Source organism: Aplidium turbinatum, chromosome 16 (assembly GCF_918807975.1).
Source record: "Aplidium turbinatum chromosome 16, kaAplTurb1.1, whole genome shotgun sequence".
Taxonomy (NCBI): Eukaryota; Metazoa; Chordata; class Ascidiacea; order Aplousobranchia; family Polyclinidae; genus Aplidium; species Aplidium turbinatum.
Window position 1 is genome coordinate 19791147 of NC_137487.1, and position 72089 is coordinate 19863235.

The 72089-nt window shown below is 37.9% G+C and overlaps 3 protein-coding genes across 3 annotated transcripts; all 3 read left to right on the plus strand.

Annotated features, from left to right (window-relative positions):
* Positions 1 to 768: 768 nt before the first annotated feature.
* On the plus strand, positions 769 to 5562 carry LOC145785300 (pentraxin-related protein PTX3-like). The gene is made up of 4 exons (XM_082596969.1): positions 769 to 781; positions 2822 to 3096; positions 5002 to 5180; positions 5262 to 5562. Exons 1-4 carry the CDS (start codon positions 769 to 771, stop codon positions 5434 to 5436), a joined length of 642 nt encoding a protein of 213 aa, XP_082453095.1. The 3' UTR covers positions 5437 to 5562.
* Positions 5563 to 33544: 27982 nt separating this feature from the next.
* Positions 33545 to 42834, plus strand: LOC145785852 (neuronal pentraxin-2-like). The gene is made up of 4 exons (XM_082597562.1): positions 33545 to 33694; positions 38627 to 38898; positions 39810 to 39988; positions 41306 to 42834. Exons 1-4 carry the CDS (start codon positions 33565 to 33567, stop codon positions 41478 to 41480), a joined length of 756 nt encoding a protein of 251 aa, XP_082453688.1. The 5' UTR covers positions 33545 to 33564; the 3' UTR covers positions 41481 to 42834.
* Positions 42835 to 56941: 14107 nt separating this feature from the next.
* Positions 56942 to 70570, plus strand: LOC145785457 (mucosal pentraxin-like). Its single transcript, XM_082597110.1, has 5 exons — positions 56942 to 57390; positions 58305 to 58409; positions 62176 to 62447; positions 63082 to 63260; positions 69187 to 70570. The coding sequence occupies exons 1-5, from the start codon at positions 57261 to 57263 to the stop codon at positions 69359 to 69361; spliced, it is 861 nt and encodes a 286-aa protein (XP_082453236.1). The 5' UTR covers positions 56942 to 57260; the 3' UTR covers positions 69362 to 70570.
* The last annotated feature ends 1519 nt before the right edge of the window (positions 70571 to 72089 follow it).

Below are 72089 nucleotides of genomic sequence, written 5' to 3' on the forward strand. Positions count from 1 at the left end.
GTCTATTAGTTACTTCCTTGTAGAAACACAAGCATTTCAAAATGTTTGTCAGACAATCTGCTGCGTTTGGGACGCATAATGTCCTTTCCAAGTGAAATGTGTTCCACAGCAGCGCTGGATGTTATTGGTGTGTTAATTGTATTTCAAAAACAAGCCTTGAAAACGTTTACTCGGAAAGGTATCACTGTTCCAAGCGTGCTGTGATGGTTTAGCATATATAAATCTTTTAACGAGGTCAACTGCAACAAAATCGGTCTTTTCAGGGGCATATAGCTCTTGAAATAAAGTATCTTCAACCTCCGCGATGACATTCATTGATTTTTCGCTTTCTGTCTCTGATCCCTCGTTCTCGATGGCTACTGCTCACGATATGAGTGATCACCATTTGGTAAACTTCTTCCGCTTGTATTCCTGGTAATCATTCCAACCAATGCGAAAGCCGGTAATTCGGTTCAGTTGCGCGGGCCAGAATAGGTTACATTGTGAAACTCTCATTGTGAAACGAGATAACAAAAAATGACGGATAGCGCTTGATGCTTAAAATCGGCAAAATAGTTGACGGCGCTATCACTTCCGTCAACTAAAAAATAAACTGAAGGCGCTAGCCTCGGCGTCAACGTACAACACTGCTGCTAACAATATGCTTGCTGCTAGTTTGTACGCTAATTTCTAGCAGGATTCTTAGAACTACCCATATCCTACTGCCTGCTAAGGGAAGGGTGTAAACAAAATAGCTGCTATATTATGTTTTTAACTGTTTCAGCAAAAATGGTATTTCAAAGTAAGTCTCTAAAAGCTTGCCTGTTGAAAACAAAAGTAAATTTAAAAGTTGCACAAAATTGATTTAAAGCCATTTGCAAGTATAATGTCATCTTGTAATGATTTAGGCCTACTTGCAAAACTTCAACTACAACAATTACAAGTTTAAAAACTACATTAGCCTCCAATCACTTGAAAACAAGAAAATTTAGGAAAAATTAAAATACAGTTTAGGAATATATAGCTTGGTGTTCCAACTTCTAAAAATTGTTATTGCTTACCAGGATATGAGTTAAATATATAGAACAGGTCAAATGTGGGGGCACTGTAATGGTTTGATGAATGGATCACAAAATCGTTTTGTAAATTATTTTTCGTGTTCTTCTACTGACTGCAGAGTAGCCTATCAAATGATGGTGGAAATAATAACCAGATTGATTTCCAACGTTTTGTTTGGCAACTTTTGAAAACAATCTATTTGTAGTGTCCCTATGAATTTTAGTGTTGTTATCATTCGCTATTTCCGCTTGCAGCAGATTGCGCATCAACATGGGTTACTTGACAGGGTTCCATGTGATTTTATGAGACGTACTGCTTCCGTGCTGGCTCAAGGCAGATTGGAAGAAGGTGATATGTCACCAGATTATTTATGAATTTTAGTGTTAATGCAACTAATTTTGTGGTCCAAAACTGTTCAATAATTGCAAAGAGCAGAATTTTTAGACGTTAAAATTTAAAAGCTTTCGTGCTCTTGATTCTTGATTTTAGATCACGTCTACTGGTTTAACGTAAGTCAAATTACACTCACGATACGGAACTTGGTAGGCTAGAACAAACCGGAACTATATATTCTTTTATAGGGATTTCCACGTTCTGTGTCATGACTGTAAATTAACTGTGCATTAATTTACATTAAACAGACAAAACGTGATTATAAATCAAGACTTAAACAAGTAAAAAGAGCTTTTAAGTTTCAACGTCCAAACAAAATTTATTTGAATTGTCGTTAACTGTATTTCTCCCTGTCCAGTTAACTTAACTTAGCACCAGATCCGCATCGCAAATTAGATGGGGACAGTGGCGTAGCCAGGAATTTAGAAAGGGGAGGGGGGTTTGACGACCGAGGGGCGAAGCCCGACGGCGTCTTCAACAAAGGCGTCACCCAGCGACGGGGGGTCTAGGGGGCCTCCCCCAGAAATTTTTGAAAAATTACTTTGAATTTGGTGCATTCTGAGAGCATTTTCAATAAAAATGTGGGTATAAATATTTCTGTAAAATGGTGCTGTCCGGTGGCATAGCAAAAGGATAAGATCATGTTTTCTTGGGCATTTTTCGGTAATAAAGCTAAGTCTCTATGTTTTCTTGTTGCTAATTCCTGGCTGAGATATTTGAATGTTTGGTATTGGCAAAACTCGCTCTTTTAATGCAGTTTTGTTTAAGATTAGGCAACTTTTGTTTTAAAGACATAGAGACTGAAAGCATCATTCTCAATATCGTGATGTCACATGCGTGCCAAAGGGGAGGTTGTAACCCCCAACCCCCTTGGCTACGCCACTGGATGGGGAGGTCTCGTCCACCGCATGCTCAACTAAACTATCGCATTCCCAAAGTAACTGTTGTATGAAAACTTACTAGCAGCAGACGTAAAGTGGGAAGTCTTAAAAAACACTTCAACGACAGTTGAAAAGCCTTCATGAAGGAATTCTCTGCTAATGTTGATTCTTGGAAGACTTAGCACTAATACGACTAGCATGTCTCTTCTGAGTCTTATTTCTGTAGGTGCGGAATTACAGTATATGAAAAACAACGTACGATCTCTGCTTTTAAAAAACTGGAACAACTTTAAATAAAAACCTCACTCAACAATCCTTCCCGTGTCCATCCTGCAGCAGAAGCTCACCCCGCAGATAAGCCTCATCAGTCATCTTTGCACCTATGCACGCCAACGATATATGAAAACATAATACAGATTCGTTGGCCATCTTCAGAAACGAAGGGCATTAAACAGGATGGACTTTTTTTAAACTACTGTAGTTGTCTTACTTTTTTACTTATATTCCAGGTTGTCCAACTGTGACGCATCATTTTCCTCGTCGTGGTCAGACCACCGACTACGTGCAGTATCGCAATTATGTTCCTTCGATGAAAGAAGCGACTATTTGCTCCTGGATAGACATCACAGATTACCACGTTACGGCCATTCTTGGTTATGCCTCACCAGAAACTGTGGATAACGACCTGGGTGTATCTGTAGTTAAGAATCCGGTTAGATTTCGTCTATATGTTCGAGGTCAACGCAACGACTTTATTGTTCCTTTCTCACCTGATGTGTCACAAGTAAGTCCATTTAAATAACCTTATTTGTTGTTGATTCAGTTAAATTATCCTCGTAGCCAACTGAGAAAGCCTCGTTGAGAGTTAATCTTGGCAGTTTTGTATACTTGTAGAGGATTTGTGCCACTGACGCAGGCCCGGTCACCAAACTTGACTGAGTGAAGTTTCCGCTTGTTAAATTGTTGGTGATAAAATATTCCATCCACTAGGTATCGCTAAATAGAGAGCTGTTTTTTGAAGTGTGTCCGTTACGTGCACACCCAAAAGTAACCGCCATTAAAATTTGTGTGCCAAGTCCACATCCAGGAAGAAGAACCATCTTGCCGCTTCTTCATGCGCAAGTCCGGCGCTTAACCGCCATCAGAGTTGGATTAATTACAATTGTAGATAAATGACTGCATAAAATTAAAGCCACCATTAACATACAGAAATTGATTCGACCAACCACTTACAGTAGTCTGTTTTTGTTACTCCCATGTCATCAGCATGCTCCGATCCGTGTAGCGTAGATTCCTCAACCAAGGCCAATTTACACTGTATTCCTTTTGACGTCGTATCAATATAAACGTATAGCAAAGGATTGTAAACTAAACTGCATTTTTCTTTGTATTCGTTCTCTTGAACTGTTGTAATTTACTTGATGGATGATCTGTCCTTGTATTTTTTGACTTGTACCAGTATAGGCCTACATTGTTGGAAATCGTGACAGAAAATCAGTTTAATATTGAGGCTTGCAGCTTTTGATTTTAATATTATGTGATTAATTGATGAATGCAAAGCAGCAGTAGCCTACCATGTAACCATCCATTCAGAACAGAATTTTTATGCGTTTTGATAATATCGGAGTTTGGTTCATATGTTTGTTTTACGTATTTTTCCATTTTTCCTTTTTCCATGTGCTAGCTGAAATGGAAAGTTTTTCCATGTGCTAGCTAAGAGGTGAAATCAGGGTGGTCCAAGATTGCGAACTTGAAGGACCGCAGGTTTGAGGTAGACTTTATGAGCTGCATAAATCATGATTTTCGCCTTGTTTGCAAATCAAAAAATGATTTTTAGCTAGTAAAGAAGACACAATCAGCATAACGCATCAACAAAATAGCAAACCAAACAATTTATGGTTTCTTGCTTTTGCTTATTGTGTCAATCTCTTGCTTTAAACTGAGTGATCGACCTACGCAACCAAGGGTTTCATCAGCCATTCTGTTCAGTGTGCGCTTTTCAATCGCTTTATAATTGAGAAGGTGCTTGCGCAAATGTGTGTGCTACCGAACATGGAGCACATCTTTAGTGTGAAGTTTTTTAAGTGAAACTCTTTCGAAACGGATATTCCTTGGAAGCACACTAAACACTTACCATTGGTATTGGCTGTATAATGGTTTACCATTGTTATTGGCAACAAATACCTTCTCCCAAGTAGAATTGTATCCTCTATTTTCCTTTGACACTCATTTTATTAACGAGTTAATAAGTTTGCAGCTAACTTACAACTAAATTTAAAAGTCTGTGCTAGTGATAAAAGAGCAAAGATCAACGCTGGTTACTCAGAAAGACAATGTTACCCCATAGGCTTATAATTGCCGATTGGCTATTGACTTGCACTTTGATGATGTGCGACATATTAAAAGGTTGTGGATTATGGAATGCATTTATGTAAAACGTAGGTAGGTTTATTATAACACCTGCGACTGTGGATTTTGCACTGATAAAAACGGCATACAGAAAATTGTATTTGAAATTTCAGAACAATGTGATTGATATGGTAATGTAGTTAAAATTTTTGTTGGTGTATTTGTGATGTAATTGAATTAAAAACAGTGTAATTCATCAAACTCTGCCGCCTATATGGGCTATCTGTCACCTCTCTTTTGTAATTATTTCTCAATTATGTAATAATCACCTCTTTTTCAGTTCCATCTGTGTTTGACATATTCCTCCAAACTCAATCAAAGAAGTGTCTACATCAATGGTGATCAAATGCGATCTGCCTCCCATTCAAAAACCTCATCTGCCGGAGGAGGGAAACTAGTTCTTGGACAAACTCACAATTATAAAAATGGAGGAGGTTTTTTTGCAAGGAACAGCTTTTGGTAGAGAAGTATTTAGTTTAATCGTAATCAGGAAGTTTTATTTTTAACAAAAATTATTTCTAAACTTCAACATTTCCACAGGGGAAACATGACAAACTTCATGATCTGGCCACGTGTCCTCACTGGACAAGAAATCAGCGGCATCGCGCATAACTGCAACTGCCCGAGTGACTTCGCTATAGCGATGACATTAGACAGAGTGGAGCATTTTGGTGAAGCGTACTACAGTATCCCGGATGTATGTCCGACAGTGTGATGGAAGATGGAGGAAGATTGATAAAAACTAAAACTTGTTTATTTTAACCAGAAATGTTTTGATTTGCGGTTTTAATCATTCATCATGAAATTGTAAAGTTGTGACTTTTGTTAAGTAATTTGACATTGCGATGTAGACAAACGTTGCTTGGTAACTGTAGTTTCATTTGATAAAAGCCACTGGACTAATTTTTTGTATTTGAGGTGACGATCAGGAAACATGTTCAACCTTAAATTTATCAACCAGTATTGTGACATGCACGGCAGCATCAAGGGCCGTTGAGAAGATAACTTGGGCCCGGAACCAATGAGATCATCGGTCCACAATTCAGGACACTTCTAAAGAAAATGCATTCCATCTGGTTGGTTTGTTTTGAATCTTTATCATCGGACTGACAAAGCCTTGGTAGGTCATTCCTGGTATTTTTGCATTCTTGTAGAGGCTTTTGACGCAAGGCCGGTCACCGAGATTCACAGAGTGAAGTTTCCGATTGTTGAAGTCTTGTTGCCAGGGAATTATTCCATCCATTAAATGCCGCTGAATGGAGAGCAGTCCTGAAATGCGTTGCTCAAGCGCACACCCCTAGAGTCGAACCAGCGCCGCGTAATTTTGAGCCCGGCGCTTAATCACTGAGCTAACGGGGCGATCTAAAGAACTCGAGGTGTTTCTTCAAGTTCCCTGGCCTCTTGGAAATGTTACAGACCCTTGAAATCATCCTGGGCCGGGTCGAAGACAGGGATATCTACAACTACGGGATTGGAAACTCTTTGAAACTGAAACCACGTTTATACACCAGTAGGGTGGTTATTCTTTGCAGCAGCTGTGATAAAGGATTACATAAAAGGAAATCAAAAGGTAGCAAGTAGCAGGCGGACAAGAAAAAGTGTAACAATAACTTCACCTGCCGTGAACTGCAGGGTCTACGCTTGCCTTGTTTGTTTATTTTGTTAGGAATCCATAATGTCAGACAGGATTGCCTAACGTTACTGCAATACATTCATTATTTCAGAAAGCTTTAAAAGAAAACTATATTTGAATCATATAAGTTTAATTGCGACACTTTGTAAACCTTATAAACAACAAGCCGGCATGATATCAGCATTGTTACAATGTTTTTAGACAAAGTAATTATTGTTTTTACGACCAAAATACGTACCTGGACGCTTTCTCAATGTAGGGTTAACAGAAAAAAGAAAGTAAAAACTTTAAATTCAGAACGTAGGTGTCTTGAGGATGTGAGAAAAAGAGGAGGTGCACCTACGAACATCTGTCGGATGTGGCCTGTGATGTCAGAGTTGTTTGTTTCATGTTTCATGTATGCCAGGCCCATTTTGAGCTAACTAAACAGAATACATCTTTGAGCGAATTCACATAATCAGAAAAACCGTCGCAACCGTCGCTCCTCTACCAAGAGTCTTGGCCTTGGTCCAAGACTAAAACGAAAATGAAAGTCTCCTGATGCAACAGGTCAAAGTTAGAAAATTTTATTGTGAGGTAATCAGCTGTTTCGCAATAGGCTGCTTTGACACCAATAGCCATGCAAGATGGCTGAGTACACAAATGACACCATACATATTGCTAAAGCTGCACATCACTAAAGAACACAATGTGCCGGGTGTACAAATCACTACAATGCGATAAAAAGTTTAATTAAGTCATTGTAGTAACTAAAATTTTCCAGCAATTTTATTATTGTTTTTTTTTATTATAATACATAATTGCTTCAGACTTTTGTGGGCGCACAGAAAATAGCTACTAGTTTGAATATAAACAACAGGTCAGGTAGTTTCGCTTACTTGTAGAGACTCTTAACGCAGGGCCGGTTACCGAGATTGGCAGAGTGAAGTTTCCGATTGTTGAAGTGTTATTGCCGGAAAATTATTCCATTCACTAGGTGCCGCAGAATGGAGAGCAGTACTGAAATGCGTTGCTCAAGCGCACACCCCGAGAGTCGAACCAGCGCCGTGTGATCTTAAGCCAGGCGCGTAACCACTGAGCTAACGGGGCGGACATGTTAACAACATGTTAGCTGCTAGTTTGCATGCTGACAACAAAATGCTAGGTACTAGTTTGCATGGTGACAACATACTAGTATCATACTAGCTACTAGTTTGCATGCTGACAACATGTTAACTACTAGTTTGCTGCAAACAACATGCTAGCTACTAGTTTTCTGCTAAGTGCTAACAATATGCTAGTTGTTAGCTTGCACGAAAGTGAATTACTTTCTCTTTTCCTGCTTTCGAAACCTTTTCAAGATTCGATGGCAGAACAAAGTTTCAATCATCGAAGCTCTCAGTAGAGCAAACATGCCCAGCACTTTCACCATTATGAACAAGCACAAATCAGATGTCCAGGTCACACCCAACGGATGCCGAACCATCGCATTCCAAACCAACTGTTCTATAGAGGAAATATGAATGCCAGACGACAAGTGGTTGTTCAGAGAAAACGTTTCAACAACATTTTGAAAACTTCCATGGCAAAACTCTCTAGCAAAGTTGATTCTTAGAAGACTTAGCCGCAGAACAATCATCACGGCGCAGTTTTATTTCTGTGGAAGCAGAATCATCTGAAAAACATGCTCTCTTGTGTCACATAAAGGGAAAAGCGCAAGATCTTAGCTTTGAACAATAATAATAATCGTGTTTTTACTGTATTTGCGCCTATTGCGGTAACACAGTACACTGCCATCACAGATGCGATACAACAGACGATAGGAAGCAGCGAAAAGGAATATAGTCTTCGAGTCAGCTGCTCCCCTTATTTTGGCTTGCCATTAAGTGTCTTTGCTGAGACACATCCGCGGTGTCGAATCCACGTCCTTTCGAACGTCGCGCAGACGTTCTCACCACTCGGCTACGCAGCCGACGCACTTCAGCGCACTTCAAGAACTTCAGACAACCATTCTTTCCGTGTTCATGTCAGGCCAATCTAGGCTTCACCGCACAGATAGCCCTCATCAGTCATCGTCGCATGCGAAAACGCCAACTACGTATTAAAACGTGACTTTGATTCGTTGACCACCGTCAGAAACGAACAACTACAGGATTAATTTTCTTCTATTTATCAAACTATTTTTCTTCCATTTTATTTATATTTCAGGCTGTCCGACTGTGACGCATCATTTTCCTCGTCGTAATCAGATCTCTGATTACGTTCAGTATCGCAATTTTGTTCCTTCGATGAAAGAAGCGACAATCTGTGTCTGGATCGAAACGACAGATTACAACGATAACGCCATTCTTGGTTACGCCTCACCTGAAACTGTGGATAACGACCTGACCGTATTCATAAATAGAAACCCAATTAGATTTCCATTTTTTGTTCGAAGTGAACTCAACTATTTTAATGCTCCTTCGCAAATCCAAGTGCCAAAAGTAAGCTCATTTTTGAATAAACTTATTTTATTCGATTAATTTAATTAAATTATCCTCGGACAGAGAATGCTTCCTTAAGAAGTTTGTCCTGGCAGCTTCACTTACTTGCAGAGGCTTTGAACTACTGGAGCTCGTCCATTCACCGAGATTGGAAGATCGAAATTTACGCTTGCTGAAGTGTCGCTTGCTGAAGTGTCACTTCCTGAATTGTCACTTGCTGAAGTGTCACTTGCTGAATTGTCGATTGCTGAAGTGTCGATACCTATAAATTATTCTATCTATGAGGTGCGGCTGAATAGAGGCTTTTCTAAAAATTTGTGTGCCAAGTGCACAAACAGGAAGAAGAACTATTGACTCTTTATTTTCCTGATGCTTTGTGCACAAAGTCCGGCGCTTAACCGCCTGCCCGTATGGGGGTGTCCGACGTTTTCTTCGTAAAACAATTCTTCGTAAAATTAATTCTTTGTAAAACAATTTTTCCCAACGCATTTCCTCGCTGCATGCAGATTTGATGTATACGAAGAAATACTTTACGAAGAATTGTTTTACGGATTTCTTTTCACCAACAACTGTTTACGAACAATTGTTTTACGAAGAACTGTTTACGAACAATTTGCCTATAACCCTGTATGGTCTATCAGATAGACCATATCTATTAAACGATAGACTCTATCTGTTCTGTCCCGCTTTAATAATCACTTTTCTTTCAGTTCCATCTGTGTCTGACATTTTCCTCCAAATTCAATGATAGAAGCATCTACATCGATGGTGATGAAGTAGGATCTGTTTCTCATTCAACGCGTCCATCTGCGAGCGGAGGAATACTAGTTCTTGGGCAAGATCACGATGATAGCAACGGAGGAGGTTTTCAAGCATCTCAAAGCTTTTGGTACTGAAGTAGTTAGTTTTTTGAATTGCAATGTTGTGTCAGTAGGGCAGGCTATGACATGATAATGAAGCGCTTGCTTATTGTCCTTGCTGAAGACACCGGTTCGATTCTTGTATAGATTTGCAGCAACATAGCTTACCCAGAAAATATATGCAAGCAGTTAAAGTCACTATAAAACAAGATCTCATCCTGTATGACTATGTTCAGGCATTCGATTGGATCTGGTGGTATGCCTGAGTTGATACTTTGTGCACTGCCACCATTGCGCAAGTCTATGCCCCAGCAAAATACTGTGCATCTGTCTGGAGTCGCAGTAACTATTGCCATCAAATTGACGCTTCCATAAATGACGCCATGTATTGTAGATTAAATCTTTATCTTCAGACTGAAAAAAAAAAATTCTTTGAGACATTAATCCTGGCAGTTTCGCGTATTTGTAGAGACTTTGAAGTGTTGGCGCAAACCAGGTCACTGAGATTGACAGAGTAAAGTTGGCGATTCCGTGAAGAGAAAAAAAATCCGTGAACTATTCCATTCACCAGGTGTCGTTGAATGGAAAGCAGTCCTAAAAAGGCGTTGCTCCCGCGCACACCCGGAGAGTCGAACCAGCGCCGCTTGATCTTGCAGTTTCCTTCGTTTGTAAAGTCGGGTGCTCAACCAACTAACCTAAATTGTGACCCGTTGCCTGCAACCTGCACCATCGAACAACTTTCCTTTCACTGCAGGCATCCAACCGAGTAAACTTTGTAGCAAAGAAGCCATCTTGTCTCTTTTCTGTCGCGCCATGATTACCAATCACTTGCTCTATGAGCATGCAAGCAACCCTGGTGATTGAAATCAAGACACCCATTTATACAAGCCAAACAACTCTGATGAAAACTGCTGAATACCAATCCATTAATGTGGCGAACTTGACGGACTGCCAATGGAGCAAAAATGGAAGAAAAACTTCACAACAGTTCAAAGTTTCATATCTGACATCGGATTCCCACTCAACCGAAATACTTTGTCCATGAAAGGCCTGAGTGCGGTTCAACCACCTATGCTAGGGACAGTACAGTATCCCTACCTATGCTCTTGCATCGAGATATTTTGCTCCAACATAGCTACACAAATGGGAGGTGGCTCCATTTGCGATTTGTGAGAGTGGCAAGGAGGAACAAACTGCAGACTACACTATCTGTAATTGCGTTATCTACCACGTGCCATAATGGTGTGTGCAATCAGCGCGAATTGAATGACGATACAATTCAGTGGCTTTTTAACTCTTGACAAAACATGTAGCTGTAGCCCTTGCCAAAGTTAGTGAAAGACACAGATCCTTGACCTTTCAACTGGCAAAGATAAAAATTTTTTGTGCCCCATCATATCGTTGAACAAATCACATTCTGGTATAAAAGTGGAACATGTTCATATCTTGAAAGTTTAGGTTTACGATCTGTGGTGAGTGTTTAGTTTTTAGAGTCTCCTACAAGCCAGCAGTTGTGAACTGAGCAAGTAACACCTGAGCAAGCTGAAACTTGGAATGTTACAAGTCAGCTAATTCAGTTTAGCAAGTGATGGCCAAGCAAATCCGACATGACCATGTAAATCTCATTGGTTAACTTGACAGTAGCTGAAATGCAATGACGATCGGTGAGGGAAAGCATGGAAAGCTGTGCGAAAACTGTGCACAGTATAATTACTGAATTCAAGCTTAGGCCTACTTACTCTCTGTTTTATCGTTTAAATTTTATTTATATTGTGGTGGCACCTTGTCTTAGATAACCGCAGGATTTTTTTCGGTGCCTCCAAGATGTAGCTTGGATATGGATAAAAGTTAGGCTATGTGTTTGATATACGGTCACCTAATGTTATTATCTCGGACCTTTGTCAAATTTACCGTAGTCATACCGGTATGTGAAGCTTTTGTTGGTTTATGCTATACTAAAAATAAAGTTGATTGATTGATTTACTATTATGATCACAGTCAGCACTTTGGTTTTCAAAGCGCTTTGCTTGCTGCCACATAGCCTAATGCTATTGTTTCTCAAACTATTTGATTGATTGTTCACGTTTTCACACAAAAAGAATAATCCAAGAGCGATTTAGTGCATTTAAATGGCTGAAGTGAAAGTATGTTGCTTCACGAGGATGCTTGTTTCAATGTAGCCTACTTGTTCTCGAATAACTTGTTTTGTAGTTGTTCTCAACTTCTTGTTCTCGAACAACCGTCCGGTCAACAATCGCGTTGGTTCAATGCAAATTGAAAATCGCATTAAATTTAGTTCAAGAAAAATAATTAAACGACAACTTTTATTCGTTATTTTACAATTATTTTTATGTCTTAAAATCGTGTTAGGCTAGAAAGTTAATAATGAAATTGAGATGGAATGATGGAAGACTGTCTTCCATCCCATTCCATCTTTAACATTTTCCATCTTCCATCGCAAAACATGCTTTCCATACTACATGTAGATATACTTTAGGCCTATCAACGATTCATTTTAGATTACTATTCAGTTTACGCCGATGGACCAAATACCAGTTTATACAAAATACAAGATCGTTGTAAATGTCCAACTAAAACAGATTTTTTATTACTTTTGTTCTTCGCAAAGTAGGCTTACTTGAAAGAGCTTAAAATTTTAAATTGCATATTAAAAAATAAAACGTTCCCAAAAAGATCACATTATAAAATTTCTGAAAGTAATTCAATATATGTTGCTGCATAAATCTTGTTTATTTGGCTATTGTTTGAAGCTGCTGTATGAAAAAAGTTGGCAAAACTTACCCTAATTATTACATGTAATTATTTGTAAGTAGCCTAGCCTACCCTCAATTCGTTCCGACGCTTGAATTATCGGCAAAGCAGCGACATTGAAATTGATTGTTTCTAAAATGTTATTTTGTCTGTGAGTGATTGAGAGACAGTCATAAGATAATATTTGTTTGCAAATAATGGCTTCTGAATTTCAGTTTTTTTTCACAGGGGAAACATGACAAACTTCATGATCTGGCCACGTGTCCTCACTGGACAAGAAGTCAGCAACATCGCGCGTAACTGCGATTGTCCGAGTGACTTCGCTATAGCGATGACGTTGGACAGAGTGGAGCATTTTGGTGAAGCGTACTACAGTATCCCGGATGTATGTCCGACAGTGTGATGGAAGATTGATAAAAACTGAAACTTGTTCATTTTAACCAGAATGTTTTGATTTGTGTTTTGTGGTTTTAATCATTGTAAAGTTATAAAATTTGGCTTTAAAAAAATTCCTTATCAATTGGAAAGTTTGATAAACCTTAAAGGCCACAGATTATATGGTAATCCACTCTATGCTAAAGTTTGCGTACCACGCCATGTTTGTCTGGAGCAGGATTTCTCAAACTGTTTGCAGCGAAAGAGAAACATTTGCAACTGCAACTCATGCATGGTCACAAAAAATTGAGTTCGTGTAAATACAACACAATTTTTTTATTTATTAACTCAAAAGAGCGTTTATTGAAACTTTTAAACCAAATATCGTCAAAGCAGAACTTAGAACATGTTGACAAAACTTGGAACTCATCAAGAACGAGCCGCGTTGAGCAACAACCACTTCCCGACTGACACTAGAAAGTTGAGCAATTCGATGCAAAACCAATGTCTCATCGACCTTGCTTATCAAGAAATCTAATATTAATTTTCATAATGTTCCAAGGGAATATGTATTATAAAGTTAAAGTTACAAAGTTACTTTGGTTGCCTTTCTATGCTTGAGGCTCTTTTACAAATTATAAACGAACCTAAACAGTGGGGATACAGGGGGAGAGATTGGAGATGATCGCCCCCTAAAGCAGTGGAAAATAAGTTTAGTCACGGTGTGTATTTGCAAGGTCGGATTAATGTAGACCTACACATTATCGTGTCCTGTTGAAATTGCTCCCCAGCTCCCTAAGGCTACTTGCTGGATCAGTCCTTGACCAAAAGTCATCCATCATCTGGTTTTAATAATTCAAATATGTAATTGGTAACAAAATAAAATAAGCGGCGTCAGTGTTCTGTGCACACGCGTTGTACAGTGGAACGGACGTAGTGAGTAACAACCCGCTTATACGTAGCTGCAATCAAGACAGTTACCTCCTGTGCACAGTAGTAGTGGGATGGAAATGGCCTGAGAACGAGGCCTATATTCTTGTGTAGCAGTTTCTTGCATTAAAAATGAATCGTCATCATCAGGACGTAAAAAGAGACTGACCGGTCTCACACCAAAAATTAAGCCATGAGCAGTATGTAGGACAAATCATCTGCGGAACAATGACGTCCACACCAAAAACAAAACTTAAGACTAACAGTAGTACTAAAAGTTATACCCACACCAAGGCATACAGCTAACCTGAAGTGCCTTCTCTGCGCCTGGAATTAAACACTGATCGTTTCAGCTAAGAAACTCGTCTTGATTAAAGGCGTGCTGCTCATAGCATGTGGCCACGATACATGTGTTACAATGTGCATGTAACAAAATGTGCGACGTAACACGGACGCTAACACCATGTACTGTATATGTATCGATATCCCAATTGCAAGAATGCGACCAAGCACTATATGGCATTCCAACCTAGGGATTGTAAAAAATCAAAGACGCCGGGCTGAGGACCAAGGTTTCAAACATGCAGCTCTAAAGCACGTTTAGTGTGGCGGCGATTCATTTTTAAGCTTTGAACTTATTACTAATTACAGTACTTATTTATACTAAAGATTTCGAAAAACAAAGTTCACTCCAGAATTTGCTCAAAAAATTGAAAATGCCCATTAAACTTCACACGCCTTTTTAGCACTGCTGTCGCGCCATTTTATTGCGTGCAGAAACTCGTGATGTTACATCACAACCACATTGACTTTCACTTATTGTGTCGTTATCGCAATAGTAACCTTGATAAAGAAGAAGATAATTGCTAAAGTCAGTTCTTCAAGGTTTTAGTTTTTTTGTAGTTTTAAAAGCTAATTGCAGGATTTTTACTCTCCAGCTCCGTCGTTTCGTTTGCGTTCTTTTCTGTTATTGTTTTTCGTTTGAGATTTTTGGGTTCGTACCATGCTTTAATATCTCTTTGTTCTTGCAACCTTTTCTTGCGATCTAAAGTTCTTGGTGTGTTTTTACCACATTTTTTTATTGCGTTTTAATTAAGTTATTTTGTTTATTGACTTCTTATTGTGTATTGCGGCCATTGGGTTAATTTACAAGTGTTTCTTTGACCCTCAGAGCAATTTTAGTTTGAGACCCTTGCTCTAGAATCAGTAATAAATAACGCCAGAGAGCGTAGAAATGATGTACGGAAGGCTCGCAGGAGCTTAATACAGCATCATTGGAAGAGTTAGCCTTGCTAATAAATTAGTGAGCATTTTCTTGATATGATTGAACATGTTGAGAAAGTGCGTTATCGGACAAATCACACGGACTAACTGCAAAAGCACGTACTTGGCATGCAGATGCATGACTGCACTGACCGAGATTATCGCCTTCGATTTGCGTTGTTTATTGATGAAACTGCACCACAAAGAAATGTTTTGAGGCTCACTATTTGAAACAATATCTTAACACTTTTTGTAGCATGCTATGATGAATTTGACAAGTGCTGCTGTGCTTGGCCTTTTTTTTCCATTAGTTTAAATAACTTCTCAAACAATTTTTCCTTGAAACCATTCCTGCTGGCAGTTGCATTTAGATTAAATAGCCTGGCTATGTTGAGGCTTTGTTGCAGTAGCTACCGAGTAGGATACATTCATTAGTGCAATCGATGAAGTAGACTCATGTACCAAAAGCACTTCTAAAGTTACAGTCATGTCAAGGAAATAAAAAAGTCCAAAAGCTAAGTATACCCCAGAATAAAAACTGATTCCTCAAAAATATTTTCATTCAATTATTATAAATGACACTCAAATGAAAAGAATCTTCTTCTTTGTCGATCTCAAAGCATGTTTTATGTTATTTACTCTCAAGTGGGATTGTAAATTAGACCGAGTAAGCAAATATGTGTGATAATTATAATGATAACGTGTGTTCTCATATTGTATTGATACTCTGTATCCATGGCAAGTATACATCGCTCACAGCGCTTTACAAAACAGACAGTGTCAGTGCAGCTCTAAAGAAGAAAAGCCGAGTACTTTTTACCCTGATATCTTTCATTCATTGCGCAAACCAGGAACAATACAAGTTTAACAAAAATCCTCCGAGTTTTGCAACAAAAAATACTTGACCTACGTTATTTGTGTTGAAATTTTTTTAGTCGCTTGGGCTTGCAAAAATTAATAAAAAGATTAGTTTAAAAAGCAATCTTGAAGTTACGGCATATAGTATTGAAATTTCAAATAAAAAGAACATTTAAAATTTTAATCTGAATTTATTATTTTCTGGTATTCGAGTTCTAAGACTTTCCATCAATGCCAATTTCATTGATTTAAATTAAAAATCTAATCATTAGTTTTTGATACTTACATTTTCATTTGACTAACAACCATTGGATTAAAAATGTCATTTTGGTCAAGTCAAGCGAGATATAATGACTGATTTGTTACATTTAAAGAGTATTAAACTTGGTTTCACTTTTGTTTCACTTACACATGGCTGTTGAAAACGTATCAAAAAACTTGGTTACTTATGAATATTAGAATCAGAACAACTTTGCAATGCTTCTAGTAAAAAGTGCCCATATAATTGATCTCTTGTTATCGGTTTGCTTTTTCAACAGAGCTAACAATTCTGTTTGTACTTGAAACCATGTTTTGTTCACAATTGTTGCATTTGCTTTTCTTTGTTCTTCTACAATTTGCTTTGTCTTCGTCACAATATGGAGTTCCATTGAAACACGTTCCTGTATGCGTTCCATTGGCTAGATCCAATATGCAAAGTAAGTTTGCAGGCAAACAACGTGATCAGTGGCTACTACTTTGCATGCTAACAACATCCAGGCTATTACTAGTTTGCATGCTAACAACATGCTATCGCCACTGGTTTGCATGCTAACAAAATGCTAGCCACCAATTTGTCTATTAACAACAATCTAGCCACTGGTCTGCCTGCTAACATGCTAGCCACTAGTTTGCCTGCTAACCAGTGTTGTACAAGTCAATGAAATAAATTGACGGCGTCAGCGTGAGCGCGAATTGCCTTAAATCTTTACGGCGTTAAGTACTGCGTCAGCTCTGATAACTTGACAGCGTCAGCGTCAGCGCTAACTTCTACCGCTATTTTAGCCAGGGTCTCACAAACGGAAGTATTTCAACCAATGTTAGGATAAGAATAGCTATGAATAAAGAGCAGGTATTATGTTTTGAAACTGTATTTTAATTAACTGCTTAGTCTATTAGTTACTTCCTTGTAGAAACACAAGCATTTCAAAATGTTTGTCAGACAATCTGCTGCGTTTGGGACGCATAATGTCCTTTCCAAGTGAAATGTGTTCCACAGCAGCGCTGGATGTTATTGGTGTGTTAATTGTATTTCAAAAACAAGCCTTGAAAACGTTTACTCGGAAAGGTATCACTGTTCCAAGCGTGCTGTGATGGTTTAGCATATATAAATCTTTTAACGAGGTCAACTGCAACAAAATCGGTCTTTTCAGGGGCATATAGCTTTTGAAATAAAGTATCTTCAACCTCCGCGATGACATTCATTGATTTTTCGCTTTCTGTCTCTGATCCCTCGTTCTCGATGGCTACTGCTCACGATATGAGTGATCACCATTTGGTAAACTTCTTCCGCTTGTATTCCTGGTAATCATTCCAACCAATGCGAAAGCCGGTAATTCGGTTCAGTTGCGCGGGCCAGAATAGGTTACATTGTGAAACTCTCATTGTGAAACGAGATAACAAAAAATGACGGATAGCGCTTGATGCTTAAAATCGGCAAAATAGTTGACGGCGCTATCACTTCCGTCAACTAAAAAATAAACTGAAGGCGCTAGCCTCGGCGTCAACGTACAACACTGCTGCTAACAATATGCTTGCTGCTAGTTTGTACGCTAATTTCTAGCAGGATTCTTAGAACTACCCATATCCTACTGCCTGCTAAGGGAAGGGTGTAAACAAAATAGCTGCTATATTATGTTTTTAACTGTTTCAGCAAAAATGGTATTTCAAAGTAAGTCTCTAAAAGCTTGCCTGTTGAAAACAAAAGTAAATTTAAAAGTTGCACAAAATTGATTTAAAGCCATTTGCAAGTATAATGTCATCTTGTAATGATTTAGGCCTACTTGCAAAACTTCAACTACAACAATTACAAGTTTAAAAACTACATTAGCCTCCAATCACTTGAAAACAAGAAAATTTAGGAAAAATTAAAATACAGTTTAGGAATATATAGCTTGGTGTTCCAACTTCTAAAAATTGTTATTGCTTACCAGGATATGAGTTAAATATATAGAACAGGTCAAATGTGGGGGCACTGTAATGGTTTGATGAATGGATCACAAAATCGTTTTGTAAATTATTTTTCGTGTTCTTCTACTGACTGCAGAGTAGCCTATCAAATGATGGTGGAAATAATAACCAGATTGATTTCCAACGTTTTGTTTGGCAACTTTTGAAAACAATCTATTTGTAGTGTCCCTATGAATTTTAGTGTTGTTATCATTCGCTATTTCCGCTTGCAGCAGATTGCGCATCAACATGGGTTACTTGACAGGGTTCCATGTGATTTTATGAGACGTACTGCTTCCGTGCTGGCTCAAGGCAGATTGGAAGAAGGTGATATGTCACCAGATTATTTATGAATTTTAGTGTTAATGCAACTAATTTTGTGGTCCAAAACTGTTCAATAATTGCAAAGAGCAGAATTTTTAGACGTTAAAATTTAAAAGCTTTCGTGCTCTTGATTCTTGATTTTAGATCACGTCTACTGGTTTAACGTAAGTCAAATTACACTCACGATACGGAACTTGGTAGGCTAGAACAAACCGGAACTATATATTCTTTTATAGGGATTTCCACGTTCTGTGTCATGACTGTAAATTAACTGTGCATTAATTTACATTAAACAGACAAAACGTGATTATAAATCAAGACTTAAACAAGTAAAAAGAGCTTTTAAGTTTCAACGTCCAAACAAAATTTATTTGAATTGTCGTTAACTGTATTTCTCCCTGTCCAGTTAACTTAACTTAGCACCAGATCCGCATCGCAAATTAGATGGGGACAGTGGCGTAGCCAGGAATTTAGAAAGGGGAGGGGGGTTTGACGACCGAGGGGCGAAGCCCGACGGCGTCTTCAACAAAGGCGTCACCCAGCGACGGGGGGTCTAGGGGGCCTCCCCCAGAAATTTTTGAAAAATTACTTTGAATTTGGTGCATTCTGAGAGCATTTTCAATAAAAATGTGGGTATAAATATTTCTGTAAAATGGTGCTGTCCGGTGGCATAGCAAAAGGATAAGATCATGTTTTCTTGGGCATTTTTCGGTAATAAAGCTAAGTCTCTATGTTTTCTTGTTGCTAATTCCTGGCTGAGATATTTGAATGTTTGGTATTGGCAAAACTCGCTCTTTTAATGCAGTTTTGTTTAAGATTAGGCAACTTTTGTTTTAAAGACATAGAGACTGAAAGCATCATTCTCAATATCGTGATGTCACATGCGTGCCAAAGGGGAGGTTGTAACCCCCAACCCCCTTGGCTACGCCACTGGATGGGGAGGTCTCGTCCACCGCATGCTCAACTAAACTATCGCATTCCCAAAGTAACTGTTGTATGAAAACTTACTAGCAGCAGACGTAAAGTGGGAAGTCTTAAAAAACACTTCAACGACAGTTGAAAAGCCTTCATGAAGGAATTCTCTGCTAATGTTGATTCTTGGAAGACTTAGCACTAATACGACTAGCATGTCTCTTCTGAGTCTTATTTCTGTAGGTGCGGAATTACAGTATATGAAAAACAACGTACGATCTCTGCTTTTAAAAAACTGGAACAACTTTAAATAAAAACCTCACTCAACAATCCTTCCCGTGTCCATCCTGCAGCAGAAGCTCACCCCGCAGATAAGCCTCATCAGTCATCTTTGCACCTATGCACGCCAACGATATATGAAAACATAATACAGATTCGTTGGCCATCTTCAGAAACGAAGGGCATTAAACAGGATGGACTTTTTTTAAACTACTGTAGTTGTCTTACTTTTTTACTTATATTCCAGGTTGTCCAACTGTGACGCATCATTTTCCTCGTCGTGGTCAGACCACCGACTACGTGCAGTATCGCAATTATGTTCCTTCGATGAAAGAAGCGACTATTTGCTCCTGGATAGACATCACAGATTACCACGTTACGGCCATTCTTGGTTATGCCTCACCAGAAACTGTGGATAACGACCTGGGTGTATCTGTAGTTAAGAATCCGGTTAGATTTCGTCTATATGTTCGAGGTCAACGCAACGACTTTATTGTTCCTTTCTCACCTGATGTGTCACAAGTAAGTCCATTTAAATAACCTTATTTGTTGTTGATTCAGTTAAATTATCCTCGTAGCCAACTGAGAAAGCCTCGTTGAGAGTTAATCTTGGCAGTTTTGTATACTTGTAGAGGATTTGTGCCACTGACGCAGGCCCGGTCACCAAACTTGACTGAGTGAAGTTTCCGCTTGTTAAATTGTTGGTGATAAAATATTCCATCCACTAGGTATCGCTAAATAGAGAGCTGTTTTTTGAAGTGTGTCCGTTACGTGCACACCCAAAAGTAACCGCCATTAAAATTTGTGTGCCAAGTCCACATCCAGGAAGAAGAACCATCTTGCCGCTTCTTCATGCGCAAGTCCGGCGCTTAACCGCCATCAGAGTTGGATTAATTACAATTGTAGATAAATGACTGCATAAAATTAAAGCCACCATTAACATACAGAAATTGATTCGACCAACCACTTACAGTAGTCTGTTTTTGTTACTCCCATGTCATCAGCATGCTCCGATCCGTGTAGCGTAGATTCCTCAACCAAGGCCAATTTACACTGTATTCCTTTTGACGTCGTATCAATATAAACGTATAGCAAAGGATTGTAAACTAAACTGCATTTTTCTTTGTATTCGTTCTCTTGAACTGTTGTAATTTACTTGATGGATGATCTGTCCTTGTATTTTTTGACTTGTACCAGTATAGGCCTACATTGTTGGAAATCGTGACAGAAAATCAGTTTAATATTGAGGCTTGCAGCTTTTGATTTTAATATTATGTGATTAATTGATGAATGCAAAGCAGCAGTAGCCTACCATGTAACCATCCATTCAGAACAGAATTTTTATGCGTTTTGATAATATCGGAGTTTGGTTCATATGTTTGTTTTACGTATTTTTCCATTTTTCCTTTTTCCATGTGCTAGCTGAAATGGAAAGTTTTTCCATGTGCTAGCTAAGAGGTGAAATCAGGGTGGTCCAAGATTGCGAACTTGAAGGACCGCAGGTTTGAGGTAGACTTTATGAGCTGCATAAATCATGATTTTCGCCTTGTTTGCAAATCAAAAAATGATTTTTAGCTAGTAAAGAAGACACAATCAGCATAACGCATCAACAAAATAGCAAACCAAACAATTTATGGTTTCTTGCTTTTGCTTATTGTGTCAATCTCTTGCTTTAAACTGAGTGATCGACCTACGCAACCAAGGGTTTCATCAGCCATTCTGTTCAGTGTGCGCTTTTCAATCGCTTTATAATTGAGAAGGTGCTTGCGCAAATGTGTGTGCTACCGAACATGGAGCACATCTTTAGTGTGAAGTTTTTTAAGTGAAACTCTTTCGAAACGGATATTCCTTGGAAGCACACTAAACACTTACCATTGGTATTGGCTGTATAATGGTTTACCATTGTTATTGGCAACAAATACCTTCTCCCAAGTAGAATTGTATCCTCTATTTTCCTTTGACACTCATTTTATTAACGAGTTAATAAGTTTGCAGCTAACTTACAACTAAATTTAAAAGTCTGTGCTAGTGATAAAAGAGCAAAGATCAACGCTGGTTACTCAGAAAGACAATGTTACCCCATAGGCTTATAATTGCCGATTGGCTATTGACTTGCACTTTGATGATGTGCGACATATTAAAAGGTTGTGGATTATGGAATGCATTTATGTAAAACGTAGGTAGGTTTATTATAACACCTGCGACTGTGGATTTTGCACTGATAAAAACGGCATACAGAAAATTGTATTTGAAATTTCAGAACAATGTGATTGATATGGTAATGTAGTTAAAATTTTTGTTGGTGTATTTGTGATGTAATTGAATTAAAAACAGTGTAATTCATCAAACTCTGCCGCCTATATGGGCTATCTGTCACCTCTCTTTTGTAATTATTTCTCAATTATGTAATAATCACCTCTTTTTCAGTTCCATCTGTGTTTGACATATTCCTCCAAACTCAATCAAAGAAGTGTCTACATCAATGGTGATCAAATGCGATCTGCCTCCCATTCAAAAACCTCATCTGCCGGAGGAGGGAAACTAGTTCTTGGACAAACTCACAATTATAAAAATGGAGGAGGTTTTTTTGCAAGGAACAGCTTTTGGTAGAGAAGTATTTAGTTTAATCGTAATCAGGAAGTTTTATTTTTAACAAAAATTATTTCTAAACTTCAACATTTCCACAGGGGAAACATGACAAACTTCATGATCTGGCCACGTGTCCTCACTGGACAAGAAATCAGCGGCATCGCGCATAACTGCAACTGCCCGAGTGACTTCGCTATAGCGATGACATTAGACAGAGTGGAGCATTTTGGTGAAGCGTACTACAGTATCCCGGATGTATGTCCGACAGTGTGATGGAAGATGGAGGAAGATTGATAAAAACTAAAACTTGTTTATTTTAACCAGAAATGTTTTGATTTGCGGTTTTAATCATTCATCATGAAATTGTAAAGTTGTGACTTTTGTTAAGTAATTTGACATTGCGATGTAGACAAACGTTGCTTGGTAACTGTAGTTTCATTTGATAAAAGCCACTGGACTAATTTTTTGTATTTGAGGTGACGATCAGGAAACATGTTCAACCTTAAATTTATCAACCAGTATTGTGACATGCACGGCAGCATCAAGGGCCGTTGAGAAGATAACTTGGGCCCGGAACCAATGAGATCATCGGTCCACAATTCAGGACACTTCTAAAGAAAATGCATTCCATCTGGTTGGTTTGTTTTGAATCTTTATCATCGGACTGACAAAGCCTTGGTAGGTCATTCCTGGTATTTTTGCATTCTTGTAGAGGCTTTTGACGCAAGGCCGGTCACCGAGATTCACAGAGTGAAGTTTCCGATTGTTGAAGTCTTGTTGCCAGGGAATTATTCCATCCATTAAATGCCGCTGAATGGAGAGCAGTCCTGAAATGCGTTGCTCAAGCGCACACCCCTAGAGTCGAACCAGCGCCGCGTAATTTTGAGCCCGGCGCTTAATCACTGAGCTAACGGGGCGATCTAAAGAACTCGAGGTGTTTCTTCAAGTTCCCTGGCCTCTTGGAAATGTTACAGACCCTTGAAATCATCCTGGGCCGGGTCGAAGACAGGGATATCTACAACTACGGGATTGGAAACTCTTTGAAACTGAAACCACGTTTATACACCAGTAGGGTGGTTATTCTTTGCAGCAGCTGTGATAAAGGATTACATAAAAGGAAATCAAAAGGTAGCAAGTAGCAGGCGGACAAGAAAAAGTGTAACAATAACTTCACCTGCCGTGAACTGCAGGGTCTACGCTTGCCTTGTTTGTTTATTTTGTTAGGAATCCATAATGTCAGACAGGATTGCCTAACGTTACTGCAATACATTCATTATTTCAGAAAGCTTTAAAAGAAAACTATATTTGAATCATATAAGTTTAATTGCGACACTTTGTAAACCTTATAAACAACAAGCCGGCATGATATCAGCATTGTTACAATGTTTTTAGACAAAGTAATTATTGTTTTTACGACCAAAATACGTACCTGGACGCTTTCTCAATGTAGGGTTAACAGAAAAAAGAAAGTAAAAACTTTAAATTCAGAACGTAGGTGTCTTGAGGATGTGAGAAAAAGAGGAGGTGCACCTACGAACATCTGTCGGATGTGGCCTGTGATGTCAGAGTTGTTTGTTTCATGTTTCATGTATGCCAGGCCCATTTTGAGCTAACTAAACAGAATACATCTTTGAGCGAATTCACATAATCAGAAAAACCGTCGCAACCGTCGCTCCTCTACCAAGAGTCTTGGCCTTGGTCCAAGACTAAAACGAAAATGAAAGTCTCCTGATGCAACAGGTCAAAGTTAGAAAATTTTATTGTGAGGTAATCAGCTGTTTCGCAATAGGCTGCTTTGACACCAATAGCCATGCAAGATGGCTGAGTACACAAATGACACCATACATATTGCTAAAGCTGCACATCACTAAAGAACACAATGTGCCGGGTGTACAAATCACTACAATGCGATAAAAAGTTTAATTAAGTCATTGTAGTAACTAAAATTTTCCAGCAATTTTATTATTGTTTTTTTTTATTATAATACATAATTGCTTCAGACTTTTGTGGGCGCACAGAAAATAGCTACTAGTTTGAATATAAACAACAGGTCAGGTAGTTTCGCTTACTTGTAGAGACTCTTAACGCAGGGCCGGTTACCGAGATTGGCAGAGTGAAGTTTCCGATTGTTGAAGTGTTATTGCCGGAAAATTATTCCATTCACTAGGTGCCGCAGAATGGAGAGCAGTACTGAAATGCGTTGCTCAAGCGCACACCCCGAGAGTCGAACCAGCGCCGTGTGATCTTAAGCCAGGCGCGTAACCACTGAGCTAACGGGGCGGACATGTTAACAACATGTTAGCTGCTAGTTTGCATGCTGACAACAAAATGCTAGCTACTAGTTTGCATGGTGACAACATACTAGTATCATACTAGCTACTAGTTTGCATGCTGACAACATGTTAACTACTAGTTTGCTGCAAACAACATGCTAGCTACTAGTTTTCTGCTAAGTGCTAACAATATGCTAGTTGTTAGCTTGCACGAAAGTGAATTACTTTCTCTTTTCCTGCTTTCGAAACCTTTTCAAGATTCGATGGCAGAACAAAGTTTCAATCATCGAAGCTCTCAGTAGAGCAAACATGCCCAGCACTTTCACCATTATGAACAAGCACAAATCAGATGTCCAGGTCACACCCAACGGATGCCGAACCATCGCATTCCAAACCAACTGTTCTATAGAGGAAATATGAATGCCAGACGACAAGTGGTTGTTCAGAGAAAACGTTTCAACAACATTTTGAAAACTTCCATGGCAAAACTCTCTAGCAAAGTTGATTCTTAGAAGACTTAGCCGCAGAACAATCATCACGGCGCAGTTTTATTTCTGTGGAAGCAGAATCATCTGAAAAACATGCTCTCTTGTGTCACATAAAGGGAAAAGCGCAAGATCTTAGCTTTGAACAATAATAATAATCGTGTTTTTACTGTATTTGCGCCTATTGCGGTAACACAGTACACTGCCATCACAGATGCGATACAACAGACGATAGGAAGCAGCGAAAAGGAATATAGTCTTCGAGTCAGCTGCTCCCCTTATTTTGGCTTGCCATTAAGTGTCTTTGCTGAGACACATCCGCGGTGTCGAATCCACGTCCTTTCGAACGTCGCGCAGACGTTCTCACCACTCGGCTACGCAGCCGACGCACTTCAGCGCACTTCAAGAACTTCAGACAACCATTCTTTTCTAAAAGTTTGTGTGCCAAGTGCACAAACAGGAAGAAGAACTATTGACTCTTTATTTTCCTGCTGCTTTGTGCACAAAGTCCGGCGCTTAACCGCCTGCCCGCATGGGGTGTCCGACGTTTTCTTCGTAAAACAATTCTTCGTAAACAATTCTTCGTAAAATTAATTCTTTGTAAAACAATTTTTCCCAACGCATTTCCTCGCTGCATGCAATCGAAATTTGATGTATACGAAGAAATGCTTTACGAAGAATTGTTTTACGGATTTCTTTTCACCAACAACTGTTTACGAACAATATTGTTTTACGAAGAACTGTTTACGAACAATTTGCCTATAACCCTGTATGGTCTATCAGATAGACCATATCTATTAAACGATAGACTCTATCTGTTCTGTCCCGCTTTAATAATCACTTTTCTTTCAGTTCCATCTGTGTCTGACATTTTCCTCCAAATTCAATGATAGAAGCATCTACATCGATGGTGATGAAGTAGGATCTGTTTCTCATTCAACGCGTCCATCTGCGAGCGGAGGAATACTAGTTCTTGGGCAAGATCACGATGATAGCAACGGAGGAGGTTTTCAAGCATCTCAAAGCTTTTGGTACTGAAGTAGTTAGTTTCTTGAATTGCAATGTTGTGTCAGTAGGGCAGGCTATGACATGATAATGAAGCGTTTGCTTATTGTCCTTGCTGAAGACACCGGTTCGATTCTTGTATAGATTTGCAGTATCATAGCTTACCCAGAAAATACATGCAAACAGTTAAAGTCACTATAAAACAAGATCTCATCCTGTATGACTATGTTCAGGCATTCGGTTGGATCTGGTGGTATGCCTGAGTTGATACTTTGTGCACTGCCACCATTGTGCAAGTCTATGCCCCAGCAAAATACTGTGCATCTGTCTGGAGTCGCAGTAACTATTGCCATCAAATTGACGCTTCCATAAATGACGCCATGTATTGTAGATTAAATCTTTATCCTCAGGCTGAAAAAAAATATTCTTTGAGACCTTAATCCTGGCAGTTTCGCGTATTTGTAGAGACTTTGAAGTGTTGGCGCAAACCAGGTCACTGAGATTGACAGAGTAAAGTTTGCAATTCCGTGAAGAGAAAAAAAAATCCGTGAACTATTCCATTCACCAGGTGTCGTTGAATGGAGAGCAGTCCTAAAAAGGCGTTGCTCCCGCGCACACCCCGAGAGTCGAACCAGCGCCGCTTGATCTTGCAGTTTTCTTCGTTTGTAAAGTCGGGTGCTCAACCAACTAACCTAAATTGTGACCCGTTGCCTGCAACCTGCACCATCGAACAACTTTCCTTTCACTGCAGGCATCCAACCGAGTAAACTTTGTAGCAAAGAAGCCATCTTGTCACTTTTCTGTCGCGCCATGATTACCAATCACTTGCTCTATGAGCATGCAAGCAACCCTGGTGATTGAAATCAAGACACCCATTTATACAAGCCAAACAACTCTGATGAAAACTGCTGAATACCAATCCATTAATGTGGCGAACTTGACGGACAGCCAATGGAGCAAAAATGGAAGAAAAACTTCACAACAGTTCAAAGTTTCATATCTGACATCGGATTCCCACTCAACCGAAATACTTTGTCCATGAAAGGCCTGAGTGCGGTTCAACCACCTATGCTAGGGACAGTACAGTATCCCTACCTATGCACTTGCATCGAGATATTTTGCTCCAACATAGCCACACAAATGGGGGGTGGCTCCATTTGCGATTTGTGAGAGTGGCAAGGAGGAACAAACTGCAGACTACACCATCTGTAATTGCGTTATCTACCACGTGCCATAATGGTGTGGGCAATCTGCGCGAATTGAATGACGATACAATTCAGTGGCTTTTTAACTCTTGACAAAACATGTGGTTGTAGCCCTTGCCAAAGTTAGTGAAAGACACAGATCCTTGACCTTTCAACTGGCAAAAATAAAAAGTTTAAACGAAAAACATGGAGATTTTTGTGCCCCATCATATCGTTGAACAAATCACATTCCGTTATAAAAGTGGAACATGTTCATACCTTGAAAGTTTAGGTTTACGATCTGTGGTGAGTGTTTAGTTTTTAGAGTCTCCTACAAGCCAGCAGTTGTGAACTGAGCAAGTAACACCTGAGCAAGCTGAAACTTGGAATGTTACAAGTCAGCTAATTCAGTTTAGCAAGTGATGGCCAAGCAAATCCGACATGAGCATGTAAATCTCATTGGTTAACTTGACAGTAGCTGAAATGCAATGACGATCGGTGACGGAAAGCATGGAAAGCTGTGCGAAAACTGTGCACAGTATAATTACTGAATTTAAGCTTAGGCCTACTTACTTTCTGTTTTATCGTTTAAGCTTTATTTATATTGTGGTGGCACCTTGTCTTAGATAACCGCAGGATTTTTTTCGGTGCCTCCAAGATGTAGCTTGGATATGAATAAAAGTTAGGCTATGTGTTTGATATACGGTCACCTAATGTTATTATCTCGGACCTTTGTCAAATTTACCGTAGTCATACCGGTATGTGAAGCTTTTGTTGGCTTATGCTATACTAAAAATAAAGTTGATTGATTGATTTACTATTATGATCACAGTCAACACTTTGGTTTTCAAAGCGCTTTGCTTGCTGCCACATAATGTTATTGTTTTTCAAACTATTTGATTGATTGTTCACGTTTTCACACAAAAAGAATAATCCAAGAGCGATTTAGTGCATTTAAATGGCTGAAGTGAAAGTATACTGCTTCACGAGGATGCTTGTTTCAATGTAGCCTACTTGTTCTCGAATAACTTGTTTTGTACTTGTTCTCAACTTCTTGTTCTCGAACAACCGTCCGGCCAACAATCGCGTTGGTTCAATGCAAATTGAAAATCGCATTAAATTTAGTTCAAGAATAATAATTAAACGGCAACTTTTATTCGTTATTTTACAATTATTTTTATGTCTTAAAATCGTGTTAGGCTAGAAAGTTAATAATGGAATTGAGATGGAATGATGGAAGTCTGTCTTCCATCCCATTCCATCTTTGACATTTTCCATCTTCCATCCCAAAACATGCTTTCCATACTACATGTAGATATACTGTAGGCCTATCAACGATTCATTTTAGATTACTATTCAGTTTACGCCGATGGTCCAAATACCAGTTTATCCAAAATACAAGATCGTTGTAAATGTCCAACTAAAACAGATTTTTTATTACTTTTATTCTTCGCAAAGTAGGCTTACTTGAAAGAGCTTAAAGTTTCAAATTGCATATTAAAAAATAAAACGTTCCCAAAAAGATCACATTATAAAATTTCTGAAAGTAATTCAATATATGTTGCTGCATAAATCTTGTTTATTTGGCTATTGTTTGAAGCTACCGTATGAAAAAAGTTGGCAAAACTTACCCTAATTATTACATGTAATTATTTGTAAGTATAGCCTAGCCTACCTTCAATTCGTTTCGACGCTTGAATTATCGGCAAAGCAGCGATATTGAAATTGATTGTTTCTAAAATGTTATTTTGTCTGTGAGTGATTGAGAGACAGTCATAAGATAATCTTTGTTTGTAAATAATGGCTTCTGAATTTCAGTTTTTTTTCACAGGGGAAACATGACAAACTTCATGATCTGGCCACGTGTCCTCACTGGACAAGAAGTCAGCAACATCGCGCGTAACTGCGATTGTCCGAGTGACTTCGCTATAGCGATGACGTTGGATAGAGTGGAGCATTTTGGTGAAGCGTACTACAGTATCCCGGATGTATGTCCGACAGTGTGATGGAAGATGGAGGAAGATTCATAAAAACTAAAACTTGTTCATTTTAACCAGAAATGTTTCGATTTGTGTTTTGTGGTTTTAATCATTGTAAAGTTATAAAATTTGGTTTTAAAAAAATTCCTTATCAATTGGAAAGTTTGATAAACCTTAAAGGCCACAGACTATATGGTAATCCACTCTATGCTAAAGTTTGCGTACCACGCCATGTTTGTCTGGAGCAGGATTTCTCAAACTGTTTGCAACGAAAGAGAAACATTTGCAACTGCAACTCATGCATGGTCACAAAAAATTGAGTTCGTGTAAATACAACACAATTTTTTTCTTTATTAACTCAAAACAGCATTTTTCAAAACTTTAAAACGAAATATCGTAAAACCAATACTTAGAACATGTTGACAAAACTTGGAACTCATCGAGAACGAGCCGCGTTGAGCAACAACCACTTCCCGACTGACACTAGAAAGTTGAGCAATTCGATGCAAAACCAATGTCTCATCGACCTTGCTTATCAAGAAATCTAATATTAATTTTCATAATGTTCCAAGAGAATATGTATTATAAGTTACATTATAAGTTATAATTATACATTATAATATACATTATAATTACATTACATTACATTAAATTACATTATAATATATTATAAGTTAAAGTTACAAAGTTACCTTTGATTACCTTTCTATGCTTGAGGCTCTTTTAAAAATTATAAACAAATCTAAACAATGGCGGATAGCCTACAGGGAAGAGATTGGAGATGATCGCCCCCTAAAGCACTGGAAAATAACTTTAGTCACGGTGTGTATTTGCAAGGTCGGATTAATGTAGACCTACACTTTATCGTGTCCTGTTGAAATTGCTCCGCAGCTCCCCAAGGCTACTTGCTGGATCAGTCCTTGACCAAAAGTCACCCATCATCTGGTTTCAATAGTCCAAATTTGTAGGCTAAGTGGTAACAAAATGAAACAAGCGGCGTCGATGTTCCGTGCACAAGTGTTCTACAGTGTAGCGGACGTAGTGAGTAACAACCCGCTTATACGTAGCTGCAATCAAGACAGTTAACCCTGTGCACAGTAGTGGTGGGATGGGAATGACTTGAGAACGAGGCCTATATTCTTGTGTAGCTGTTTTTTTGCAATAAAAAAATGAATTGTCACCACCAGAATGTAAAAAGAGACTGACCGGTCTCACACCATAAATTAAGCCATGAGCAGAATGCAGGATAAATTTGCTGAACCATGACGTCCACACCAGGAACCAAACTTAAGACTAACAGTAGTACTAAAAGTTATACCTACACCAAGGCATACAGCTAACCTGAAGTGCCCTCTCTGCGCCTGGAATTAAACGTTGGTCGTTTCAGCTTAAAAGAAACTCATCGTGATTGAAGACGTGCTGCTCAGAGCATGTGGCCACCATACATGGATTACAATGCGCATGAAACAAAATGACTTAAAACGAACGCAAAGTCATGTAGGTCTATTTGCAACTATGTCCCAATTGCAAGAATGCAACCAAGCACTCTATCTATGGCATTCCAATCCTAGGGATTGTAAAAAAACAAAGACGCCGGGCTACACAGACTCTAGTCTAGAATAAAGGTTTCAAACATGCATCACTAAAGCACGTTTAGTGTGGCCCGCGACGCATTTTTAAGCTTTGAACTAATTAATAATTACAGTACATATTTTTGCTACAGATTTAGAAAGACAAAATTCACTCTAGAATTTGCTCAAAAAAATTAAAAATGCCCATCAAACTTCACACGACTTTTTAGCACTGCTGTTATGCCATTTTATGTTACATCACAATCACATTGACTTTCACTTATTGTGTCGTTATCGCAATAGTAACCTTGATAAAGAAGAAGATATTTGCTGAAGTCAGTTCTTCAAGGTTTTAGTTTTTTTGTGCTTTCAAAAGCTAATTACAGGATTTTTACTCTCCAGCTCCGTCGTTTCGTTTGCGTTCTTTTTTATTTTTTTTTTTCGTTTGAGATTTTTGCGTTCGTACCATGCTTTTCCATCTCTTCGTTCTTACAACCTTTTCTTGCGATCTAAAGTTCTTGGTGTGTTTTTAACACCTTTTTTATTGTGTTTTAATTAAGTTATTTTGTCTAATGACTTCTTATTGTGTATTGCGTCCTTCGGGTTAATTTACAAGTGTTCATTTAGCCCTCAGAGCACTTTTAGTTTAGGACATTTGCTCTAGAATCAAAGTAACGTCAGAGAACGTAGAAATGATGTACGGAAGGCTCTCACGAGCTACATACAACATCATTGGAAGAGTTAGCCCTGCTAATAAATTAGTGAGCATTTTCTTGATATGACTGAACATGCTGGGAAAGTGCTGTATCTGACAAATCACACGGGCTAACTGCAAAAGCACGTAGGCTACTTGGAATGCAGATGCACTGAGCGAAATTATCGCCGTCGATTTGCGTCATTTATTGATGAAACTACATCGCAAAGAAATGTTTTGAGGCTCACGATTTGAAACAGCTTTTAACAGTTTTTGTGGCATGCTATGATAAATTTGAAAAGTACGTTGCTTGGCTTTTTTCCATTAGTTTAAATAACCTCTCAAACAATTTTTACTTTAAACCATTCCTGCTGGCAGTTGTATTAAGGTTGAATAGCGTGGCTACATGTTGTGGCTTTGTTGCAGTAGCTACCGAATGGGATACATCCATGAGTGCAAACGATGAAGCAGACTCATGTACCAAAAGCACTTATATAGCTACAGTTATCTCAAGTGAATAAAAAAGTTCAAATGATAAGTATACCTTAGAGTAAAAACTGGTTCCTCGAAAAAGTATTTCCCCTTCAATTATTGTAAATAACATTGAAATGAAAGGAATCTTGTTCTTTGTCGTATCCAGGCTGACACCCGGTGATTGAAGATATAGATTAAGTGGACGGGAAGGCAAGGAAGTCAATCTTCGTGACCACCTTCAGACATGCCTTTAAGTGTCTTACCAAAGACACCGCCGCAACCCTCTTGAGCGTTGTCGAACCCTCGCTCTTTCGAACGTCGTTCCAGGGCTCTCACCACTCGGCAATGCAGTCGACGTTCTTCTTTGTTGATCTCAAAGAATGTTTTATTTTATTTACTCTCGAGTGGCATCGTAGATTAGACCGAGTGAGCTAAAGTGTAATAATTATAATAATAACCTGTGATTGTATTGAGACTCTGTAATCTATCCATCGCAAGTATACATCGCCCACAGCGCTTTAAAAGCAGATAGTGTCAGTGCAGCTCCAAAGAAGAGAAGGCGAGTACTTTTTATCCTGATATCTTTCATTCACTAAGCGCCAACCAGGAATAATATCCAATATCGATTTTAAATGTGTTTGATTGAACCCATTAAACCCAAACAAGAACCCTATTGAACCCCAAATGAATATTGAACTCCTTTGAACCCCAACAAGGTATTGAACCCACACCTATCTATTCAAAAACGGAAACTGTAGCCACAAAGTTGTCGAGCCGGATCACTTTCAATCAACTTGAATTATTTGTTTTTATTTTTAGCCGAATGTTGTGGGTTTAAAAACATCCTCTGAGTTCTACAACAAAAAATACTTGGCCTGCGTTGTTTGTGGTGATACTTTTTTAGTCGCTTCGACTTACAAAAATTGATCAAAAATTAATAAAAAAGATTAGTTTATGGTTAGGCAATCTTGAAGTTACGGTACAGTATACAGTATTTAAATTTCAAGTAAAAAGAATATTTCAATTTCAATCCGAGTTTATCATTTTTTGATGTTCTAGTTCTGTGACTTTCCATCAACGCCAATTTCATTGATTTAAATTAAAAATGTATTCATTAGTTTTTGATACTTACATTTTCATTTGACTAACAACCATTGGATTAAAAATGTCATTTTGGTCAAGTCAAGCGAGATATAATGACTGATTTGTTACATTTAAAAAGTATTAAACTTGGTTTGACGTTTTTTGTTTCACTTACACATGGCTGGTGAAAACGCATCAACAATTTTGATTATGAATATTAGAATCAGAACAACTTTGCAATGTTTCTAGTAAAAAGTGTCCATAATTGATCTCTTGGTACTGGTCTACTTTTCCAACAGAGCTAACAATAATTGTTCGCTCTTTTGAGAAATAGCACTTTTGAAAAAATGAAAGTTGGAGGGGCAGCTTCCCCGCCTGCCCCCCCTCTGCCGGCGCCACTGGATATATGTCAGACATAAATTTTTTTTGCGCTGAAATGATAAAAAAATTATGTGACGTATCCCCTTTTTCCTTCGCCTATCTCCTTCATTTCTCAAGATACACATACGGCCTTTTTGCACAACACGCGCAGCAGGCTCATGAACTTCCTGACGTGCTTCTCAAATTTGGTAAAAATTGACATACCTCCCTTTTGCACTAGGCCCTTCAATTGTGTTTATACTTGAAACCATGTTTTGTTCACAATTGTTGAATTTGATTTTCTTTGTTCTTCTACAATTTGCTTTTTCTTCGTCACAATATGGAGTTCCATTGCAACAAGTTCCTGTATGCGTTCCATTGGCTGGATCTAACATGCAAGGTAAGTTTGCATGCAAACAACGTGATAAGTGGCTACTACTTTACATCTAACAAAATCCAGGCTATTACTAGTTTGCCTGCTAACAACATGCTAGTCACTAGTTTGCATGCTAACGACATGCTAGCAACTAGTTTGCATGCTATAACAATATGCTTGCTGATAGTTTGTACGCTAACTTCTAACAGGATTCTTAGAACTACCTGTACCCATATCCTACCGCCTGCTAAGGGAAGGGTGTGTGAAACAAAATAGCTGCCATATTATGCTTTTAACTAGCCTACTTCAGCAAAAATAGTATTTCAAAGCGAGTCTCCAAAAGCTTGCCTGTTCAAAACGAAAGTAAATTTCGAAGTTACACAAAATTGATTTGAAGCCATTTGTAAGTATGTCATCTTGTTATGATCTAGGCCTACTTACAAAACTTCAACTAAAAATATTACAAGTTTAAAAAATACATTAGCCTACAAATTATTTGAAAAAAGAAAAGTTAGGAAAAATTAAAATACAGTTTAGGAATATAATAATAATGGCTTCATGTTCCAACTTCTAAAAATTGGTATTTCTTACCAGGGTGTGAGTTAAATGTATAGAACATGTCAAATGTGGGGGCGCTGTAATGGTTTGATGAATGGATAACAAAATCGTTTTGTAAAATATTTTTTGTGTTCTTCTACTTACTGCAGAGTAGGCTACCAAATGATGGTGAAAAAGATATCCAGATTTATTTCCAACGTTTCGTTTGGCAACGTCTGAAAACAATATTTTTTTAGTGTCCCTATGAATTTTAGTGTGCAACTAATTTTGTGGTCCAAAACTATTCAATGCTTGCAAAGAGCAGAATTTTTGGACGTTAAAATTTAAAAGCTTTCGTGCTCTTAATTCTTGATTTTAGATCACGTTTGCTGGTCCAACGTAAGTTAAACTACACTCACGATACGGAACTTGGTAGATCAAACCGGAACTTTAGGCTACGTTCTTTTATAGGGTTTCCACGCTCCGTGTCATGACTGTAAATTAACTGTGCTTTAATTTACGTTAAACAGACAAAACGTGATTTTAATTCAAGACTTAACGCGCAATAAAAGCTTTTAAGTTCCAAAGTCCAAACAAAATGTATTTAAATTATCATTTATTTCTCACTCGCCCAGTTGGACTTAACTTTGTACCACATCCGCATCGCAAATTAGATGGCCAGGTCTCGTCCACTGCATGCTAAACTATCGCATTCCAAAGCAACTGTTACACTAAAACTTATTTGGTTGGAAATTCATTTGGTTTGGTTGGAAATTCATTTGAAAAACGCCAAGAAACTCCATCCCTCTCCGATACCGAAGTCACCCGCATGCCATCAAGACCATTTTCATATTTTCTTCACTACATTTTTCATCATTCATGATCATCACTTTAATATCATGTTCAAACAATAATTAACTTAGTGTATATTCCTGAACACATCAGTTATCGATTCCTATTTTAAAACTGGACCACTGTCGTTGCTGCGAACACTTCACTTCATTTTATTTAAAAACGAAGCACTGTAGGCTACATAGTTTTTGTATAATAAGCTCACCGTACGTTTATTCTTAAATGCTCGTGTTTTTGATTTTTCTTTTTTTTTGAATTGGTTGTGAGGTTCAGTCGTCCTCGCATGGCTTCATCAACTGGCACACCTCCAGTTGCTTTAGGTATGTAGATGCAACTGATTCTTTCAACTAATTCATCTATTTTAAACTGTTAGGTTTGGTGGTCGTGCTTAAATTTACTTTTATCGACGTATCTTTTAAATTTACATCGCATGCACGTTTTAAACTTCTTTGGTTTTCTTGCGCATTGCCATTCACTTGTAATCTAAATCTTCAACAGCCTTTACGAAACTTTTTTTGCAATTTTTTTTCAAAACTTGTCTTTTAATCCTTCCCAAGTTCGATTTTAACAAATAATGTTGCGAGTTGTAAGAAAACTAATCCCTTTAAACTGTTTCCCGCAAGATGTTTTCAACTGGGTTGAATGTTGCCTTCTAATTGGTCAATAAACCTCATCTGCCGCAGCGATTGGCAGATTACAAACATATCGACATTGCAGCTAGAAGGGCACCCCAATCAGAGTTTCCGTAAGATATTACTTCAAAAAGCCATCTTAGCCCTTAATGTTTTGATATTGGATTTATATGTGAGAGACCTACAGTATCTAGTTTGACACCGAGGTATGTGGGATTAGTAGGCTATAGTGTGCTAGTTTGGTTCCATTCCAGAAATGTTTAGTTGGTGTGAGGCATCCTGAGATCTGAGGTGGAATGCGCAAACTTGGGTTTCATTTGGGTTGGTAGCAGGTGGTTCTTCGTGTAATAGTCTATGTTGTCAGCTCGTCCAGAGCGTCGCTGAGTACTCTCTCCGTGGAAGTGAAGTGTTTGTGTTGCGTTGTTGTACACAAATCGTCGGCGTATAGGAAGCTTCTTATATGGTACCAGGATGAATTGATTGGTCGTTTGTATAAATGTTGTACAAGAGGGAGCTAAAACATTCTCTTGTAGCGTACCATTTTTCTGCTGTGTCCATCTACTATCTTTGCCTCAAAGCAAACATAAAAGGAACTATTTAATTGGACTAGTTCGTCTTCACACGACGAAAAAGAAAATAATTGGACAAAATAGGTCGACCACAAATGAATGCAACTAAAGACAACCAAGGCTCTATTTACAACGACATCTGCCCAATCTCTATAGGAACCGACATGGCTGCGTTTTAACAGCCTTATAAGAGTGTAATTACTCTTCTCAATGTCATGGAAAAGAACTATAGCCTGCGAGTAAACCACTGAGGAACAGACCGCAAACCATATTATCAACTATTGTAGGCCAACCTTAGTTCATTAAATGGGGAAAAAGTTATGCGTGACCAAACACTGCCCCTCTAAAGCTGTGTTTCGGTTTTGTCCTGTGAACATCGCTAAACTTAGGTTAATAAAAGAATTACTGGTCTACTAGACCCTAGAGTCTAGACTCCAGACCAGTGATTCCCAACCTTTTTAACCTTGCGGCACCCTATCAAGAGATAAATAATTTGCGGCACCCTGGCAAAACTGGATCAATTTTATGAGGTTTCTGTATTTCAAATAACTATATGACATGACACAGAATGAGTTGTACAGTGTATAGCACGCGTAAATAAATGTATTTATTCAAAAGTCATTGTGAAATTTGAGTTTGACTTCTTGCACAAAGTCCCTTAATATCTGGGGGCACATTTAATAAAGCCACCCTCATTTCTTCCTCGACTATAAGCAGTCGTTCTCGTTTTTTTAGTTTTTACGTTCGTTAATACGGAAAATCCCCTCTCACATAGGTATGACGTGGAAAACTGCAGCAAAAGCACAATAGCTTTCTTTCCAACGCAAGGATATTCATTTTGAATTTTTATCCAGAACTTGTCGAGAGGCATCTGCTTGTGAATAAGCTTAAAATGTCCATTGTTACGAATGTCAATTAATTCTTCTTCTTTTAGATTCAAAACAATATGAGAATCCAGTAAAAATGGATTTCTTACCCATGCGTTAATCCTCCCCCCCCCAGTGCTGGCGTGTGAATAGATTGGTTTACAGTGGTTCGCAAACAATCGTGCAACTTTATAATCGTGCTGGGTCACACAATCCTTCTTCTTCTCTCGTGTTGTCGCTATATGTCAGGGCATCCGTTGGCTTAGCCACGGTTGTCGTCATCGACGGAAACTAGGCTTTCCATACCATGAGGTGGTCTGTATAGCCGGCAATCCTTGATAATGTGGGCTGCCGTCTGCATTTCACCACACTCACAAACAGCACTCTCTGCCAAGCCCCAGCGCAACATATCTGCACCATAGCGTCCAACACCAGTGAGCAAACGGTTACGCCTTGATGAGGCAAGTCTAGAGAGGCCATGGTCCAGCTGGTTCTCGGGCGGGGATCTCAATACTTGGCGAAGTGGGGATGTGCTGCTTGACCATTGTTCACACCATGCCGCGTGGCACCACTGTTTGCTAGGGCTTCCATCAGATCCTGCCAGAAGGTCTTGTGCAGCGCGTACAAAAGGCTTTCTTGATTTTAACCGCTGCTTTAGAGGATAACTTAGCGTGGTTGCGTGTAGCAGATGGCCGGGGTTTAGAGATTTACGGATCAGGGAAAGAACAGCACGTTGGCGCCGATGCCACACTGGCGCCACACAATGCGCTGGCGCCACACAATCCGATAATCCATCACTACAATTTGACTTTGTGCACCGTGAAACGCAAAATAAAATCATGAAACCTGGCAATAATGATGCATTTCAAACGATTTTATGGAAAGAACAGCAAGAGTCAAAATCTCTTTCATGCTGTTTTTCCTGGGTGAGAATACAAAGGCTTCCCGCCAGCGACTTCCCCACTAAGCGACTCTCCAGAAAGGAGCCGGGAATAACTGCGTGACGCGAAACTTAATACGCACTGAAATTTGGTTAGAAATAAATAAATTCTGCACTTAACGGGTTAAAGTTAAAATAAAGAATGGGCCACAGTATTGCAATATCTCAATACCTCGCGGCACCCTTGAGCATTGCAATTGGCACCCCAGGGTGCCGCGGCACCCCGGTTGGGAACCACTACTCTAGACCCTGGCTTAGCCCTAGACTATCCGTGCAACGACAAAGAATAAGCGTAGTGAGTGATCGGATCACCCTTTTATGAATGCAAAAGTAAAGCAATACGGTACAGCTTATAACCACCGCAGCCACTTACAATGCTAGTGATGTGTCATTTTGTGACTTCAAGTTAATATTTATAGTAAATTATTATCGACAATGCCTTTGAGTTGTGTGTGCGGTTAATTGTTTAAAAAAGTATTAAATTCAAATTTACTTTAACTATGCATCAAATAAAAACCATAAGTCGGACTATATTTTCTTCCTTTTTATTTATATTTCAGGTTGTCCAACTGTGACGCATCATTTTCCTCGTCGTAATCAGATCTCTGATTACGTTCAGTATCGCAATTTTGTTCCTTCGATGAAAGAAGCGACAATCTGTGCCTGGATCGAAGCAGATTACAACGATATCCCCATTCTTGGTTATGCTTCACCAGAAACTGCGGCTAACGACTTAACTATATTTTTACACAAAAATCCAAAAAGAATTCGCTTGTTTGTTCGAAATAAATATTACGATTTTATTGTTCCTTCTACACTTTTAATGTCCAAAGTAAGCCTGTATTTGAATCATTTTGTTAAATAATTTAAAGTTATTTTTAGATCGAAAAATCTTCTTAGAACTTTAATCATGGCGTGTTTGTAGAGGCTTTCAACGCCAGAAATTGGCCCTGTAAAGAAGATTAACAAAACGGAGTTTGCCGTTTGATGAAATGTGGTCATCATAAAAATATTTTCTTTAAGTTGTTACAGTGGTTTTCAACTCTTTTTTTTTGGCCCACTACAACTGAAAAAAAGTTGGTGATTTCCCATTAGTGTGTTATCATTACAAGAATAATTATTTTTAATACTGAATCTGTTTTTTTTTTACGTTCAAGATATGCTGGTTCAACTCTCGGGGTATCGTTTGAGCAACGCATTTTAAGGACTGCTCTCCATTTAGCGGCATTTAATGGATGAAATAATTCCCCGGCAACAACATTTCAACAATCGGAAACTTCCTTCTGTCAATCTCGGTAACCGGCCCTGCATCAACAGCCTCTACAAATAGTTAATGCGAAACTGTACCTGGAATAACTTATCAAGGCTTTGTCAGTCCGAGGGTAAAGATTGAAAACCAACCAACAAATTAATTTTATTCAGTTTTCAAACGTTCGATTTGTTTTGCTTTGTAACCTTTTTCTTTTATCATTTCGTATTTCAGCAACGTAAGGGGGTTCTGTCAAAACCTTGGCAAAGGCTTGGTGTAGCCTATAACCAATTTCTTTCTTTTTTGTCGTGTTAAATGCCGTAAAGTTGCTGAGCTTCGTAGCCAATGCTTATGAGTGCAGGTTGCCTATAAAGCTGCTTAACAAAACTACTATTCCAACTGATTTTTAATCATTGTCTTTGTAAGTTTTTGGAAATAACTCGTTATCTTTTTGTTTCCGTGTTGTAATAATTTTATGATCATTTACTTTTTAGTACCATTTGTGTTTGACATTTTCCTCCAAACGCAATCAAAGAAGCATCTACATCAATGGTAATGAAGTGGAATCTGTTTCTCATTCAACGTCATCATCTGCCAGAGGAGGAAAACTAGTTCTTGGACAAGATCACGATGACAAATATGGAGGACGTTTTGATCCAAATCAAAGCTTTTGGTACAGAAGTTTTTAACTTGTTGGTAATGTTGTGTCAATAGGTTGTGACACGATTGTGTAGGCCTAGGTATAAGGGCGTTCGCTAATCTTCATTTGCTGAAGACCTGGGTTCTGTGCCTACTGTACATAAATTAGTCGCAATATAGCCAGTGGATGATCCCTAACTGTATTTTGGTGAAAATAAAGGCGACTTTAAGGGAAAGACTAAATTAAAGGGAATACTATAGCCTACTAAATCCACGGATCAATGCGCCCCTTTCCTTTGCGTACGACACTGCCTAGGGTCTTGAAGTAATCAAATCTACTGTTAATCGTAACTTAGATATAGCTTCACTGATCATTAATCAGTGATAAAGTTTCTTCAATGTCATAGAGTTATTTCTTCTATTTTATTTGTACAAATATAAATCAGGATCTTAAAAAAGGTCTTAAAAATCTTAAAATTAGAACCAAGGTTTGTTTATTTGGTCACAATATGATCAGTGGTTTGTGTGCAGCAAAAAACTAACAATTCGTTAGTTAAGACGATTAAAGGTTAAAACGAAATCATACAAATGCAATTATTTAATGAATTGGCTGACTACTCAGCGCTTGATAATTTTTAAACCGCGCCATTTATCTTTTTATCGTCTCTGGACGAATGAAGAGCTAGCAACTTGGAACGTTGCACGAAAACTTCCTTGGAAGAAAACATAATTTTAATATCTATGGTTGATTGAGATAAAACTGAGCTACTGGCTAATTGACATATTCCCAAAGGAAACATGGAACTCTGTTGTAAATGTTTTCGTCATTGTTTTGCTGGATTCTTTGTTTTTGTATTTTTGGTTGAATAGACCTACGTGAATTCAAGAAAGGCCCAACTCCCAGAAAGGTGCTTTTGATTTCAATGCGTTTTAATTTGTTTGGTCATTTGCTTTTGTAGTGGAATTTCGATAATGATTAGCCTATATGCTTAGATATACAATAGCCTACCGGTAAGAAGTAATATGCATGAAAACGTCATTCTGTGAAAACTCTGTACAAAAACTATAGAAAAGTAGAAACCCGATTGCTGGAGTTGGGCCTTTCTTCCAATCAATGGAAACATTGAGGTGGGTATTTTGCATGTTTAGGCTTGAAAAAATTGGCTATTTTTCCAGGTAGGCTTATCATTTAGATTTTAAAAGACATTGGAAGGAATTGGAAAAGCACAAAATTTGAAAAAAATGGAGACCTTTTTGACCATGTATTCAATCTATGCAAAGTTAAAAGGAATATAGCCTAATAACTTTTTGCAAGCAACTGTGTCTGAATTTTAATGTTTTTAATCTACAGGGGAAACATGACAAACTTCATGATCTGGCCACGTGTCCTCACTAGACACGAAGTCAGCAAAATCGCGCATAACTGCGATTGTCCGAGTGACTTCGCTATAGCGATGACGTTGGATAGAGTGGAGCATTTTGGTGAAGCGTACTACAGTATCCCGGATGTATGTCCAACAGTGTGATGGAAGATGGAGGAAGATTGATAAAAACTAAAACTTGTTCATTTTAACCAGAAATGTTTTGATTTGTGTTTTGTGGTTTTAATCATTCATGATGAAATTGTAAAGTTGTACATTTTGATAAGTAATTTGACATTGTGATGTAGACAAACGTTGCTTGGTAACTGTGGTTTCATTTAATGACAGCCACTGGATTGTTTCTTGCATTTGATGTGACAATCGGGAAATATGTTCAACCTTAAATTTATCAACCAATATTGTGGCATGCTGTATCCAGGGCCGTTGAGAGGATAATTTGGGCTCGGTACCAATAAGATCCTCGGTTTCTAAATCAAGATACTTCTAAGGAAAATGCACTCCATCGAAACAATATACTGTGGTTTCCAAGTTCCCTGCCTTTTTTAAAGGTTATGGGCCACTCAAATCACCTTGTACTTGAGGAGGCTACAAAAGTACCCCCTCGGATCCACCCTTGTCAACGCCACTTCATTTGTTCCACCTCATCCTGTTCCTCCTCATCCTACCTCATTTATTTGAGTGACCTGGAGATGCGGCCTGATTTGTCACATTTTGCAGATTTTGATTACAGCTACTGCTTGTGATTGACTGACATTTTTTGAGATGTTTTTACTTTTTGCGGTTCCTAATGACATAAAACTTTTTTGTTGTCTTGGGGAAGCAGTAGCAAATGAGAAAAAGTAAGTTGAAAAACGCAAAATCAGACTGTTATTGAAAATTAACAGTCTGACTAAAATCTTCGAAATCAAATTTTCTTTGTTTTTCAACATGTGAGGATGTTAAAACCTATTGTGTCATCTGGGGAAAAGACTAAAGAAAGCGTAAAAATCTAATTTTTAGAAAAAATTATTTAAACGTTTGACGAAAGTTAGAAAAACCTGAAAATTTCTGCAAAATGTGACAAATCAGGCCGTATCTTTAGGTGGCCAATGGCCATGCTTCAATACATTCATCATATATGGTTTAAATTACAATACAATGGTTTAAATTTAATTGTGACACTTCCTAAACTTCACATAGCCTACAATTGACAAGAATGTCATGACACAAACACTTATTACAATGTTCTAAAACAAAATGCTGTAACTCTGTAGTTCTTACCACTGCAACACGTATCTAGACGCTTTCGCAACGCAAAGAAGTAAACAATTTTGAATTCAGAACGTATAGGTATGGTGAGGATGTATAAAAAGAAGAGGTGCACCTATGAACATCTGTCGGATGTGGCCTGTGATGCAAAAGTTGGTTGTTTCATGTAGGTTTGTTTAAAAGTTTTTCTTTTCTGTACACTTTCACCGATAAATGTTTTGAAAGCATTAATCTAGAATTGTTGTGTGAAGGTGTATGTTTCCTGTGGGAGTTTTGTTGCAGTGCTCATGCGAGTCACGCGTTTAAAGTGGACTACTTGTGATGTCACAGTCATATCCAGTCATGGGCGTCCGCAGGTTTTCGGTTAGGGGGGGTCAAGGTGGGTTCACTCTACCCTTTCGGCCGGATGCAAAATTTTTTTGAAAATTTGACCATTACACCATCCAGACAATTTATCATTTTTATCAGATGAAATTGTTACTGAAGCAAACGATTCCGTTGGCTTCTCAATCTTAGCGGATGAGACCGCTGACATTTCAGGAAAAGAGCAACTGGCTATTGGAGTGAGGTTTTTCGACGAAAAAAATCTCGTTATTCGAGAAGAGTTTCTTGGTTTTGCGTCACTGAACGAAATGGACGCAGAAACGCTTGCAGGGACAATAATAAATCAGTCTAATAAGTACGGTCTAAATTTAAATAAACTACGTGGTCAAGGATACGATGGATGCTCCACTATGGCAGGCAAAGAAAATGGAGTACAGGCATGTATTAGAAGCGAGTATCCGTTGGCAGTATTTGTCCACTGTTCAGCCCATCGCCTTAACCTCGTGATCAACGATCTGAATGCAGTTTCAGATGTACGGAACACTATTGGAACATTGAAGGCTATAATAAATTTTTTTAGAGAGAGCCCGAAACGAAGATGCCTAATACCAAACACGCCATTGTTATGTGAAACGAAGTGGAGCGCGAAATATAAAAGTATAAGACTCTTCGCGGAAAATTTTACCGAAATTCACAGGCAGTTGGAGAATTTAGCGCAGCACGAATCGAATGCAAAGGGACGGCAGACCGCACACCAGCTGCGGACCGCTTCTGGAACCTCTACTTTTGTAGTAACGCTAATATCATCGCTAAGTATTCATCAATTTTGGAGCCTGTCACCCAAGCCCTTCAGGCAGTCCAACTGAACATGTTAGGTGTCAAGAAGCACATTGACAAACTCGTATCAATGTTTTGTGATCATCGGCAAAATGCAAAAACACTTTTTACAGAAAACACTTACAGGCTACAGCGGCATTGAAGTCAGCCGAAGAAATCGATGTCACCATATCTGTCCCACGGCAATGTGTCCGTCAAGTATTCAGAGCAAATACTGGTGGCACCAGTGAGGAATACTATCGCCGCTCCATTTACGTTCCTTACATGGACTCTTTTCCAGTCTCTGAAAAGCGGCTTCTCAGAGACGAACATGCCGGCATTCATGTTATACCGACTGCATCCAGCGCAGATGGAGAAAATTGACCGTTCAGACTACAAAGCCCTGGTCAAAACCTTTACACCAATTCTACAACTTTGACAATTTTCAGCAGGACGTCATGTCGTGGTGTGACATAACCATAAAAGGAAAATTTCCTCAGTCCGAAGACCAGAAAGAATTGGAATTTGTGGACTTGGTGAAAAATATGGAACTTTTTCCAGCTGTACGTCAAGCGATGATAACATTACTGACCCTCCCCGCCACTACTTGTACGGTAGAAAGATCATTCAGCACAATGAGGCGGGTCAAAACATGGCTCCGATCAACCATGTCTGACGACAGGCTATCTGGGCTGTGTATGATGAGTGTCCACAGAAGCCGAACAAACTCGGACAAAAATTCGTTCATCCAAAAAGTCATCGAAAAATTCGGCAAAGACCCACGTCGATTTCACTTTTTATTCAGGAACTGATTAACTAAATTGATGGCTGATTGTTCTTTTCTGTATGATTCAATGTTACGAACAGCTTTATTGAATTCATGCCTATTTTTGCATGTTTTTAACAACTTTCCAGGGGGGGTCAGCTGACCCCATTTGCCCCTATGTGCGGACGCCCATGTATCCAGTGAATACTGATGTTCACATGATAGATATTCTTTAGGGTAAAAGCAGTTTTGTTGATGAATAATTTTATTTCAGTTGTAAATAGCACTCACAAAAGTTGTCGTTTTATGTTCATCTCAAAGCTACAGCAGCCTAGCAGACCAGGCAGAACAGGTAGCCTATGCAATACTTTTGCTTTTCAAAATTAAGTCTTTCGCGCTCAACATCCCTTTGAAATATTTCTCGACAATGCGAGAAACGAAACTTTGTTTTTGTAACAAAATATTTATAAATTATTATTGTTCTCTTTCAAAATGATTTAGCTTGATGGGAAATTTCAAAGTAGTTGGCAACAAAATTTTTATGTTTAAAAATTTGTTTAGATTCTTAAGAAGCGTATTAGTAATCGAACCCTGCAAAAAAGACCGACAGAATCGTTTACGTTTGTGATCTCACTGCGAGAAACTCTGTGCACAAAAGAGTTATATTTTTAGGTTTTACAAAAATTAAGCTTTTAATTTGAATTTTCGTATTATTTCAAAAAACTTTATTCACGACACAGAATGATTTCAATAGTTTATTTCTTGACAATTGTATAGCTTAGTAATTGTGTAGCCTTTCAACATAAACTAGAACTTTGAAAATCTATCTGCATAAACGCACTTGCTGTTGTTTCTCTGGGCAAGAAACTTTACGATAATTGCCTCTGCCCAGTGATCGATTTCGAGTAATGGGTAGTACCAAATTTAAGTTATAAGTAAAATACACAACCGGAAACAGACATTGTCGTCGGCTGCAGCGTGGGTCAGGTGTACGTCGGAAGGCGTACACCGATGCATAGCGCTCAAGTCCGCTTTCCCGCAATGCAGGATAAAGATAAACAAACAAAACAAACTATCTGAAGTGTCCTCACTATTTTCAAGACACATTTCACTTTATAGCCTACCTCCATTACCACTGAACTTTATCAATTTAATTATCAATTAACTAGGCTATTTGAGTGAGTAGTGTTTACTTTGGAATATTAAAATGCATGCCCAACATCACCGATTAGGTGAATGAACTGTGGTTGAGCGAGCAAAGCAAGCAAGAAAATTTTGCAATAAACATAAAAAAAATTACATATTAAAACGTTGCACGAATTATATATGCCTGGGCCTCTAGACGAAGGGGGCCCCAGCCAGGGATTTAGGAAGCAGTAAATACGGCCTTGCATGATTTAACCTGTTGATTATTGAGTTTCTGCAGCAGCTTTTTTTAAGCAGTCAAAAACCATTAAACAGACTAATATGAATAGGCCCCTAAACAGCCGTGGCCCCACCCGATCGGGGAGCACAGGAGGCGGTTAACACGGCCTTGGCTACAACACAAAGCTTAGCACAAGGGTTCTTAACGTGAAGCAAATTTATCCTTTGAGGCTAAGTTTTATTAATGAAGTGGTTAGCAAAGAAGTTACTGACTGCATAAACGCTCAGGATCTTAGTTGAAAAAATCTGTTGTGGGTAAATTTATTTCAATGCAGTCAGCAAGAAGTAATGGAATTGAAAAAGTTGAGAATCTCTGACATAGTAAATTAGCCATAAAACTGCGCTTTTTTTGTCCTGTCAGAGCGCCTTTGTGCTATCATGGTAGCCGTGGTGCTATATAGTGATAAAGTGTTTCTGATGAATATTTCTTACACTATAGGATAAGCTAGTCGTAGTGCATCATTTTAATGCTATTCAACAATCTCATTATAAGAAGTTTCTCAACCACTGTTTTAGAAAACAAGCGTTTGGTCTGTCTTTTTGCACTGTATAAATTTCCATTTTCCGTTAACTCATTTGGATTTCACGAGCTAAATGTATGAAGTTACCCAACTAAGCTATGCTACTATATGCCGACTGTTTTAATCCATTATGCTACCTCTTTTTATCTTGATGAGGTTTTTAAATAAAGTCGTTAGTTTTTTGCTATCCGTGTTGTTATAGTTTATTGGCCGTATTCCTTTCAGTTCCATTTATGCCTAGCATTTTCCTCCAAACTCAATCAAAGAAACATCTACATCAATGGTGATGAAGTGGGATCTGCTTCTCATTCAACGTCTTCATCTGCCAGAGGAGGAAAATTAGTTCTTGGACAAGATCACGATGATAGAAATGTAGGAGGTTTTGATCCAAATCAAAGCTTTCGGTACATAAGTTTTTAATTAATTTGTATTTAAATGTTTTGTCAGTTGACTGTGACGTGATGATGAAGTGATATGCATGCTCGTTGATCACCCTCGCTGAAGACCTAAGTTTGATTCCTACATAGATTAGCCGTAACATGCCCAATAGACAATGGGTAACTGCGTTTAGATAAAAGCAAAGTCAACATAAGAGGTTGGCAATGGGCACGCGATCATGCCTTTGACCCTTCAGCGTAGAGTGCCCTAAGTAGAGGAATGCATACGTAGAGGAATAGGTCGAGGTATAGGTAGAGGAATGAATCATCAGTGTGTAGGAATTTTTGAGAGTAAAGACTGACACTCTGTGACGTTATAATGATTTCATTGTGATTTGAACCTTTGTGGTTTGTTGCCTGTCAACCAACATTTCATATCAAACTACTGCTTCTGAATTTTGATTTTTTTTCACTGGGGAAACATGACAAACTTCATGATCTGGCCACGTGTCTTCACTGGACAAGAAGTCAGCAACATCGCGCGTAACTGCGACTGCCCGAGCGATTTCGCTATAGCAATGACGTTGGACAGAGTGGAGCATTTTGGTGAAGCGTACTACAGTATCCCGGATGTATGTCCAACAGTGTGATGGAAGATGGAGGAAGATTTATAAACACTAAAGCTTGTTCATTTTAACCAGAAATGTTTTGATTTGTGTTTTGTGGTTTTAATCATTCATGATGAAATTGTAAAGTTGTACATTTTGATAAGTGATTTGACATTCCGATGTAGACAAACGTTGCTTGGTAACTGTAGTTTCATTTAATAACAGCCACTGGATTGTTTCTTGCAATTGAGGTGACGATCGGGAAGTTTGTTCAACCTTAAATTTATCAACCAATATTGTGACATGCCCGCTGTGCCCGGGGCCGTTGAGAGGATAATTTGGGCCCGGTACCAATGAGATCCACGGTTTCTAATTCAGGACACTTCGAAAGAAAATTCACTCCATCTGGTTAATTGGCTTTGAATCTTTATCCTCGGACCGACAAAGCCTTGATAGATTATTCCTGGTAGTGTCGCATACTTGTAGAAGCTCTTGACGCAGGGCCGGTTACCGAGATTGGCAGAGTAATGTTTCCGATTGTTGAAGTCTAATTGCCGGGGAATTATTCCATCCACTAGGTGCCGCTGAATGGAGAGCAGTCCTGCAATGCGTTGCTCAAGCGCACATCCCGAGAGTCGAACCAGCGCCGCGTGATCTTGAGCCGGGCGCTTAACCACTGATCTAACGGGGCGATCTAAAGAATTCGAGGTGTTTCTTCAAGTTCCCTTGCCTCTTGGAAATGTTACAGACCCTTAAAATCATCCAGGGCCGGGTCGAAGACAGGGATATCTACAACTACGGGATTGGAAACTCTTTGAAACTGAAACCACGTTTATACACCAGTAGGGTCATTTTTCTTGGCAGCAGCTGTGATAAAGGATTACATAAAAGGACCTCAAAAAGTAGCAAGTAGTAGGCGGACAAGAAGTGTAACAATAACTTCACCTGCCGTGAACTGTAGGGTCTACGCTTGCCTTGTTTGTTTATTTTGTTAGTAATCCATAATGTCAGACAGGTTTGCCTAACGTTACTGCAATACATTCATTATTTCAGAAAGCTTTAAATGAAAACTATATTTGAATGGTATAAGTTTAATTGCGACACTTTGTAAACTTTATAAACAACAAGCCGGCATGACACCAGCATTATTGCAATGTTTTTAGACAAAGTAATTATTGTTTTTACGACCAAAATACGTATCTGGACGCTTTCTCAATGTATGGTTAACAGAAAAAAGAAAGTAAAAACTTTAAATTCAGAACGTAGGTGTCTTGAGGATGTAAGAAAAAGAAGAGGTGCACCTACGAACATCTGTCGGATGTGGCCATGATACAAGAGTTGTTTGTTTGATGTAGGTTGCCTTGAAAGTTTATGCCTTCTAAATAACTTAACCGAAAAATATTTGGAAAGCACTAATGTAGAGTTGTTGTGTAGAAGGATGTACCGTGGGAGTTTTCTTGCCGTGTTTACTAAGTCAATTGGTGAAAGTGCTTGTGATGTTATAGTGATCTCAAGTGAACACAAATGCTCATATAATAAGAATTACCAAGAGCGAAAGCAGTTTTGTCGATAAATAATTTTTTTGCAGTTGTAAGTAGCAGCCACACAAGTTGCTGTTTTATGTGCATGTCAAAGTTAAAACAGCCTTGCAGACCAAACAGAACAGCTATGCAATACTTTACTATTTAAAAATTATGTCATTCGAGCCCAGCATCATTTTAAAATGTGTCTTGATAATGGACTACGCGCATGCGCAAAAGCGTGACATTAATGTAAACAGCTTGTATGAAGCTGGTTGTAGTTGAGCCATGTTGTAGGTGAGCCGCGTAGTCATACGCACAAGTCGAAATGATCACTTTCCCGTGTTTTATGACAATCCAAGACCAGAAAAACTTGTTGTGGTTGACTTGCAATATTATTAACATGTTTTAGTACAATACAAAATAATATTTGAACTTTAAATGCCATGAACAAAAGTGGCGTCAATGCAATACCGTACGACGCATTTTTATGCGAAAAGTAATTTTCAGGGTATTCAATATTTTTTCCAGAAGTCTTAGACTTTCCTGTTGTATCCTAAAATCAGGTTTAAAGTTGAAATTAAAATAAACCTCTCCCACTATTGAATGGAAATGTCAAAGTCGTTGGCCATAAATTAGATTTGGAAACTTTTTTGTTTCTAGGAAAATGTATCGTTAATCGAGTCCTGCAAGGAAGTCGGTAAAATCGTTTAGTTTTTCGATCAAACTGCAAAAAATTGTGGAAGCAAAGTGGTTATACTTTTTTAGCAGAATGTAATAGAAACGTAATTACCGCTTGGTTTTACAAAAAGCGCCAATGTTTTTACTGATTACTGTAGTCGCTTTGGGCCTAAAGTAAGTACAAACGGTTGGTTCTTGATTGGTTATTTGTCGACTTTCACTAAAGTTCAAGTACAGACAGAGATGGGCAAGATCACCAGTATTGGTGATCTTGAAGATCAAGATCACCAAGAATAGGTGATCTCGAAGATCAAGATCAAGATCACCAAACTATGTGATCTTGAAGATCAAGATCGTGATCTTGAAGTTCAAGATCACTTTTTGTGTACTTGAAAAAAAATGAAGTTTTTGATCAATGATATTGCAAAAAATAATTACTTTAAGCAACCTGGGTAAAGGTATATAGTTGGTATGGCTAACTTTCACTTTTAACTACTCGATCGCTGGCCTCAGAATTGTAATAAGTTAGTGACTGTTGCTATTAGGCCTATCAATTGTGGACGTAGTTTGCGTAGAATCGCAACGTTACACCCAAGGCCGAGGTTAATTACAGGAGTTCTGAAAAAGTCGCAAAATTTGCAATTAGTTTTATACTTTTTATTTATAATAAATAAATAAAAATAAACGTTGAACTGCATCATTTTTCACCAAATTTTTGTCTGGTTTATGTGGGATTTTTTATTCGTGTTACTAAGTAGTTTTAACGTTCACTGTATTATGTCAATGTTTATTGCACCATTTACCCATCTGGCAACATTGATACTGTTGTCTGCTATCAAAAAAGTTCAGAGGTTTACGGTCAGACAAACCGCTTTATACTCAGACCTTAAACAAGTCTTGGTCTGGTTGATTTGCTGCGATAAACCACTTTACATGACCAATGTCGGCTAGAGTCCAGATTTTTTAACACCGCCATTGTAGACTTTTGAAACATCTAAAATTGAGTCAAAGAAAGCAAACATTTCTTTAAAATTCACACATGGAAATTGTGAACAAAGTTAAATCATTTTTTATTATACGTCAACATAAAGTACACGGGGGTTGACTTCTTTATTATGACCAACACAGAAAATTTTTTCAATTTTGAAATGGCAACGCTGACCAGATTAGATGGAGACTTTAAATCGTATTTTTTTGGACACATATCATATTAACAGTGGCTTAATGTTAGTAGTTGCCACTAACTACTTTGTACAGTACGAGTTCTAAAAAATGCCTCTATCTAGGAAGTAAAATTAAATTTTAAAGTGACTTGATCTTATTGTTCTTCAAGATCAAGATCACACAAAAAAAGTGATCTTTGATCAAGATCAAGATCACCAAAAAAAAAGTGATTTTAAAGATCAAGATCACGTCCATCTCTGAATACAGAGAATGCTTCGAGTTGTTCATTTTTAAGTTCTTGTGTGTTTGCTTTATGATGTCATAATGATGTCCAAAAAAAGATGTTCATTGATGTAAAATTCATTAATTTTAACCAGAAATTATTCTAAAACAAAAACTTGAATCTCAAAGTCCAAATAACCTGATAGGTCACATAAAATCGATGTATCTGGTAACTTATTTGTTTTGTTCAATGATTCTGATTTTTGCTTTTTAGCCAATCGTAAAGGGTGGGGAAACCCAAATAAACTTTTTGCGAGTTTTTTGTTTCAGCGTGATGTCATTGTGTACAACATGCGTTTTAGCAAAAAAAAAATCCAAATTTTATTGCCCTCGTCTCGCTAAGGCCGCTTTTGTTTGATACCCGTTTGCGAGGTCTCGCGCGCATCAAGCTGTGATGCTGTTCGCTGTGACGTCACAAGGTACATATAGTTGTGGCCAAAAGTTTAAGACCAGACTTGATTTATGACGATTTTTGCATTACTTTAAAATACTGCATCATATATTGTTTCAGTTGCATCATCTTTATGCATCATCTTATATCTGATGCAGTATTTTGAAATAATGCAAAAATCGTCATAAATCAAGTCTGGTCTTAAACTTTTGGCCACAACTATATGTACCTTGTGACGTCACAGCGAACAGCATCACAGCTTGATGCGCGCGACACCTCGCAAACGGGTATCAAACAAAAGCGGCCTTAGCGAGACGAGGGCAACAAATTTTGGATTATTTTTTTGCTAAAACGCATGTTGTACACAATGACATCACGCTGCAACAAAAAAACTCGCAAAAAGTTAATTTGGGTTTCCCCGCCCTTTAATGGAAAGATCAATATTGGTAAGTTTTAAAAAATATCAAGTAATATATTAAGAAGACGTTAAGAGACAATTTTTAGAAAAACTCTTTCAGACAGTTATGAAAAGTTTGCAAAATCTGGACAATTCAGGCCGTATCTCTAAGTAGCCTACTGTAGAAAAACAGTTTTATAAGTTTAAAGAACCTACTGTAGGCCTACACAAAATATTTGAATTTCTGAAGCTAGTTTTGTAATTTCAAGTTTTTGTAGGTTCGAGTTTTACAGTATCCTATAATCTTCCACCGGTGTTGATTTCATGTTCATAAGAATTAAAGTTTCCCAGAACAACCATTGAAGTTCGTGACAATTACATACAACAAACTTCAAGCTGTTTGGTTTTCTTGAAAGTCAATTTTGTTTCTCAAATTTTTCGTACGATCAGTTTTTTCGAGATAGTCAATCGCTTCCACTTCAAATTAATAATCTAAAAAGAGACCACCCCAATTCCCATAGAATGTTTGAAACTTTATTAAAGCAGTTATCTCAAAAGGTGGGACTACTTTTTCATTTTTGAATGAAAGTAGAAGATCTGCTACAATTTAATGTACTGTAGATGCCTCCAGCACGTGGTACTTTAGTGCCCCCAATGTGCAGTTTTGAATTTAAAATTTACTCAAATTCAAGAACACTTTTAAAACTAAAAAAACCTTATTGCGTGTTCGCCTCTTGTTGAGGGTGGCCTGATGTCTCTAAAGACTATTGACATAAACTGTCTCGGTAGTGCTATACTGCGATGCCCCTTGATTCGGAGCCATAAGGGCTTATTTGGCTTAACGGTTAAATCCAGCCTTGCCAGCAGTGTTTGTTGGAAAATATGAAATGACTCGTGACCAAATAGCCAAAATGACTCAGTATAAACTTTTTTCCAAAATACATTATTTTCACAATAATGTTATAGCTCAATAAATGTCACTCCACAACAACTAAAGATTTTTCGTCGCTGTAATTTTACATTTCCGTTATTGTGTAATGTTTTCAATGTAGTCACATCATTCTACGAATGTTTAAAAGAAACCATGTGGTCCACACAAAACAAAAGTTTTCACAAAACATTTTTTAGACAAATGCAAGTAAAAAAAACTTTTCTCTGAAACATTTCGTTATGAAATATTTTCATTTTCTCAGTGTAAATAATTGGTCATCCTTTAACCATCCACATTAATTTATGATAATTTGTCAAGTTTACAGTTTAACTCTATCTGCAGCGACACGGGGTTTTATGAGGACTCCCCACCCTAATAGTTAAATATTTCTCAGAAGGAAATATGCTAGAAATGTGAAATTTCTTGACTTTTAGTTTTTTGCGAACTTTCCGAACCTACACTGGTAATGTTTACCTTCCTGCCCTTCACTATAAGCATTTCATCTCAGGTTGCTAGACATTTTCGTGCAATGGTAGTTACATATATGCAGTGATGGGCATTATCGGCGATAACTCATCGGCGATAATTATCGGCGATAAATTTTTATCGCTTATCGTTATCGCTTAATTATTTTTTCAGTTATCGTTTATCGTTATCGCCGAAGGCAATATTTGATTATCGCCGATAATTAATCGCCGATAAATTTTATTTTAGATCAATACACAAGTGGAAAGATCATAAAAAGTAATATTTTTACTAGCTACCTAGTTAATGAAACTAAAATTAAAACCAGTTCTTCTTCAATGCCTGAAGTGTGTGTGCACAGGTCGTTATCAGGGGAGGGGGCACGCCCCCCTGCAGCGACGGCCCTGACAACACAATAACTTTTAGAGTTGCAAATTGCAATGCAATGAAATGCATGCAACAAGTCTCTTATTGTTTTGCTGCAATGGGCAATCGCGAGTGAATTTTACAATTAAAATGTAAGCGCACAGGCGGCACAACTTCCTTTGAAGCGAAGCGAAAGAAATTGGCAAGTGGTTTGTGAAAGTGTCGCAATACGGGGCCTCTTTTACAACGGAAACATGGTCTTTCGCGCCACTTCACGATCAACTATTTTATTCTTGTGTTTTCTTTTTTCGTTGGAAGTGTTAGTTTTTAGTAATTGTAGTAAAAAAATGAAATCTCTTTGGTCAAAACATGAAACTTACTGTTTTAAGCGCATTAAATCTTTAGATGAGTAGAGTAACTAAAATTGTAAGAACTTGCCTTGAGACTTGCGGTTATGTCACAAACTCAGATTAAAAGACAAAATTCACACACAATAACAACCCAAGATCGGTTATAGACTGTAAGATCGATTTTTTTTTAGCTTGGCGATATAACTTTAATCCAAAAATAATAACCGAATGCATAAGTGCCATTTAACTTAAAAAGTTAACCCATTTGTGCTGAAAGTGAAAGTACTTAAACAAATTTTCGGAAAATTTAAATATTGCATAATTATGACCTAAAAAACATATCACAATTATTCTTTTCCTAATTGTGTTTGTACTTTTTGAGAAAAAAGCCGTTTTATATATAAGACGCTAGGCAAATCCGTTATCAAACTTCGCAAGTTTCTTGTGCGTAATGCTTAAGCGTTATTATTACCTTTTACTTATCGCTCAAAGAGATAAATGGGAAATGTCTTGTTCATATCTTGTCATGTCATTATTGTCATCGAGCATTTTATTGAAATGAAAGTTCAAAAAATATGAAGATGAAAATTAGCAAAGTAACACATTACTGAAACAAGTTATTGCGGAATATGATATTGCTTGAAGCCTTTAACATGCAGACCGACATCACATTTTTTGCATCTTGTAGTAGTTTTTGCATGACAATAGGCGGATCGAGTTGCGTGGTAAAATTATGCTAAATACAGTATAACCTTTCTCATGTACTGTAGCCTGCCCTACCTATGCGACATAGCCTACCTCAATCAAATATTTTTATTCCCACTAATACAGTGGCTACATTATAATTCTTATCTCAACAATTCAGCGTTCTGCCATTGCTTTAATGATGGTGTTCACAAAGAAAACAAAAAAAAAATTATCTGAAATTATCAGTAAATTACGATAATTATGTTATTGTTCTTAAACAAACACGACTAATTTGACAAGCTTGATGGATTTCACAGTATGCACATTTTAATACCAATAACGCTTAACATTAGGCTACTGATAAAATTTCAAGCATTTTGCGTTTTTGGGAATTTTTTCAATTATTGCTGGTTTTGCTGTAAACAGCCCTTTAAGCAGAAAGCAAAATACAAAGTTTGGAATTTTTTATGGCATTTTCATTTGATTTAATTATTTTGCCTACTGCACGTAAGCGGCAGTGTAACTCAATTGATAAAAGCATCCAACTGGTATCTGAAGGTATAATTATAAGCTCGGCGGTTACCTCAGTGGTTTGATTCTGGATCAAGAGGTTGAAGATTCGATACCCACTGCCGCTATTGCGATTCTATTTATGCATAACTTACAAAAAGTTTTGTTCCTTTACACTACAGTATATTATGTTCGACTTTTCGGCATGTTGATGAAAACAGTTCGTGCTGCATAGGATGGGGCAGCGCTAATCAAGAAAAAAAAATTATCATCGTTATCGGACATTATCGGCAATAATTTATCGTTTATCGTTATCGCTTAACTTTTTTTTGATTTATTGTTTATCGTTATCGCTTTAGGCATTTTTCGTTTATCGATTATCGTTATCGCTTAACTGAAAAATGAGTTATCGCGCCCAACACTGTATATATGTCAATGTTAGTGCAATATAAATGTTAATGCAATTACTTTGAAATGTAGAAACGCCCAAAAATGCCTTATATTTATGAGCAAAAGTAATTTTTTGTTTTGTTTAGCATTATTCTATGTTATAATTCAAAAATTTCAATTTTAAAGCTATTTTTGGGAAAGTAGAATAAAAACCGACTTTCTGACGTCTATTCATTTCAAACACTTTATTTCAATAAATTTGTTGGGTAAAAATTTAATTTCTATACGCACAATACACTTGGCTATTATCTTGTAAAATATTTTGGTTCTGTGATTGTCATAGCTCCAATTATTAGTAAATAATTAACACGGGGCTAAGATAGCGGTGACGTGCTTTCCGCGTATGAAAACAGCTCGCATTAAGATAGGGTTGCCAAATAGTCGTGCTCCACTACCTGGTAAACATTTACAACTTGCTTTGTCTTCGTCACAAGATGGCGCTCCATTGCAGCAAGTTCCTGTATGTGCTCCACTGCCTGGATCAAACTCGCAAGGTGAGTTTGATTGCCAATAAAATGACAGCGAGGTTACTATTGTTTGCATGCTAACAGCACAACATACTAGCTACTACAGTGGTTTGTATGTTGACAACATGCTAGCTACTTAGATAACTTGCATAATAACCATATATGATCATTGATCATCCGCTACTTTAAGTATCGCGCTACCCGCTATTCGGACTAAAGTAGAGTAGCCTACGCTACTGCTACTTTTGTCTTAAACTGAATTTGCAATAATTGGCAGCAAAAACTTAAACTGAATTTTATAAAAAACTTTTTTATAAAATTCAGTTTTTTATAAAATTCATTTTATAAAATTTTTAAAAAACTTAAACTGAATTTGCAATAATTGGCAGCAAAAAGTACCAAGGCCGAACCGGACGTCACCGTACCAATTTATTACAACTGCTGAGATCTGACATCAGAAAAGCTGGCCTGGGATCCTTGCTCAGCACACCACATCTCCATCGATTGCAAAACATCGCAAAGGACAAAACAGAATGGAGATCCTATCAACCTTGTTGAAAGACTGATCGAAGCCAGCGGATGGCAAACGATTTGGCTACACTGGCGGCGGAGACAGTTACAATATAAATAGTCGTTAATTGCATGGAAAGAAACAAAACATTTTAATTTTTAAAAGTATTCGTCTCCCGAGCAGCTTTAATTACTTTGGTCAACATAGAATTGTAATTGAAGAAGGTTTTATAAGTTCAAAGTAGGCCACTAAGAAAAATTAAAATAAAAGATTTGTTTTGAATGTATTGAGTTGCTTTCCAGACAGCAAAATCCGTCATTTTTACATTGATTCAACGTCTACGCAGGCATGGAATCAATGCAAAAACAAAGGATGTTGCTGTGCGGGTTGATATCTGTTGAGTTAATTACGTCATTTCGATGAAAGCGAAATGCGTCATGGCTGTATCCTCACATTGTGACGAAAGTTATAACCCACTAGGTCTTGTAGTTATTTTTTTTCTTGAATTGACTGTAAGACGGAATCAACATATTTTTGACTTTGCATTTTCAAATTCAAAATAACTCTGCATTGTTTCGGGTAAGAAGTGTGGTATGTATGGTGCAAGAACCTTTGTCGATTTATCCTGACAGCAGAAATTGTAATTGCGTGTTGTTACTTCAAAATCATGCATTATTTACAATTGGGAAGTTTGCTCTTCTTTGTTCTTTTACAACTTGCTTTGTCTTCGTCACAAGATGGCGCTCCATTGCAGCAAGTTCCTGTATGTGCTCCACTGCCTGGATCAAACTCGCAAGGTGAGTTTGATTGCCAATAAAATGACAGCGAGGTTACTATTGTTTGCATGCTAACAGCACAACATACTAGCTACTACAGTGGTTTGTATGTTGACAACATGCTAGCTACTTATAACTTGCATAATAACCATATATGATCATTGATCATCCGCTACTTTAAGTATCGCGCTACCCGCTATTCGGACTAAAGTAGAGTAGCCTACGCTACTGCTACTTTTGTCTTAAACTGACACAAGAAGCACTTTGTGACGTCAGTATGATCTTGTAAACAATTGATATCATTCGTTTACACGGCCGTTTCAGCGTCGTTACAGAAAACACGTTTAAGTGAAATTTATTGATTCACACGTTTCAAAAACACGATCATTTTTTACTTTTTTAACACACCAAAACATTCATCCTCGAAGTCGCGACTGGTGTTGGTGTCGCTCTTGTCGGTATCAACGTGGCTTGAAGTTTCCCGCAATAATCGAATGATTTCTGCCTTGATTGTTTTATGCATTGTTTATACAAAAAAATTGCAAAAACGAGTCATTGTTTCAGTTTAAAATTATAAAGTAGTGGGTAGCGGGAGTGCGATTAAAAGAAATGTAGTGCTTCTCTTCTACCACTACATTGAAAAAAAACTAGCGTCACTACTGCAGCCGCTACTCCAACAAAAATGTAGAGCCGCTACAGCTAACAAAAAAGTAGAGCACTAGAAGCGGCGCTACAAAAATAGTACTTAACTGCTCACCTCTGATGCTAAAACATGCTTAGCTACTAGTTTGCAAGGCTACATTTTAGCTCAACTGGCTCTATGTAGCATGTGGCATGTTGCTTAGATACCAGGTTAACCTTCAAACGATCTTGCTGTAAATTAGCTCCTGGTGAAGTTGAACGGCTGATCAGGAACTTTATGATTTTTTCTTCAGGAGCGTTTCAAGGTTCGAAAGGAAGCCAAGGTGTTCCTGGGAAAAAGGGAGTAAAGGGAGACAAAGGGGAAAGGGGATTTCCAGGATACCCATGGGGACGTGGAGGTTGACAAACTAAATTAAGATTTTAAAAGTATTAAAACAAATGTTTAACAAAAAATCAGGTTGAATAACGTTCTTCAAGCAACAATAAACAGCATAACAACTTTCCATATCTTTTTATGTTTAATTTTGCATTGTCGGCTGCGTGGCCGAGTGGTGAGAAAATCCACGCAACGTTCGCAAGGACGTTGGTTCGACACCGCTCCAGAGCACGTGGATGTGTTTCAGCGTAATGCCAAGTGTCACAATCAAGGTGCAAATGCCTCGCGATGGCTTGCTTTGTATCTTCAACGAATGTGCTATTTTCATTATGGAATTCTGGTGCGTTGTGTTATTATCGGTTATGACCTGAAGTAACCTCTGATTGAGAAATTTGTATTATGTAACGTATTTCTAGAATCATCTGTAAGCATGCAAATCTAGAAGGTTCTGTTGTTTTTCATGATTTCTGAGTGTCGTTTGTCATGACGTCATAAGGTTGTTTATCAGTAAATGTCCGATTGCGAAATCGTTATTATGTAAGAATCTTCTTGCGAACGTGACATTCTTTAGACTTCTATAAGCTTCTGCTTGTTGACATTTAAATGCTACGTGACCGAACGATGGTTCTTTATGATGTAACCTTCTCGAAGTTACTGGACTGAACAGCCAACTATAAATAGTGGTGTAGTTTATGATTCTGATTATTCTGAGATTATTATTATGATGATTATTATTGAGTTGGTTATGAGAGTTGTGCTATGAGTTGTGGATTGGTAGTTGATGCAGAAATTAGAGTTATTTGAGAAGCCGTTCGTTAAAGTTCTTCAAGAAGTCAGATTATCATTTCGCTAGTAGAATTATTCGACATTCAATTGACTGCTTTTCGGTTTGACCCATTAAACTACGTCATTGAACCTTTCCAAGTCTTTTTCCTGGTAAGAGATAGAAAGAAATCGTGACACCAAGTCAAAACAATTGAGTAGCCTACAGCTGACAAGATGAATACATTCCTTCCCTTTTTCCTCTTGTCTGTTGTGTTGCATCTCGCAATCGCAGTGTACTGTATGTTGCTACAATGGTCATAAAGTAAAAACATGATCATGATTCAGAGCAGAATTGTTCTTTGTCAGAAAATACAATCATTGATAATCAACTGCAATATCTTTTGGTTGCATATAGTTCAGTGGTAAGAGCTTTGGTATGACGATGGAAAAGGCACCGGCTTGTCACAGCTCAAGAGCATGCGTTATTGACAGAATATTTAATGACATGCATGAAGGTGGACACAAAGATTGGTTTTCTTGCACTGTCATCCACTCAATCTAAATCTTCAACGGAAGGCATGACGTCTGAATAAAAAAAAACCTAAAGTGTTAAATTTTTTTTAATGAAATTTTTCTTAGCTGGAACAAATGTTGCTTCTGATTGGTCAATAAACCTCATCTGCTGCAGCGCCCTGCAGATTACATATACGCTGACTGTATTGTAGTTGGAAGGGCTCTCCAATCAGAGTTTTATGTGCCAGTTTGGTTCCATTCCAGGAAATGTTATGTTGGCATGATGCATCCCGGGATTTAAGGTGGAATGCGCAACTTAGGTTTTATTGGGGTTGGCGGCAAGTGGTTCTCCATGTAACCTAATACGTTGTCAGCCCGTCCAGAGCATCGCTGAGTAGGCTACTCTTTCTGTGAAATTGAAGTGTTTGTGTTGCGGTGTTATTCACAAATCGTCAGCGTATAGATAGTAAGCTTCTTGTACCAGGATGAATTGGTTGGTCTTCAATATAAGTGTAGTAGCCTACAAGATCGGTCTAAAACACTTCCTTGTAGCAGACCATTTTTTGCTCTCTCCACTTCCACATACTACATTTGCTACAAAAATAAACATAGAAAGAGTTGTTTAATTAGACGAGTTTGTCTTCACAGAACGAAAAAGAAGATAATTGGACTAAATATAGGCAAACCACAAATAAAATCTGAAATGCAACTCAACACAACCATCTTTTTACAACGACATCTGGTTTAGTTTTGGTTTTGAATCTTTATACTCAGACTGACAAAGCCTTGATTGGCTATTTCTGGTAGTTTCACATACTTGTAGAGGCTCTTGAGGCAGGGCCGATTACCGAGATTTGCAGAGTGAAGTTTTCCGATTGTTAAAGTGTTGTTGCTGGGGAATTATTCCATCTATTAGATGCCACTGAATGGAGAGCAGTCCTGAAAATGCGTTGCTCAAACGCACACCCCGAGAGTCGAACTTGCGCCGAGTGATCTTGAGCCAGGCGCGTAACCACTGAGCTAACGGGGCGGACGATCTGCTCAGTCTCTACCGGAACTGGCATGGCTGCGTCTCAACAGTCTTCTTATAAAATTCGAATTATCCTCCTCAACGTTATGGAAAAGAACTAGCATGCTAGTAGACCGATGAGAAACAGACCGCAAACTATATTATCAGCGATTGTACCAACTTTCGTTCATTAAATGAGAAAATGATCTCGTGACCAAACACGACCCCTCTAAAGTGATGTTGCGGTTTAGTTCTGTAAACATCGCTAAACTTAGATGAATAAAACAATAAATGGCCTAGACCCTAGACCAGTGGTTTTCAACCTTTTTGGTGGAACGGAACCCAATGAAACATTCCAAAAGCTCGAGGAACCCATGTTCAATTGCCTTATGCAAAAAACATCGTTTGATTAATAAAATTACATTAAAATACTCATGTTCAGATTTATTTATGTACAATAAAAATACAAATTGTAAAAAATTACATTTATTCTCATAAAAAATTCAATAAAAAAACTTGAGCCATATAATAATAAAATAGACTCTCGGATTTGAATGTAAACTTGCGGAAACCCTAGACTTACTGGCGGAACCTTAGGGTTCCGCGGAACCCTGGTTGAAAACCATTGCCCTAGACTATCGTGCAACGATAAAGAATAAGCGTAGTAAGTGATTGGATCACCCTTTTATGAGTGCAAAAGTAAAACAATACGGTACAGCTTATAATCATTTCAGCCACGCATAGTAGCCTACCAGTGATGTGTCATATTGTGACTTTAAAGGAATACTAAAGGAAAAACCTGACTTTGCGGTTTTTCACGTTCTTTGTGTTTAACATGTTACCATAAAACGATTTTCAATAAAATTTTGCCCCATTGCGGTCTGACCACCATTGCGCGCGTGCTTTTGTCAGAGCTTTCAAAACGAAATTGGCCTGAGCAGCGAAGCGTGCGACTGTACAATTACGTCACTAAAGACTATAGCAATCAGCTAATCTCGCAATAATTGTTACTGCGGGCGATTTGACTGCAGGCTATGTATGTATGTATGTACATCAAAACAGCGCATTTCAACATCAAAACATCAGACAGTTTGCTCAAAACATCAGATGTGGCAACTTGGCTTTTGTTATTGCTGTCTTTAGTGACGTATTCTCGAGCAGTGTTTGCACTTTTTGGTGAAAAAAATGAAAATAAATGAAACATTGGACTTTGGGCCTTACCAGTGCCATTAAAAACAATTTTTTTTCGGTAATTTTTTTTTAAATGTATTCTTGAATGTTCAGTTTACTCATTTTACTGCTTAATTCCCGTTTGAAATTTTCATTTAGTATGCCTTTAAGTTAGGATTTATTATAAATTATTATCGACAAATGCCTTTGAGTTGTGTGTGCGGTTAAATGTTTAAAAAAAGATTAAATTTAAAGTTGCTTTATAACTATGCTCAAATAAAAACCTATAATAAGTCAGACTATATTTTCTTCCTTTTTATTTATATTTCAGGTTGTCCGACTGTGACGCATCATTTTCCTCGTCGTCGCCAGATCTCCGATTACGTTCAGTATCGCGATTTTGTTCCTTCGATGAAAGAAGCGACCATTTGCGCCTGGATCGAAACGACAGATTACAACTATAAAGCCATTCTTGGTTACGCCTCACCAGCAACTGTCGATAACGACTTAACCATATTTGCATTGAATCCAACAAGAGTTCGCTTCATTGTTCGAGGTGTACATTACGACTTCAATGTTCCTGCTCTACCTTTAATGACCAAAGTAAGCGCATATTTGAATCATTTTGTTAAATAAGTTCAGTTAAATTATCCTTAGACAGAAAAATTTTTTTGGAACTTTAATCATGGCGTGTTTGTAGAGGCTTTTAACCCAAGAAATTGGCCCTGTAATGAAGATTAACAAAATGGGTTTTCAACTCTTTTGCTTTTGGATCACTAAAATTCAAAAAAAGTGGGTGATTTCCCTTTAGTATGGCATCATACAAGAATGATTATTTTTATTACTGAATTTTTTTTTTCTTTTTTTTTTTACATTCGTTCAAGATATTATACGGAATCATAACACAGCAAAAAATAAATTGTCAAACTTGTTAACATTGTAGCAGGGATATTGTAGCATTGTAGCAGATAGCCCTGCATTGTAGGTCTAAATCTTAATCAAGGCTAGGTGTAGCTTATATAGCCAAATATTTTTCTTTTTTGTAGTGTTAAATGTCATGCAGTTGCTGAGTTTTTTAGCCAATGCTTAATTATCAGCACAGGCTGCCTGTAAAGCTGCCAAACAAAACTGCAATGCCGATTGTTTTCAATCATTATCTTTGTAAGTTTTAAAGAAAATAACTCGTTAGTTTTTTGTTATTCGTGTTGTAATAATTTTATGATCATTTACTTTTTAGTTTCATCTGTGTCTGACATTTTCCTCCAAACTCAATCAAAGAAGCATTTACATCAATGGTGATGAAGTGGGATCTGTTTCTCATTCAACGTCATCATCTGCCAGAGGAGGAAAATTAGTTCTTGGACAAGATCACGATGACAAAAATGGAGGACGTTTTGATCCAAATCAAAGCTTTTGGTACAAATGTCTTTAACTTGTTTGTAATGTTGTATCACTAGGTTGTGACATGATTGTGTACTTATAAGCGCGTTGGCTGATCTTCATTCACTGAAAACCTGGGCTCGATGCCTGCTGTACATAAATTATCCGCAGTATAGCCAGTAGATGATGACTAACTGTACTTTGGTGAAATTAAAAGCGAATTTAAAGGGAATACTACGAAATCCACGGATCCATGCCCCCGCACAACAACGTGTCGTTGGCCCAACGTTAGACCATTGGAAACGTCCCGTGGGCCCTCCGTTGGTTTCCGACGTTGGCGCGTAAGATATTTGGCCAGTGGCCAACTTGGGCGAATCGTCAGTCACAAAAATTGGTTGGCTAAACGTCGATTCCTCGGTGGCGCACTGTTGGCCAACCCTTTCTCAACCATTTACCACCTGCGACCAACCTGACAACCAAACACTTTCGTTGGTTCGACGTGGGATCGACGACGCAATTTACATTGTGGCGAAAAAAGGCTTGGCTAATCGTAGACCCAACGTTAATGCATTGTTGGCCAACCCTTTCCCGACCATTTGCCACCTGACGACCAAACGCTTTCGTCGGTTTGACGTGGAATCCACGACGCAATTTACAACTATCTTCACTGTGGCGAAAAAAGGCTTAGCTAATCGTAGACCCAACGTTGATGCACTGTTGGCCAACCCTTTCCCGACCATTTGCCACCTGCGACCAAACGCTTTCGTTGGTTCGACGTGGAATTTATGACGCAATTTACAATCATCCCCTCTGTGGCGAAAACGATTTGGTTACTCGTGGGCCTAGCGTTGGCCATCCATCTGCTAATCTACGACCAAACGCTCACGTTTTGCTCTGACAAGGGTTAGACATTACGACCTCACCAAACCGAAAACGTTTCTTAACTTTGACCACATGGTGGCGTGTAGTTAACTCACTTTTTTCGAGTTCATCTATGCTGATAATGATGACCACAAAAACGTGGGATCGAGGCCTCAATTCGCAGTAAACCTTATCACTTACCATACTAGCATTCCACTCGGTACAACATTGCTAGAAAAGGCATTCATACAAGCAAAAAGTAAGACAGATGGCAGTTAAGTTTGTTTTTATTTCTAACCATCACAGCAAAAACAAAAAACATGCTCAATATAACAGCGGTCCAGAAAAGGGCATGAGGCAAATTAAAATCAAATTTCCTGTCTTCCACTTCTCAAACGCCCACCATCCCTATCTCTTGCGTATTTCAGCCAGTCTGAAATAGCGGCATGGATATTTGAATTTGTTGCTGTGGACAAGTTATGGGTTCTTCGTACTCCATCTAAAAATAATAATGTCATTGGGATAACTTGCCAATAGCTGGTCCAAACCAATATGTCTAGTGGAAAAGGTTGGTTGCTGAAGCCACGTAACTAACTCTAACAAGCAACTTTTTCCCATAAAGCAATGAACTAATCACACTGAAAAAGCTCTGAAAGTATCTCCCATGGATAAACTTTGAGTTACATTGATTACAACAGTCTGGAAAAGAAAATGAGAATTATCCTGCTACAAATGAACTTTGAAATCATTTCTTTAAAGTTTTTGCGAATTACGTCTATTACAAATACAAAATCATGATTTTTCGTCACTGTAATAAACACCTTTTTCATGCAACCTTGCATTAAATTAACTACAGAAGCTTTGTCTGTAGTTATTATTCATTAAAAACTGAGAGTTTATTGAAAAAGAAACATAAGGTAAAGGGGTAAACGCTTAAGCCGACCATGCTTGTGCTTGGAGTGAAAAAGGATTATCGAAATCTGATGTAGCCTAATCATCATCCGTCATCATCATCATCCATCATCATCAGCAGAGCAAGTTTTCATCGACCTGAAAATTCAAAACAATTTACTTTAAAATGTAAAAATGACCTTAATGACCTAACAAAAACTTGACCAAATAATTTAGTGTTTTTTTAGATTTTATGTTAAAACTAATTGCTTTTAATCAATTACATCGTACCAAAATTGCAAAATTGCAATACAACATAGCAGTCTGAGCCACAAAACTGGCGCCATAAAACAAAACAAATTATTGAAGGTGAGCTTTTTTTTTATCAATGTAGAGGAAACACTTTGCTTACCAGTGTCCAATTAAAACAAACTGACTTTAGCCTACTGAGTACTGACTAAAAATAAGTAATGGTATTGAATTGAATTTTTATTGATCCATTAAATAAGCATCTGGAACCTTTTCTTTACTTTCAGAATCCTTACAAAAAACGCACCGCGCAAGCTTGCTACAAAAAGTTGACTTCATTGAAAAAACAGGAGATAAGCTATTTACAGTAGTATTATCGAAACTTACACAAAAATCAATGCACTGCACAGTACACACCCAGGTGTGTCCAAAAATCTAAATTTATGAATAATTATGTATCGGTATTGCATTATAACTAATTATAGTACTACATTGAACTAATTGAATCATCTCATGCTTTATCAAAAATGCTAACAACAATAAAAACAGCGATATGCAGTACTTATGCACTCACCAATGCTTTTCCAGGCGACTAATGATATTATTCGAGGCTGGAGCTTGTAGGCTTAAAATATTCCGCAATTTCATTGGTTGGACCTTGCTGACATACCAAAGCACCGCAATATTATCTTTGTAATTCGTACAAGCCCTCACCCTCAAGCCGTCACAACTCACTGTGAATAGATTTGAAAGCAGGGCAGCATGAGAAAAAATGAAAAAATAAGAGGATGACTTAATTAACACCAATGCATGACCTAATTAACAAAGAACTGTTTATGGCCAGCCAGCAAAGCATACTTTTGTATCAACATCTGTGAACGTTGAATCAATGAAAATCAATTTCTGCTCTGTTGTCCGGGTGAATCTAGTAATTAAACTTAATTCAATTCAATCAAACTTTGGATTTAATTAAACCACAATTTTATTTGGGTTAAATCACTGGCGAACAAAATCAGTCATTTTACATTGATTCAACAACATTGGATCAATGTGAAAAAATTGGACTTTACTTTTCAAAAGAAACTTTTAGGTCGAAACGAAATACTTCGAAAATTCAAAGCAAACGAGATGAGAACAACAAGTTTTGTGGCTAAAAGAAGTGATTTGTATTGAACACTCGAAAGTCTGAATGGTTGAGAAATAGTTTTTGCCCACCACAAAAATTCATATGATCATTTGCAGGCTACTTTATGGGGGATGTTTGTGGCTATTGTAAAAACACGATGAAATTATTTTTTTAGTCTAAATTGAAATATTTTATTTTGATGTAGTTAATTGTAGTCAAACGTTAAGTACGGCAGATGTAGGCTAATGAAAATTCTTATCCTCAAACAAGACAAAATATTTGCATTTTGAGTTTTCTTGGTTATATTTTCAACAAAATATTATTTTTATATGAATTTTTGGCGACGGCTTATATTTCATTTCCAAAAATTTCTGATATGCAACCGATTAACAGACTTATAAACTATTGAAAAGCTGTAAAAACGTTTATCAAAAGAAGATGGATTTCTTTAATCAAATTTATGCAGCATTTGGTCATGCAACATTTTAATATAGGCTATATGTATGAGTGATTGTAACATTTTGTTTCGTGAGACTTGTGTTTTCTCTAATTGAAAACTATTTGATTCAATAGCATAAGCATTTTGAATTCTATGGACTTTGAGTCTGATTGCAAATAAATAAATAAATAAAATAAAATTAAGGTTTGTTGGCAAAAGGTTTGCTCACAACCGAATGCCCACGGCGACGAACACACTGTGGGGCCCACCATTGGCTCAACGTCGCGTCAACAAACTATTGTTTATATAGCGTTTTTGTTAGAATAAACCTTTGTTCACTTTAATTTCGTCAAATTGTAACATATACTGGCCAATACTTCGAATTATTTTGTTGTGAATACGAAAAATAATATTTGTTGTAGAAAGGTTGGCTCATAACCGAATGCCCACGGCGACGAACGCGCTGTGGGGCCCACCATTGGCTCAACGTCGCTTCAACAAACTATTTTTTATATAGCGTTTTTTTTAGAACAAACCTTTGTTCACTTTAATTTCGTCAATTTGTAACATACAGGTTACTGGCCAATACTTCAAATTATTTTGTTGTCAATACAAAAAATGATATTTGTTGTAGAAAGGTTGGTTCACAACCGAATGCTCACGGCGACGAACGCGCTGTGGGGCCCACCATTGGCACAACGTCGCGTCAACAACTATATTATTCATATTAAATTTTTGTTGAAATAAAGCTTTAAAAATTCTTCATTTCACAGAATTACTGTACAATACATACTTGCCATATTTCTTAATTCGTTTGCCAGAAACACCAAAATTAAGATTTATTCTCAAAAGGTTGGCTGACAACCGAATGCCCACGGTGACGTACGTGACGTTGGTTCTTCGTTGGTTTAACGTTGTGTTAACAACCTATTTATGATATTGACGTTTGTTGAAATAAAAATTTATAAAAGCTTCAATTCACAGAATTGTAATGGGTACTTTTCATTATGTAAGATTATTTCACCCGGAATATCAAAATAAACAATCGGTGGCTGGAGGTTGGTTTTCAACTGAATGCCCACGACGACAAATGCGACGTTGGCCCAACATTGCCTTAACATTGTGTCAACAACCAAGTTTTACACAATATATATTTGGTAAAAAAAATGCTTTATGTGGTTTATATCACCAAATTATAACATGTTGTACCCTTTTGTAGTGATTGTTTGTTTAGTTAAAGAAATAATGTTAGTTGGCAAATGGTTGTTTTGCGACGAAAAGCCGACCGCGACGTTCGCGACCGTTGGTCAACGATCAGCCGACATTGCTTGCTGTGCGCCCCCCCCCCCCCCCTTTGCGTACGCCACTGCGTAGGGTCTTGAGGTTATCATACCTACTATGTTAATCGTAACTTAAATATAGCTTCACTAATCAGTGATAAAGTTACTTCAATGTCATAGAGTTATTTCTTCTATTTTATTGGAACAAATAGAAATCAAGAGTACCTTAAAATTAGAATCAAGTTTTGTTTAGTAGGCTACAATATGATCAGTGGTTTGTCTGCAGCAAGAGAACTAACCATTCGCTAGTCAAGACGTTTAGGGTTAAAAGAGAATCATGCGAATGCAATTATTCAATTAATTGGCTGACTGCTCGGCGCTTGATACTTTTAAACCGCGCTGTTTATCTTTTTATCGTCTCTGGACGAATGAAGAGCTAGCAACTTGGAACGTTGCACGAAAACTTCCTTGCAATAATTTGAATGTCTATGGCTGATTGAGATAAAACTGAGCTACTGGCTAATTGACATATTGTAGGCTATCCCCAAAAGAAATATGGAACTCTGTTGTAAATGTTCTCGCCATTGTTTTGCTAGATTCTTTGTTTTTGTATTTTCAATTGAATAAGCCTACGCGAATTCAAAAAGGGCCCAACTCCCAGAAAGGTGTTTTTGATTTCAATGCGTTTTAATTGTTTTTGTCATTTGCTTTTGTAGTGGAATTTCGATAATGATTATATGCTTAGATATACAGTAGTCTACCCGTAAGAAGTATTATCCTTGAAAATGTCACTCGGTGAAGACTTTGTAGAGAAACTATAAAAAATATAAGCCCAATTGCTGGAGTTGGGCCTTTCTTACAATCAATAGAAATATTGAGGAAAGCATTTTGCATGTTTAGGCTTGAAAAAATTGGCTGTTTTTCCAGGTACGGTAGGTCTATCATTTAGATTTTAGAAGACATTGGAAGCATTCGGAAAAGCACAAAATTTGAAAAAAATGGAGACCTTTTTGAATTCACGTATTCGATTGTTAAATCTATGTAAAATTAAAAGGAATATAGCCTAATAACTTTTTGCAAGCAACTGCTTCTGAATTTTAATGTTTTTAACTACAGGGGAAGCTTGACAAACTTCATGATCTGGCCACGTATCCTCACTGGACACGAAGTGAGCAACATCGCGCGTGACTGCGACTGTCCGAGTGACTTCGCTATAGCAATGACATTGGACAAGGTGGAGCATTTTGGTGAAACGTACTACAGTATCCCGGATGTATGTCCGACAGTGTGATGGAAAATGGAGGAAGATTGATAAAAACTAAAACTTAATTGTTCATTCATTATAACCAGAAATATTTTGATTTGTGTTTTGTGGTTTTAATTATTCATCATGAAATTGTAAAATTGTGCATTTTGATAAGTAATTTGACATTGCGATATCTGTATACATCATAGCTTGGTAACTGTAATTATAAAAATTTTCTTTATGATCCAACCTGGAATCGAACCAACGGTTTACCAAAAACGGAAGAGACACTAAATACTCCAGAGCTGAACTGGTAAAGTTGTCCTTGTTGTGTAATTGCAGGCGCGTCTTGCCACTACAAGACGTTGCCGCATAAACTTCCTAGGAAACAATATAATTCACCAATACATACAAGAAACGACGTAGGGATGCAAACAAACAAAGACATTAAACGATAAAGTGAACAGTGCTCATTATTAGTTAATCGCTCAAAACAGCTATCATTTAAAATGGTAGTGTTTGTTCTTTGTTTCCGAAATCGAAGAGAAACATGACGCGTGATTTTGTTGGAGTGATGGAGCGCTGCGCATGGCTTCAACCTCAACCTCTTGTCTCAGGCTTCAGAATCCAATGGCAAAACATGGTTAGGATGATTGGGGTGAAGCATGAGATGCAAAAGCATGACCATGACGTAATTTTTATCACGTCATGGTATTAGGCACGTTCTGCAACTATGGTATTGGGTGGTGCCTCCTGTCAGTTGAACTACATCAATGATGACTTTCTTCCGCAAAGTCTGCCACACACCCAGGTAGTAGCTGGAAGTAGTAGTTTACAGACTGTACAGTTTATGTACAATTCTGATTATCTACCCCCTTTTATTCGGCATTAGTACTTCAACAAGTTGGGCTTTGTCGACACAAACAGATTTTATATGGTGAATTATAAACGGCTTCTCAACCAGCTCAGCGGCCTAGTGGTTATCGCTTTTTGGCTATAGTGCTAGTAAGTCTAGGTTCGATTCCAGGTCTGGTCTTACCGAAGACATTAAAATCGGTAATTGCAACATTGGGCTATATTGAAAATATTTTTGTTTCATTTTCTTAACAACTTTCTTCCTACTTTCCAAAAATGTATGTTGCATATCAGCAACATAGGGCGTTAAGGATTCAATGAATGTTTTCTTGATACGAAAGATTTTCTTTCTGTGAAAGTTCTTCAAATACTGTAATAAACCACATAGGCTGTCTCAGGCGCGAATCTAAGAGTTTTTTTTCGGGGGGGAGGGCCAGAAAATTTGAAAATCAATTAAAAAGAAAGAAAAAGCTAAACAGATATGAACAATGATACTACGACATATACGATATGCTAGAAAATAGACATTAAAACAACCATTTTCATCAATTGTGATGCCGAGGGACTAATATCAGCTGTTTGGAAGCATATCAAACCATTTGATGCGGAAACATACAATTTTTCACAAAATTTCGGTGGGGCCCGGGCCCCCCTGGGCCCCCCCATAAATCCGCGCCTGTTGTCTGGATCTAGGCTACGTTTTTTAAAACAAATGTCATGATCGAGATTGATAGATCGCGTCGTTGATATAAGCCAGGGGTCACCAACTGGCGGCCCGCGAGCCGCATGCGGCCCGCCACGCTGTATCGCTGCGGCCCGCGGAAGGTATCAACGTACAAGTATAACCAAAAATACTTTTCTTGAGGAGTTAAAGAGCACGAAGGCAAAAAATACTTTCCGGGAAGCATATTTTCGCTTTGCATACGATTCCACCGACCGACCAATCAGATTATAGTTCTAGGTGGGGGTTGCTTAAAGCTATTTCAATGCGATGTCCAGCCACACTGTCCCAGTAGTTGATTAAAACGTCTGTTTTCGAATTTCGAAAATGTCTGTGAGCATAGGGTAGCTTATTTTAAGTTTGCAAATGTCACGTAAACACTAGTGTGAGTTTCACCGTTATTGTGTTTCACAAGCAATGTTCTCTTTATGCAAGTTTTTGTTGGCAAAATAGATCGGTGTGCCAACTCAATTAATATAAATTGGCAAAATATTATATATAAATTTAAAGACTTTTTCTGATTGTATTATGAAAATATTTAGCTTAGTAGTAGTAGGCTACTGCAAAAATCTTCTCTGTATCGTTCCAATTTTAATATATCTCCTGGCGAAGTTTTGCAAAATGTTGTTAATCAACAAATTCTTGCCACGCTGATAAGCATCGCAAGTGACAGTTGTCTATAACAAAAGAAAGACTGTTTTATAGACTCTCACAAAAAAGATGAAAAACCAACTCATTGCTTTTTAAAGGGAAGACTGTTCATGAATTACGATAGAATTACGATTTTTGGGTGATTTCTACAAGCATTTGTTTCATGGTGCCTGGTTTCTTTTTCCATGTTATTGGAGCCTATTTTTCACTGATATGTTTGCAGGTCACTATTGTTGCCTGTATTGCGATGTGTCAAACATTTCCTTGTTTACTGAAATTGTTAATTGCAAGATATCTTCTGTGAAGCGAAGTGACAACACCACTCTTGCTTGGCGATAAATATTCTGATGAAACCGCTCGCCTCGCTATAAGTGCGCAAAACAAGTGGCCTCGTTTATTAGGCATTAATAAAAAAAAGTCAAAAGTGGTGTAAAAAGGAGCTTGGCCTGGCAGTAGCGTTGTTCGATTAATTTTGTTGCTGCGGTATTCTAACATAAATATGAACAACATGTAACGCTGGATACTGGGTACGAAATGCGTTCTTTT

Coding starts and splice junctions, on each gene's coding strand:
- LOC145785852 (XM_082597562.1), top strand. CDS start 33,565: ATGTTTTGTTCACAATTGTTGAATTTGATTTTCTTTGTTCTTCTACAA. Junction 33,695..38,626: donor GGCTGGATCTAACATGCAAG/GTAAGTTTGCAT, acceptor TTTATATTTCAG/GTTGTCCAACTGTGACGCAT. Junction 39,989..41,305: donor GATCCAAATCAAAGCTTTTG/GTACAGAAGTTT, acceptor TTTAATCTACAG/GGGAAACATGACAAACTTCA.
- LOC145785300 (XM_082596969.1), top strand. Junction 3,097..5,001: donor TCTCACCTGATGTGTCACAA/GTAAGTCCATTT, acceptor CCTCTTTTTCAG/TTCCATCTGTGTTTGACATA. Junction 5,181..5,261: donor TTTGCAAGGAACAGCTTTTG/GTAGAGAAGTAT, acceptor ACATTTCCACAG/GGGAAACATGACAAACTTCA.
- LOC145785457 (XM_082597110.1), top strand. CDS start 57,261: ATGCATTATTTACAATTGGGAAGTTTGCTCTTCTTTGTTCTTTTACAA. Junction 57,391..58,304: donor GCCTGGATCAAACTCGCAAG/GTGAGTTTGATT, acceptor TTTTTTCTTCAG/GAGCGTTTCAAGGTTCGAAA. Junction 58,410..62,175: donor ATACCCATGGGGACGTGGAG/GTTGACAAACTA, acceptor TTTATATTTCAG/GTTGTCCGACTGTGACGCAT.